We start from the raw sequence: 60,948 nt of genomic DNA, 5'->3' as shown, positions 1-60,948 counted from the left end.
GTTCCGCCACTTGTTCCCACAGGGTTTTTTTTGAGATTGGAACGTTAAAAATGCCTTACGAGGCCATTAGCTGAGGGTGGGCTCTGGTGAGGCTTTCAGGAAGCAGGGGACCAGAGCTGGGACTCCCCCACTGGGTGCAATCCCCCCCCCATTATATGGGTCCCACCATCTGTACGGGGTCTCCCCAGTGGGCCTGGGTGTGCAAAGGGCCAGGCTGGGGCAGCGCCCACAGCCCGGGCTGGCGAGGCCAGTCAAGGCCTGTGTCAGGAGCAGCCGTGTCCCCCCACCAGACATGCAGCCACTGCTAACCCTCTGCCCCCCAGCTCTTCCCCGTCCCTGCAGCCTGAGCCACAGCCCCCATCCCAGCCCTGCCCCCATCTCCGCTCCTGCCCCACAGTCCCTGGCCTCCCAGCTCTTCCCAGCCCCCCAACTGATCCTGCAGCCCCCCATTGCTCTGTTTCTCCCCCCCTTACCCCTGGGACTGGGCACGCACGTTGCTCTGTAGAATTAACCTCAAGGTTTTGGCTCCAGCAGCTGATACCCCCCTGCGTCACCCCCAAAACGCCACCTTGCTGCTGGGGTGCAGCATCAGCTGCCAGTAACCCTGCTGGAGCTGCCGAAACCAGGCCCTTTGATGTGATTATCCTCCTGCCTGACCTGACAGCCAGAGCTGGGGGGTGCTGGGGAGGCAGGGAATGGGGCAGGGGGCTGGGCAGAGGAAGTTCTCCCTTGGCAGGCAGGGCTGGCGGGGCACCGTGGGGCAGGGAGCGGGGTAGGGCACTGGGCAGGGGACATTCTCCCTTGGCAGGCAGGGCTGGGTGCTGGGGAGGCGCCGTGGGGCAGGGAGCGGGGTTGGGGGCTGGGCAGGGGATGCTCTCCCCTCACAGGCAGGGCCGGGCACCAGGGGGTGCTGTGCTGCCCCGCCCTGTCTCCCAGCCAAACTGTAAACTGGGCTTTCCCTGCTTAGCAGGAGCCTGGTTAGGCAGCTCCAACTACAGCTGACAGGTGTGGGGGGGGGGGGGGTCCCAGGGGAGCTCCCCCTCCCCCCCGCCTCTGTCCATTAACCTCCCATCAGCTGCCTGGCCAGAGAGCAGATGAATAATTAATAATCAACAGGCACAGATGGTGCAAGCTCCAGGGGGAGCCCAAGGCAGGGCTGGCAGGGGCTGCGGGTCGGGAGCGAGGGGCACCGGCGGGGCTGGGGGGAGCCCAGGGCCGGGCTAGCAGGGGCTGTGGGTCGGGAGCGAGGGGCACCGGCGGGGCTGGGGAGAGCCCAGGGCCGGGCTAGCAGGGGCTGCGGGTTGGGAGCGAGGGGCACCGGCGGGGCTGGGGGGAGCCCAGGGCCGGGCTAGCAGGGGCTGCGGGTCGGGAGCGAGGGGCACCGGCAGGGCTGGGGGGAGCCCAGTTGGGAGTGAGGGGAATGGGGGCCTGGCTTCATTTAAATCTTCCTTTAATTCCCCCTCCCCTCCCAGAACTGAAGGCCCATCACTTATTCATCCAGCTGCCTCCACGGCATCTTTCACCTCCCACCCCTCCTGCCTCCTGAGGCAGATGCCAGAGTGGGGCCGGGCACAGGCCCCGAATCCCTCCCGCCCCATCTGAGGCAGAGTGAAATTTCCGCCCTGACCCATCCCGGCTCCAGCAACGGCACCAGCAAGCAGCTCCTCCTGGGAGAGAAACTGCCCCTCTTCCTGCCCTCAGCAGTATTAGCGGGGAAGCCCTCGCCTCCTGGGTCCTGGGCCTGTTCTGTTCTTTTCCTGTTGTCCAGTGGCAGGCAGTTCCACGGGCTGGTCGAGCATCACGCTTCAGTCAGATTTGGACAGCAGCCCTCATGCTGGCGTGCGGTGTTAGAACTCTCCCCTCTAGCCCTGCTCTGTTGGGGGGGGTCACTGACGGGGACACCCCAATCTCCGTCAGGGGGGATGTCTGTGCAGCACCCCCTGCATGGTAGATGAGCCCCCCCAACACAATGATCCAGTTCCGGGGGGGGAGGGGGTTTGGGGTTTTTTTCAGCACTTTAATTAGCAAAAGAAAAGTTAATTATAAAATGAACAGAGAAAACGGCCGCGTGGGAGCAGGGGAAAGGGTCTGTCCTGCCTCCCCCAAATCTCGAGGGGGAGCCAGGCCCCCACTCCCCGAGCCCACAGGCAGCACGACTATTTACACAGATATCGGGGGGGGTTACACTGAAATTTCTTACACCCGGGACTAAATTTACACCGAACCCCCCGAGACTCAATAAATTATTCAGTAATTAAGGCACCACGCTGCCGGGAAAGGGGGCGCTGGGGAGGGAGTCTCTGAGACAAGGGGGTGCTGGGGGGGAGAAGGGCTGGGGGGGGTCCCTGGAACATGGGTTAAATCTCCAATTCCCATTGTCACTGTCACCAAAACAAGAGGCAAATTCCAACAGCTATTGGGGGGGGGCTGTACAGGGGTGAGGGGGGGCTCCTTTCAGCTGCTGGCCTGGGGATGCATTGGGGGGCTGGGAGGGATTATTGGGGGGCTGGGGGAGGGGGTCATACAGTATTGGGGGCTGTACAGTTTTGGGGGTGGGGGGTCGAGTATTGGGATGGAAGGGGGGGTCAACGCTGTAGCTCAGCCAGATCCACCCCCCCAGCACTGCCCCCCGTTGCACCCCCCCAATCACCACCAGCAGCCCCTCTGGGTTATTGCTACGAGGCCCGGTCCTGGTGGCATTGGGCATCGTCCCACCCAGAACCACTGCCCCCAAAAGTCAGCCTGCCCCTGAGCCAGGGGTCGAAGGTCACGTCTCCCCGCAGGAGGTCGAAGGTCGCACCGGCTGACCGTGGGGGCTGTCTGTGGGGCCAGCCCCTCTCAGCTGCTGGTGGAGACCAAGGCAATGACCTGCTCCAGCCGCTGGCGCAGCTGCTGCTTCCGGCAGCTCCCGTCCCGGTCCAGCGCCGTCAGCACCTGTGGGCGAGGGTCAGGGTCAGGGGCGCCCGGGGGTGCTGCTAGCACCCCAGGGACTGGTCGAGCTCCCCCAGCGCTGGGGGGGGCTGCGGGGGGGGGCAGGGGCTCTCGCCTCCTGCCGGTAGCACCCCAGGGACTGGTCGAGCTCCCCAGCGCTGGGGGGGAGCTGCGGGGGGGGCAGGGGCTCTCGCCTCCTGCCGGTAGCACCCCAGGGACTGGTCGAGCTCCCCAGCGCTGTGGGGGGGCAGCGGGGGGGCAGGGGCTCTCGCCTCCTGCCGGTAGCACCCCAGGGACTGGTCGAGCTCCCCCAGCGCTGTGGGGGGGCAATGGGGGGATGGGGAGGTGGGGAGCAGGGGGTTGTGGGGGGGCAGCGGGGAGGCAAGGGCTCTCGCCTCCTGCCAGTAGCACCCCATGGACTGGTCGAGCTCCCTCAACGCTGGGTGGGGTTGCCGAGGGGGATGGGGGGGGAGCAGGGAGGCTGGGGGGGGGAGCAGGGAGGCTGGGGGGGCAGGGGGCGGCAGGCGCTCTCACCTCCTGCCGGTAACGCCCCACGTACTGGTAGAGCTCCCCCAGTGCCCCCAGTGTGTTGAACTCCCCGGCGTGGAGCCGCGACTGCTCCCCCAGGTAGGCATCCATGTCCTGGTCGCTGATGGGAGCCATCCTGGCGATGTCCCGGTAGTACCTGGGGGGCAGGGGGTGAGGGGGGGCAGGGTCACCTCCCCCACACTGCTCCTTCCCCCCCCCCAGCCCTGTTACCATGTCTGCCCCCCACCCCTGCGTCCAACGCCCTTCCCCCCACTGTTCCTTCTGCCACACCCCCATTACCTCATCGGTCCCCCCCGTATCCCAGCGCCCCTCCCCCCACAGCGCCCCCCACCCCTGTATCCCAGTCCCCTTCCCCACTGCCCCTCCCCCCACAGCCTTGTTACCCCATCTGCCCCTCAACCCCTGTATCCTGGAGCTCCTTCCCCGCTTCTCCCTGCATTGGGGAGACCCCTGCATCACCCACTCCCTCATCACAGACCCTCCCCTGCCCCCCACTCCCTCCTGCAGTGTGCCCCCAGCTCTCACTGCCCCCTCACCGCTCCACCCAGCCGCGGTAGCCAGGCAGGTCCTTGGCGTAGAGCAGTTTGGTGGAGGGCGAGTCCTTGCCCAGGCGCTGGGGTGACGTGGAACACGAGTCCATGAACGTCTGGGCCACCACGGAGAGACACGCGTCCGTGATGCTGCTCTTGTGCACGTCGAACACGAACTGCGGGTTCTTGATCACGTTCACCCAGAACCGCAGGGGCAGGCTGGGGGGTCAGGGGGTCAGAGAGTGCCAGAGACCCGCCCTGGGACCCCCCTGGCCCTCCCCAACACCTTCCCAGCCCCCCTACACCCTGATCACGTTCACCCAGAACCGCAGGGGCAGGCTGGGGGGTCAGAGGATCAGAGAGTGCCAGAGACCCCCCCAGGACCCCCCCGGCCCTCCCCAACACCTTCCCAGCCCCCCTACACCCTGATCACATTCACCCAGAACCGCAGGGGCAGGCTGGGGGGTCAGAGAGTGCCAGAGACCCCCCCGGGACCCCCCGGCCCTCCCCAACACCTTCCCAGCCCCCCTACACCCTGATCACGTTCACCCAGAACCGCAGGGGCAGGCTGGGGGGTCAGGGGGTCAGAGAGTGCCAGAGACCCCCCCGGGACCCTCCCGGCCCTCCCCAACACCTTCCCAGCCCCCCTACACCCTGATCACGTTCACCCAGAACCGCAGGGGCAGGCTGGGGGTCAGAGAGTGCCAGAGACCCCCCCCGGGACCCCCCTGGCCCTCCCCAACACCTTCCCAGCCCCCCTACACCCTGATCACGTTCACCCAGAACCGCAGGGGCAGGCTGGGGGTCAGAGAGTGCCAGAGACCCCCCCCGGGACCCCCCCGGCCCTCCCCAACACCTTCCCAGCCCCCCTACACCCTGATCACGTTCACCCAGAACCGCAGGGGCAGGCTGGGGGGTCAGAGCCCCCGAGTCCCTCCAGGCCCCTCCGGGGGTCTCACCAGTTGCTCTTCCAGGTGTGCCGCACGTCGGGGTCACTGATCTGGCGCCGATCCGCCTGCTCGTCCAGAAAGTCGAACATGTACTTGATGGGCAAGGGCAGGGCGCTGGCCCGGTGCGCCGTGCTGAACAGCGTCTCGAACAGGTCATCCACGAACTTCTGCAGCGTGCCCTGGGGGCGCCGGGGGTCAGACTGGCCCGGGCCCCCCTGCCACACATGGCCCTGCCCCCTCTCGCATACTCCCCACCCTGGCCCCTGAGCCCTGGCACAGCCCTGCCCCGCTGCATGGCCCCCAGTCCCTGAGGCCTGGTACAGCCCTGCCCCGTCCCCGCGCATGGCCCCTGCCCCCCCCACAGCCCCTGTCCCCCTCTTCATGGCCCCTGGCCCTCCGAACCCCAGCACAGCCCTTGGACACCACCCCCACACCCCAATACCCCTCACCCAATGACATGACCCCCCCAGGTCCCTGCACCCCGTACCTTGGTGGCCAGGAGCCGGGTGAGGTAGATCTCCGACACCATCTTGCTGCCCCCCTCCTTGGGGTCGCCCAGTGGATCGTGGCTGCGGACGAGGTGCCAGAGCCGGGTGCCCCCATCGCGCTCGGGGCTCAGCATGGGGGCGCGGGAGCGGAGGCTGTCAGGGCTGCTGGATGGCCGCAGGAGGCTCTCTGGGGTGGGGGGACAGGTCATGGGGAGGTAGGTGTCGGAGCCCCAAGTCCACTGCCTAATCCAGAGCCCCTGCGCGCCCTCCCTGCCAATCCAGCAGCATGGGGGGAGCACTTTGACTACCCCCCACCCGTCTGGTCTGGATGGGATAAGGGGCTGGGGGGATCAGGGCGGGTCTTCTGCTTGGGGCAGGTAGGGCCTGGGGGGTGGGGGCTGAGCAAGGTGTCTGGGATGTGGGGGGCAGCCACTCCCCCCAGCTCCCCAAGTCCCAGCCCCACCCTCCCCCAAAGCCATGTCACTCTCAGCAGCACAGGCCCCCTTGCAGGCCAGGGGGAGGGGCTGGTCTCTGTGGGGCTGGCGGGGGGCGGGGAAATGGGTGGGTCTCTTGGGAGGTCCAGGGGGCCTTACCGTAGCGGCTCAGCGAGCGGCTGAAGGTGCAGGAGTTGGGCAGGTTGCACCCCGAGACCTGCCGGGGCGTCAGGGCCACCTTGGAGCCATCGGTCACCTGGGGGAGAGGCAGCAGGTGAGGGGGGCGGGGGGAAGTCTGGGAATGACATGGGAGGTCCCTGCCCCAGTGCGCTGCTGCAATTCCAGGCAGGGTGTGGGGTAGGGATGGTGGTTTGGGTGCGGGGGCGCTGTCCCACATGGTTTGGCCCAAGCACATTGACACATTTCCATTTGGGGTGTGGATGGGGGGGAGCAGGAGGCTCTGGGAGGAGCAGAGGGCTCTGGGAAGGAAGTGGGGGGAGCAGGGGCTGGGGGGGTCAGTGGGGCGCTCTGGGGGGTCCCCGCCCCTCCTGGTAATGCCCCAGCGTGTTGAGCTGTTTCCAGTTGTCGTGTGGATGAGGAGCAGGGAGCTATAGGGGGCTCTGAGGGGCAGTGGGGGGCTCTGGGGGGTCCCTACCCCACCTGGTAGTGCCCCAGAGTGTTGAGCTGTTTCCAGTCGCCCTCAATGCGGCTCGTCGCATCCTCGTCCTGCAGGAGGGTTCGGCCCGAACGGCCCTGGTACCACTCTGGGAACGGGGGGTGGGGAGAGTGTCAGACCCCCAAATACAGCCCCAACCCCATCAAACACTCCTTGGGCAGCAATACCTGCCCCACGCCTTCCAGCCTCCCCTGGGGCAGCCTTGTACCCGTAGCCTCCCTCCTTTGTGCCTCCTACATACCCCACAGCCCTCTGGGCTGCAAAGCCCCCATTACTCCCTTCCCCAGTGCCTCCCCACTGCGTTCCCAACTCCGTGTCGTCAGACCGGGGGCACTGGGAATAGGGGACTCCCCTGTACCCCCCGTGCCCCCCATATTCTCAGCTCCATGTCATCAGCCCGGGGGTGCTGGGAATAGGGGACCCTCCTGCCCCCTATGCTCCCCCGTACCCAGCTCCGTGTCGTCAGCCCGGGGGCGCTGGGAATAGGGGACCCCCCTGTACACAGCATCCAGCAGCTTCTCCTTGGCCTGGGTGATGGTGTCGCAGTTCAGCACCTTGACGGGCACTTCGGGGCCACCGGGGGGGTCGGGGCTGGCACAGTACAGCGTCTGGGGGGAATGGCAGGTCAGGGGGGTCCCTCCTGTTTGAGCTCCCCCCCCCCCGAGGTAGGAGTTAGCGCCTCCCCTCCACTTTCCCCTCTTCCAGCCCCCATCCCCTGGAGTTACTAGCAGAGGTGTGACTTGGTTTCTCCGCCTCCAGACTTTGCTCCCTCCCTCGGGGCATAGAATCATATAATATCAGGGTTGGAAGGGACCTCAGGAGGTCATCTAATTCAATCCCCTCCTCAAAGCAGGACCAATCCCCAATTTTTGCCCCAGATCCCTAAATGGCCCCTGTCATAACTATAAAGGGAAGGGTAACCACCTTTCTGTATACAGTGCTATAAAATCCCTCCTGGCCAGAGGCAAAACCCTCTCACCTCTAAAGGGTTAAGAAGCTAAGGTAACCTCGCTGGCACCTGACCAAAATGACCAATGGGGGGACAAGATACTTTCAAATCTGGAGGGGGGGGGCGGACAAAGGGTCTGTCTGTGTGATGCTTTTGCAAGGAACAGATCAGGAATGCAGCCTTACAACCCCTGTAAAGTTAGTAAGTAATCTAGGTAGAAACGCGATAATTTCCTTTTGTTTAATGGCTGGTAAGATAAGCTGTGCTGGAGGGAATGTAGATTCCTGTTTTTGTGTCCTTTTGTAACAAGGTTTTGCCTAGAGAGATTCTCTTGTGTTTTGAATCTGATTACCCTGTAAGGTATTTACCATCCTGATTTTACAGAAGGGATTCTTTTACTTTTCGTTAAATTAAAATTCTTCTTTTAAGAACCTGATTGATTTTTTCATTGCTCTTAAGATCCAAGGGTTTGGGTCTGTGTTCACCTGTACCAACTGGTGAGGATTCTTATCAAGCCTTCCCCAGGAAAGGGGGTGTAGAGCTTGGGGGGATATTTTGGGGGAAGACATCTCCAAGTGGGCTCTTTCTCTGGTCTTTGTGTAAGACGCTTGGTGGTGGCAGCATAGAGTTCACGGACAAGGCAAAGTTTGTACCTTGGGGAACTTTTAACCTAAGCTGGTAAGAATAAGCTTAGGGGGTCGGTCATGCAGGTCTCCACATTTGTACCCTCGAGTTCAGAGTGGGGAAGGAACCTTGACAGCCCCCTCAAGGATTGAACTCACAACTTTGGGTTTAGCAGGTCAATGCTCAAACCACTGAGCTATCCCTCCCCCCTAAACCATGGGTGGGGGAATGACACATGCCTGGAGCCCCCCGCAAGCAATTCCTCCCCAGTACTGGGTGTCAGGGGCGAAATGAGATTTTGGAGGGCTGCCAGAGACACAGACAGGGGGACACAGGGTCGGAGGGAGGGCCCCCGGACCCCTTGGGAGATGCGTGGGGGCCAGAGGCTCCCCAGGGCTCCAATAACACCTGGGGCACGGCCCAGCGCCTGGGCAAATTGGGTACCCCGGCCCAACACCCCACCCCTCCTGCCCCCTGCTCCGACTGACCAGGGTCTTGTAGTCGATCTGCTGGCGGATAAGCTTGTCCTCACTCAGCGAGTACCGCGCCTCCCCCGTCACTGCATCCATCGGCCCCTTCTCCATCTGCTGCTTGATGGCACAGAACAGCAGGAACAGTGGCTCCCCGGCGCACTCCTGGGGGGGCATTACTGCTGAGAACCCAGGCATCTAGGCTCCCAGTCCTCCCTGCTCTAACCACCAGCCCCCGCTCCCTTCCTAAAGGGAGGAAGAGAACCCAGGAGTCCTGGCTTGCAGCCCCTTGCTCTGACCACCAGAGCCCACTCCCCTCCCAGAGCCGGGAGAGAACCCAGGTGTCCAGGAGGGTTCCCAGCCCCCGCCCCCTCTCACCTTCAGGAACCGATGCAACAGGAAGGTGAACCAGTTTGTCAGCATCTTCTCAGCCACCGACTCCGTTCTGGAGAAGGGAGAGAAGCAGGGACTCAGGAGTCCGCGTTACTGTGGGTCACGGGGGGTGTCCCTAGGGGGCTCTCACCTGGGGAGCACGTGGCTCAGCAGGTTCCCTGTGGCAGGATGGGGGTCCAGGGAAACAGGTGGGTTCAGGGAGGTCCTGGGGGGGTCAAAAGGGGCCCCAGGGGGGTCCCAGGGGAATGGGGGGTCCCAGGCAGTCCTGGGGGTTCAGGGAGGTCCCGGGTGGGTCCAGGGGGATGGGGAAGTTCAGGAGGGTTCAAGGAGGTCCCAGGGGAGTCTGGGGAGTTCCAGGGGAATGGGGCAGGTCAGTGAGGTCCTGGGGAACGGGGCGGTTCAGGGGTCCCAGGGGAAAGGGGAGGTCCCAGGGGAACAGAGGGGTTCCAGGCCCCACCTGCGCAGCAGCAGCTTGGGATGGGCCCGGTTCTGCAGATTCTTCTCTATGAGGTCGGCCAGCAGCTGCTTGAGGACGCCGGTGGCGTAGTCCAGCCGGCCTTGCAGGGCCACCAGTGTGAGGGAGGCCACGGCCCCCCGGTCCCGCATGGAGAACCCGCGCTGCCCCTCCAGCGCATGGATGAAGGTCAGCAGGAAGGGCCGGAGGTGCAGGAGCTGCCCAAAGAGCCGCAGGCCCCGCTCCGCCCCGGGGGGCGCCTGCAGGGGGCACGGGGTGAGACACAGCCTCCTGGCCTCCCCCACTCTGCCCCCCAGCCCAGCCCCCTGCTCTGCCCCCCCGCGCCCCCGGCCCAGCCCCCGCTCACGTGGCCATGGCGCAGCAGCGGGGGCTCCTCGCCAGGAAACAGCACCCGCAGGGCGTACGTCCGATAGTCCAGGAACGGGATCTTCACCCCGTCCAGGTTGTTCGTCAGCTCGTTGATGTCGGTCTGCAACTCTGCAAAGGCTGGGGGGCGGGGAGGGGACCCTCAATCTGTCAGTCCCCCCCAACCCTGCCCTTCCCCCGTGCAGGGGCAACTGCTTGCCCCCCATCCCAGTGTCTCCTGCCCCCTAACTCAGCACCTGCCAAGCACCACAGCAGGACCCCCTGCCCCCAGCCCCACCCTCCCTGTGCTCCTGCCCCCCAGCCCAGCCCCCTCGTCTTAGCCCCCTCTGCCCAGAGCCCCAGCCCCTTTCCCAGTCCCCCCCTTCCTCCCAATCCGTACCCAGGGCCCTCTCTGCCTCCCATCCCTCCCCCACCCTAGCTCCATCCTTGGGCTCTACCTTCCAGCCCCCCCCGCTCTGCCCCCCACCCCATCCCCCTCCCCCTTGCACTCCACCCCCCCATGCTCCCTACACTCCAACCCGCTCTCTGCACTCCTGCCCCCCCCCTGCCCCCCAGCCTCACCCTCCTTGCACTCCAGCGCGACCCGTGACTCCAGATTGTCCATCTGCAGTTGCAGCCGCTTGAGGGTTCGGTCGGCGTCCCGGGTCTTGCGCTTGTAGGCGACCAGCACCCCGATAATGGCCAGGAGCAGCAGGGACCCCCCTGCACCCAGCCCCACTAGTGCCCCCAGAGGCAGGGCCGCCTCAGGGTAGATGTGCAGGGAGCCGGGAGAGAAGGACAGGCCCCCAACCAGAATCTGGAACGAGGGGAAGCAGTGGAGGTTAGACAGTGGGGTGCCCCCAACGTCCCAGGAACAAACCCCCCAGAATGTGGGAGGGGGAATCAGGGGCACCTCCACATTTTGGCAACCCCTCCAGATCTGCAATGGGAGGGCACAAATTCCCCCGTGGATCTGATGTGACAACCCCCTCCCAGCCCCCCCACTCAGTCTGTCCCCCCAGAATGCACCACACAGATGTAACCTTGCCCCATAGCCCCCCAAGAGGGTCTGCTCACTCCCCCACTCTCCCTTGACCTCTGATCCGCCCCCCGTGTCCCACCCCCACACCACAGAGCGAAGGGCTGCCCCCCTGCCAGACACATGCCCCCAGGCCCACCCCGTAGGGAGCCCCGGCTGTGCCCCCCTTCTCCCCAGCAACTCACTGTGACCAGCTGCTCCCCTGTCTGGCTGGGCGAGTCGCACAGTAGCTGGGTCTCTGACACCGTCAGGGCGCAGGGCTCCCCCCCAATCAGCACCGTGTAGTTCAGACGGGCCCCCCCCACAGCTGCCGGGATCAGGTTCCTGCCCTGGGGGTGGTGGGACAGTGAAAGGGGGAGGGAGATTGGACCCAGACATCCAGGCCAGACACAGCACCCGTGGTGCCGCTCACTCCCAACCCACAGCCCCCTTCTAGCCCAGCCCCGGGCTCCCCCCAGCCCTGCCAGTGCCCCTCACTCCCGACCCGCAGCCCCTGCCAGCCCGGCCCCGGGCTCCCCCCACAACCCTGCCGGTGCCCCTCACTCCCGACCCGCAGCCCCTGCTAAGCCCGGCCCCGGGCTCCCCACACAACCCTGCCGGTGCCCCTCACTCCCGACCCGCAGCCCCTGCCAGCCCGGCCCCGGGCTCCCCCCACAACCCTGCCGGTGCCCCTCACTCCCGACCCGCAGCCCCTGCTAAGCCCGGCCCCGGGCTCCCCCCACAACCCTGCCGGTGCCCCTCACTCCCGACCCGCAGCCCCTGCTAAGCCCGGCCCCGGGCTCCCCCCACAACCCTGCCGGTGCCCCTCACTCCCGACCCGCAGCCCCTGCCAGCCCGGCCCCGGGCTCCCCCCACAACCCTGCCGGTGCCCCTCACTCCCGACCCGCAGCCCCTGCTAAGCCCGGCCCCGGGCTCCCCACACAACCCTGCCGGTGCCCCTCACTCCCGACCCGCAGCCCCTGCCAGCCCGGCCCTGGGCTCCCCCCACAACCCTGCCGGTGCCCCTCACTCCCGACCCGCAGCCCCTGCTAAGCCCGGCCCCGGGCTCCCCCCACAACCCTGCCGGTGCCCCTCACTCCCGACCCGCAGCCCCTGCTAAGCCCGGCCCCGGGCTCCCCCCACAACCCTGCCGGTGCCCCTCACTCCCGACCCGCAGCCCCTGCTAAGCCCGGCCCCGGGCTCCCCCCACAACCCTGCCGGTGCCCCTCACTCCCGACCCGCAGCCCCTGCTAAGCCCGGCCCCGGGCTCCCCCCACAACCCTGCCGGTGCCCCTCACTCCTGACCCGCAGCCCCTGCCAGCCCGGCCCCGGGCTCCCCCCACAACCCTGCCGGTGCCCCTCACTCCCGACCCGCAGCCCCTGCTAAGCCCGGCCCCGGGCTCCCCACACAACCCTGCCGGTGCCCCTCACTCCCGACCCGCAGCCCCTGCTAAGCCCCTCTTCCCCCCATACCTTGAGGACGACGTGGGAGCCGGGTTTCACCTCCAGCACCCCGGCAGGGCCGAAGGGCTCAACCTGGGGGTCGGGGTAGTAGGTGAAGGCTGAGTGGTTGAGGGTTCGAGCCGCCTGGACGTGGTCCAGCAGGAAGCCGAATTCGTCAGGGGAGGCCCCCCGCAGGGGCAGCTCCCGCCCCCCCAGCACAATGCCGGGCGCCTGGCACAGCATGAGCGAGTCATTCAGCACCCGGCAGCTCTGGGGGGAGGCAGAGGGTCAGTGGGGGTGGCTGGGAATGGGGGGGAGGGACAGGGCTCGGGGGGGCGGCAGCTCGGAGGGCGGGTTCAGCTGGCCATCATGGGTGGCTGGGAATGGGGGAGTGGGACAGGGCTCTCGGAGGGGGGCAGCATGTCAGGGGGTTCAGCAGGCTGGCGGGGTCAGCGTGGGCGGCTGGCAACGGGGGACAGCTTGGGGGTGGCTGGGAATGGGAGGGGCAGAAGCTGGGGGGGCAGCATGTTGGGTGGTTCAGTGGGGAAGGCACAGGGTACAAGCCGGGGGGCGGTGATCCATGGGGGTGACAGCAGGGAGAAGTTATGGGTTTGTCAGTATGGGGGGGGAAGAGGGGTATATCAGGAGACTCAGGATTCCCTTGCAGGAAACTGCCCCCCCAAAAAACTGTCCCCACTTCCCCCCACCTCACTCAGTTCCCCTGCCTCCCGCTGCGTCCCCTTCCCCCGCCCTCCCTCCCGCTCGCCATGAGGGCACAACTCACGTTGACGGTTTCGACGCCCCCATACACGGCTCGGACGCGCGGCTCCTGGATGCTCAGCAGGCGGGTCCCGGTCACCGTCAGACTAGTGCTGCCGCTGGGGGGGGGGGGAAGACATCAGCCCCCCCAGGGGGATGCAGCTTTGGGGGGGTGAGTGCTGGCATGGGGGGTGGCCCGTTGGACTGTGACACGTCTCCCACCATTGGGCCGTATCGTCCGTGTCTCCCCCCCCACGGCTACCCTGCGCCCCGCTCGGATGCCGGGGACCCCGCCCAGCCCAGCTCAGTGCCAGCAGCGGGATGCTCGTCCTAGGCCAAACACTGGGTCCCAGCCGGGCTGGCGCCGGAGGCTGTGACGAAGTGGGGGGTTTTCTTGTTTTTAACTTGTTTTCCAGGGGTTTGCATGCAGAGGGGGTGGGACTCAGTTTCCCTGCGTATTACCGGTTTAACAAGGGGATGGGAGAGGGAGTTTGTTGTTACAGAGGACCAGTGAGGGAACTTGGGACCCTGGAGAATGGAGACCCCAGCGACTGGTGACTGGGGTCCAGCGGGCCAGCTGCCGGGTCTGGTCAGTGGGAGGACAATGGGCTGCAGAGAGAGGACCCAGTGTTCTGACCAGGCAGTTCCAGCCAGAGGGGCCAGAGGACAGAGGAGAGGAGAGGGGGCCCAGGCAACTTGTTTACCTGGAGAGAAGACAATGGACAGAGGGGGGGCTTGGGGCCGGTGAGATCAGATGCCCAGCGGGGAAGCAGGGGGGCTCTGGGCTGGAGAGAGGGAGCAGGCAGAGCCCAGCTGGATGCAGGGGAGACTGCGATGTGCTGGGCTGAGGCGGGCCAGGCCTGAGGCCCAGAGAGTTTCCTATGCTGGGTTCAGATGCTCAATAAACCCTGCTGCTTTATGCTGGCTGAGTGTCACTCCAGTCTAGAGAACAGGGGGGCGTTATTCTCTCTGGGTGTGGAGACCCCGGGGGTCCAGAGCGAGTGGACTCCCTGAGGTGTCCCACGGCAGAGACAGACATGCTAAGGCTCAGAGCGTGCAGCTCCAGGAGGCGGAGGGGCTGGACCCCCGAGAAGGGCTGTTGCACTGAAGGGGGTTCCCCATGGACCACATGGGGCCAAGAGTGGGTGCGACCTGTGAGTCCATGACAGAGGCTGTGTGGGGGATGGGGTGGAGCCGGGGGGCAGGTTCTGCAGCTCATCTCCCTGGCTGAGCAGGGCCCTGTGGGGAGCAGAGCCTGAGTGTGGGGTGAATGGACCAACGTGGTCTGAGGTGACGGCCCGGGACCAGAACTGGGACCAACCGGGACCGGATGGAGCCCCCTGGCCCTGCATGTGGTCCACCTCGGCAGACGTGGGTTATGTGAACCTGTTTCACAGGGGGTTCAAACGAGCTGGGAGTGTGGACAGGGGCACTGGGCACAGGAGGGCGGGAGAGGTTGCAAGGGGGCTGTGGGGGGAGGGGGCTGGGAGCAGGGGGGGGTTGGCAGGGGTGTGGGGCTCAGGGAGGAGGTGGGCGCAGTGGGGGGGTCAGCTGGGTGAGGGGGCTGGGAGTGGGGGGGTTGGCAGGGGTGTGGGGCTCAGGGAGGAGGTGGGCGCAGTGGGGGGGTCAGCTGGGTGAGGGGGCTGGGAGCGTGGGAGGGGGATGGGGCACAGGAGGGGAGGCGGGGGGCAATGGGGGTATAGGGGTGCAGTGAGCAGGGGGTCTCTTACTTGACAATGCTCCATTGGGGCTCAACGTGGGTCACAGCTGGGTCTGGGGCATAGTGGAAGATCAGGCTCGGGGGGCTGGTGGTGCCATTGGGGGGCCCAGGGAGGGCCAGGCTGGCACGGTCGATGCGAACACTGAGGGGGGCCGGACCAGGGCCCAGCGTGGACGGTGGGGTCAGGCAGACAATTTCCTCAGGCCCCCTCCTACCGGGGAAGGGAAAGTGAGAGACCCCCACAAATTCCCCTGTCCCACATCTCCCCACTGAGCCCTGACCTACCCACCCGCCTCCCAACATCCCCTAAAATTCCCACCACCTGCCTCCATACGACAACCCTAACCCCGCCCCCCATCCCTGTCCCTCCCCACATGCCCCCCGCCCCCCATCTCTGTCCCCCCGCCCACCCCCCCTTATCCCTCCACCCCCACGCCCTGCCCACCCCATCTCTCTGTCCCCCCTACCTGAGCAGCGGGCAGGGCGCCCCCTGCAATGAGATGTTGACGCTGCTGCCGGCGTCCAGATGGGTCCCAGTGAGGGTGACGCGGGTCCCCCCTGACACCGGCCCCCCCTTGGGGCTCAGTCCCCGCAGCCTGGGGGTCTGGGGCAGGAGACGGCAGTAATGGGGGTAAATGCACACACAGACCCCCTTTCCTCCCACCCCCCACAGCCCCCCATGACCCACAGCTACCCCTTCTCCCCACAGACCCCCACAGGGCACCACCCAGCCCCTTCTGCCCCCCACAGCTTCCCATGACCCACAACAACCTCTCCCCCACAGAGCCCAGGGGTCGCCCCCCAGCCCCCACACCCTCCCACTTCCCCCACAGACCCCCAGGGATCATCACCCAGCCCTCAAAGCCCCCCATGCCCCTCCCTCCCAGAATTCCCTCCCTCACAGACGCCCCCCCAGTACCACGAAGGTGAAGGGGTTCGGGGAGCGGGCCCGGTACTCGGCACTGCAGTCGCCCACACAGATCTCCACGGGGCCCGGCGGGGGGTCGGGCACCAGCGACTCCTCCATCTCGCACACCAGCCTGGGGGGGCGGGGACACAGGGGTCAGCCCCCCGGGTCCACCCCGCCAGCCCCTGCGTCCCAGCTCCCCCCACCCGGACTCCTTCCCAGCATCCCAGCTCCCCCCACCCAACCCCTCCCAACCCCACCCGCGTCCCAGATCCCCCCACGACCCAGCTCCCCCCACCTGACCCCTTCCTGCGTCCCAGCTCCCCCCGCCCGACCCCCTCCCAACCCCACCCGCGTCCCAGCTCCCCCCACGACCCAGCTACCCCTGCCGGACCCCTTCCCGCATCCCAGCTCCCTCCGCCCGACCCCCTCCCAACCCCACCCGCGTCCCAGCTCCCCCAACGACCCAGCTCCCCCCGCCTGACCCCTTCCCACGTCCCAGCTCCCCCCACGACCCAGCTCCCCCCGCCTGACCCCTTCCCGCATCCCAGCTCCCCCCGCCCGACCCCTTCCTAACCTGACCCGCGTCCCAGCTCCCCCCACGACCCAGCTCCCCCCGCCTCACCCCTTCCCACGTCCCAGCTCCCCCCGCCCGACCCCCTCCCAACTCCACCCGCGCCCCAGCTCCCCCCACGACCCAGCTCCCCCCGCCTGACCCCTTCCCGCATCCCAGCTCCCCCCGCCCGACCCCCTCCCAACCTGACCCGCATCCCAGCTCCCCCCACGACCCAGCTCCCTCCGCCCGACCCCCTCCCAACCCCACCCGCGTCCCAGCTCCCCCAACGTCCCAGCTCCCCCCGCCTGACCCCTTCCCGCGTCCCAGCTCCCCCCGCCCGACCCCCTCCCAACCCCACCCGCGTCCCAGCTCCCCCACGACCCAGCCCCCCCCGCCTGACCCCTTCCCTCATCCCAGCTCCCCCCGCCCGACCCCTTCCTAACCTGACCCGCATCCCAGCTCCCCCCACGACCCAGCTCCCTCCGCCCGACCCCCTCCCAACCTGACCCGCATCCCAGCTCCCCCCACGACCCAGCTACCCCCGCCTGACCCCTTCCCGCGTCCCAGCTCCCTCCGCCCGACCCCCTCCCAACCCCACCCGCGTCCCAGCTCCCCCCACGACCCAGCTACCCCTGCTCGACCCCTTCCCGCGTCCCAGCTCCCTCCGCCCGACCCCCTCCCAACCCCACCCGCGTCCCAGCTCCCCCCACGACCCAGCTACCCCCGCCTGACCCCTTCCCGCGTCCCAGCTCCCTCCGCCCGACCCCCTCCCAACCCCACCCGCGTCCCAGCTCCCCCCACGACCCAGCTACCCCTGCTCGACCCCTTCCCGCGTCCCAGCTCCCTCCGCCCGACCCCCTCCCAACCCCACCCGCGTCCCAGCTCCCCCCACGACCCAGCTACCCCCGCCTGACCCCTTCCCGCATCCCAGCTCCCCCCGCCCGACCCCCTCCCAACCCCACCCGCGTCCCAGCTCCCCCCACGACCCAGCTACCCCTGCCGGACCCCTTCCCGCATCCCAGCTCCCTCCGCCCGACCCCCTTCCAACCCCACCCGCGTCCCAGCTCCCCCTGCTCGACCCCCTCCCAACCCCACCCGCGTCCCAGCTCCCCCCACAACCCAGCTCCCCCCGCCTGACCCCTTCCCGCATCCCAGCTCCCCCCGCCTGACCCCCTCCCAACCTGACCCGCATCCCAGCTCCCCCCACGACCCAGCTCCCTCCGCCCGACCCCCTCCCAACCCCACCCGCGTCCCAGCTCCCCCCACGACCCAGCTACCCCTGCCGGACCCCTTCCCGCATCCCAGCTCCCTCCGCCCGACCCCCTCCCAACCTGACCCGCGTCCCAGCTCCCCCTGCTCGACCCCCTCCCAACCCCACCCGCGTCCCAACTCCCCCTGCTCGACCCCCTCCCAACCCCACCCGCGTCCCAGCTCCCCCCACGACCCAGCTACCCCTGCCGGACCCCTTCCCAGCTCCCCCAGCTCGACCCCCCCAGCTCCTACCCGACTGAACATGGCCCTGCCCGACCCCCTGCCCCACATTTCTGAACCCCACCTGACATCCCCATCCTGCCCTCCTCCCCCTCCTCACACTGTCCCCCCCTCACCTCTGGGCGGGGACGTACTGGCCCGGCAGCGAGTTGCAGCGAACCCCAGCCACGCGCACCCCGACCTCGTGGAATTGCAGCCCCAGGTTCTCCCCCTCGACCGTCACCCGCGTGCCGCCCTCCTTGGGCCCCGCCACGGGTGTCACCTGGGGGGGCAGAGGGCAGTCAGGGGGGCGGAGACCCCCCCACCCCCACCCGCCCTGCTTGGGCCCTGCCATGGGTGTCACCTGGGGGAGCCCGGGGGAGTCAGTGGGGCAGAGACCCAACCCACCCCCGCCTGGGCCCCCAAACCACGTGAGCCCCCCCGGGTGAGGGGGCAGAGCTAGGGGGTGTCTGCAGCAGAGATGGGGCCTGGCTGCGGTTGGGGGATGGGTTCCAGTGGGGTGGGCACAGGGGGTGGCTGGTCCAGGGGGCCCCCCTATTACCTGGGTGATGTGGGGGGACCATTACCGGGGTGCTGTGGGGCAGGGGCATTACTTGGGCACTGCGGGGGGGGCCGTTACCCGGGCGACGGGGGGCGTTACCTGGGTGATGCGGGGGTGGCTGCAGCGGGCCCCACGCCGGCCGGGGGGCACCCAGTTGAGTTTGGGGGCAGGGCAGTGGGGTTGCAAGAGGCAGCGTCGCTCCGCCAGGCACCAGCCGCACTCATAACGCGGGTCGGAGCGGAGACAGAGCCCGCAGCTGGGGCGCTGGGCCGGGCACTTGTACAGCAGGGCTGGGGGGAGGTGGGGGGTCAGAAACAGGCAGCCCCCTGCCCCGCCCTCCCCACCCCCTTCTCTCCCTGTGCCCCACCCCTGCCCCCCAACACCCCACCCCCGGGCTCTGCCCTCCCCACCCCTTTCCCCATGACACTCCCCCACTCTGCCCTCTCCCATTACCCAGCCCCCCGCCCCTCCCAGGGCGCAGCCCCCAGGACCTTTGAAGCCAGGGGGCCGGTCGATGGGGAAGTCGCTGTCCCAGACGACGGAGAAGTCCACAGGCAGCTCCCCAACTGTGTCGCCCTCGTACCAGTACTGGGGGGGGGGAACAGGGAGATTAGAGGCATGGAGAGCCACAGGGGAGCCCCCCCACATAGCCCTGGGGGCAACAGGACCACAAAGGGTTAAAAGGAGGTATCAAGGCATCTCCTAGCAACAGAGATGGCAACTGTCACGTCACCTAGCAACAGAGCATCCCCCCCCAGGGGTGAAACATCAAACACATCCGCCCCCCCTGCCCAGCTCTGCCCGTGCCCCTCACTCCTGACCCGCAGCCCAGCTCAGACATTTACAAGTGGTTCCTTGACCCCAGCACCTCGCAGGCTGTGGGCCTGCAGCCAGCGGGGAGTTGATGGCTGGGGGGAGGGGAGGGGAGGGCAGGGGGTGTCTGGCACAGAGCCCATGGGATTAGAGACCTCCCACCCTCCCGTCCCCCTCCCAGCCAGCCAGCAGGGGCCCCAAGCTTTCTCCCACCCTCCCAGGGCGCAGGGGTCCGGCCGAACCCAGCTGAATGCCCCTCCCCCATCGCTGGGGCCGGGACACACAGGCTGATAACCCCCCCACTCCCTCCCCCCCAAAAAGGGTGCTCAGAAGAGGGAGGGGTGGAGGCACATGGGGTCTCATCGCGGTGTCCTGGCTCTGCATGTGGCTGGGGAGCAGAGGGAGATGGGCTGGGGGGCTCGCGGGGGGCAGGGGGTCCAGGCCGGGGGGCTCACCGAGGTGTTCTGACATTGCACGCTGCTGGAATTGAAGCGCACGGCTGGGACCCGCTGGCGACGCCCCTGCACGACAAAGACGCACTCGTAGTTCTTCTGGCCCGACTGCGGCTGCGGCAGGTTCTTGGCCCGGAGCGTGATCGGCTGCAGCACCCCCACCGGGATCAGGATCTCGCCCACCGGGAGCAGTTCTGGGCAGCCCTGGGGAGAAAGAATCAGGGGGACCTCACCTGGGGAGAGCTGGGAGAACCCAGGAGTCTGGGCTCCCAGCCCCAGCCCCCCTGCTCTAACCATCGGACCCCACTCCCCTCCCAGAGACAGGGAGAGAACCCAGGAGTCCTGCCAGGAGATGGAGCTGGGGATGCAGGATCCTGGGTCTCTGGGAGCTGCCTGGCAACAGCAGCTGCTTAATTGTTACTTGGTGGGGGAGGGGCTGCTCTTTTTTGTCGGGGGTGGGGGTGAGGGGGGATAGGCAATAAAGGAAAGGAGTCCCCAGAACCACTTCCTCCCACCCCTGCCCCAGCCCTGGTGGTGCCCCTCACTCCCGACCCACAGCCCCTGCTAGCCCAGCCCTGCCCCTCACAGCCTTGCCGGTGCGGTGCGGCAGCCCCTGCTAGCCCAGCCTTGCTAGCCCAGCTAGCTCCCCCCTTGTTAGACGCTGATTATGGTGAAGTGGCTCAGAGACTCCTCACTGGGGGTGGGGGGGGTGGGAAGGGGGCAGCGACATCTAGTTTCCCCTCCCCCCAGTCCCCAGGGCCCCATTGCCTGGCCCTGGGCGTTGTCTGCGGCCGCTGCTCCAAACCGCAACCCCGGCGCTATCAATTATCCTGACCACAGGGCACCGCCTGGTGCATCGATCCAACCGGGGCCCCCCCCGCCCCATCGATCCCGCCACAGCCAATTACACTGCATTAGGGGCAGCCAGCCCCATGGTCTGACATCTGCCACCCCTCCCCCTCCACAGCAGGGAGCCAGCTCAAAGCACGGATATGCAGCTGGCTCTGGGGTGGGGCAGGGGCTGTTACCAGGGCCCCCTTGCTTGGTGCCAGGACATGGCCTCTATGGGGTGGGGCAGGGGGACAGTTATACAGGGACCCCTCGCCCTGTTCCGAGATGTGTCCGGCTCTGGGGTGCGGGAGGGGGCTGGTCACACAGGGACCCACCTCGGCGGTGCTGACCCGCCCCTCAGCGAACGCGCACTCCCGGGAATCGTGGGTGCAGATGTGTCGATATTTGCACCACCGGCAGGCAAACAGGCTCCTCACGCAGGACAGACACCTGGGGAGGGCAGCAAAGGGTTAATGGGGGGGGAGAATCTTCCCCCCCCAACTGACCTCCACACCCAGGATGTCGGGCGCCCCCACACCCCTTCCCAGACCCATTGTTCCCCTGCAGCCAGGGACAATGCCCCGCCCCTGCTCCCTGTGTTTACATGGGGGGAAGGGAGGAGGGGATTCTATTAGCTGCCCCACCCCCAGCGGGAGACCAGGCTCCCTCCCACCCCCCACCCCCAGTGCGAGGGGCTGCGGGTGGGGGGCCGGCGGCCGGCCGGGGGGACTCACGACGGGAGGAGGCTGCAGTTGTAGAAGACGAAGTCAGTGCCAGCGAAATCCATCCCGGTCTCGAGCGAGCGAAGCTGAAGCCGCACGGAGCGAGCATCGCCTGGGGGGGATTTGGGGGGGCAGCGTCGGGGGGGGGTCAGGACTGAACCCCTCCCAGCAGGGAGCCCCCGCCCCCAGTCTATGGCTCCTACCCCCACCTCCCACCCCCAAATGTGTTCCTGACCTTTGTCCTCTGCCCCCTGCCCTCCCCTGTCGCCCCGGCCCTGACCTTTGCCCTTTGAACTCACCGTGGGGGCCGGTACCGGGGGGCAGCTCCCTGGGGGTGGGCGACTGGCAGCGGATGAGGCCCCCGGGCAGCACCTCGGCTTCGCTCTGCCCCAGGCCCTCGAAGGAGCAGGTCACGCCTGGCCCCAGGTCCGGGAGGTTCTGCACCGTCAGCTGCAGCTAGACCCCCAGAGAGATGGGGTTAGAGCTGGGGGGCAGGATCCCCCTGAGAGACAGGAGCCTAGAGACGGGGGGCAGGATTCCCCCAGAGATGGGGAGTGAGTTCTCCCTAGAGATGGGGGTTCGAGATGGGGGACAGGGTCCCAACCCCTCCCTCCCCAGAGACATGGGGGGGATGTCCACCTCTGCCCCCCCAATCTCCCAAGCCAGGCCCCTAGGCGCCCGGCCCCCCAACTCACCAGGACACCGGGCGCGGTGACAGAGACGTTATTGGGCTCCACGAGCAGCCGGGGGCAGGAGCCCGGCGCGGCCGCGAACCGCTGCGACTCCAGCGCCCGGGGACACTCGCTCTCCCGGCAGCACCTGGGAGGAGGGTTGTGGGGGGATCAGGCACAGACTGGGAACCCCCCAGGTCTGCTCCCCCCTCACTGCACTGGGCAGGCACCTCACAGGGGAGCTTGCAGCGCTGGGGGGGGGGCAGCCCAGGGAGCTCATTAACTAGCCAGTGGCTTCCACCCTGGGGGCTTGTTAGTGCAGGATCTTGGGGGACGCAGCATCCGGTGCCAGGAGCCCCTCACCCGCGGGGGGGGCTGTGGGTCGGGAGTGAGGGGCACCGACGGGGGGGGGTAGGGCCAGGCTAGCAGGGGGCTGCAGGTTGGGAGTGAGAGGCACCAACAGAACTTGGGGGGAGTCGGGGTGGGGGCTGATCTCTGCTCCACCCCCATCTCGGGGGGCGTCAGCTCGAGTGTCTGTATTAACTGGGAGGTGTGATTCTGGCAGAGGTTGGGGGGGAGTTACGGGGGGGGCTTCTCCATCTCCTCCCCCTACAGAGAGGGATGGGAGGTGGGGGCGGGGCACTGAAGAGGGCTAACACCCCCCCTTCACTGCCTGGCCAAGCTGGGGGGTGATGGCTAATTTATTACTTGTCTCCAGGGTAGAGCTGCCAGCTCCAGTCACAGGCCCCCCACCCCAGCCAACCTTCAGTGTCCCTCCCCCCACCTCCCCAACCCCCATCTTTCCACCAGCCCCCCACTCTGTGCCCCCCTCCCCCCACTGCTCTGGGCAGGAGATTTAATAGGATTTGGTACCTGGGATTCCCACAAGGGAAGGGGGGATGGGGCTTGGCCAGGAGCTTGCGGGGAGGGGGGGCCGCATTCCTCCAACAGGCCAGAGACCCCCCAGCACACACCGGGGAGGGACCCCTGGCTAGGCTGGGAGCCAGGACTCCTGGGTTCTCTCCCAGCACTGGGAGGGGAGTGGGAGCTGGTGGTTAGAGTGGGGGAGGTGGGCTGAGAGCCAGGACTCCTGGGTTCTCTCCCCGGCTCAGCTCCAGGGGTGTCTCACCGGTTGTGCAGGACACACCAGCCACAGTGGGGGTCCCCGGAGCCCAGGCAGGCGTCACACGTAGGGTACTGGCCACACGTCTCCACTGGCAGCCGCACCACCTGGGGGGGAGAGGTTAGCGTCTGGGGTGGTAGAACAGACCCCCTCCCCTATAGCAGCCCCTCCCAGCTACTCCCCCACATCACCTGTGCCTCTCCACTCCTTCACCAGTCCCCAGCCCCCTTGGCCCCCTTCCTTCTGCCTCCCTTCCCCCAACCTCAGTCCCCTGGGACCCCCATCCTGCCCCCTTCCCCCAACCTCAGCCCCCTGGGGTCCTCCTGGCTCACTTCCTTCTGCCCCCTCTTCTTCCCCAGCTCCCTCCCAGTCCCACCTCGACCAGCCCCCCGGCCCCCACCTCTCCACGGCTCAGCAGGTAAAGGTGTCTCTGGTCGGGGCTGAGCTCCATGTCCCGCAGCAGGGGCTGCCCGGGGGTCACTGGCACCGACTCGTACAGATGGGCGTCCTGGGGGCCATCTACCCGCACCTGGGGGGGGAGCTGTGAGAGAGAGATGTCCCCAGCCCCCCTGCGAGCCCCCAAGCTCCCCCAAGCCCCCAGCCTGACTTGAGCCACCCCGAGCTACCCACCTCCATCAACTCCCCCAACCCCCCCGCATGTTCAGCAGCATGCAAGGGGGGCCCACAAGGAGGTGGGGGGGAGGGGAGACCAGCATCAATGTCTCTCCCCGACCTGCCAGCTGCCCCCTCCCCCGTTACTCTCCAGCCCAGGGGTCCAGCCCCCCGACACCAGGCAGGCTCATTGACCCCTTTCATCCCCGCCAACAAGGGCCCATTGATGGGGGGTCTGACCCACAGCAGCCCCCCAGCAGGCACCCAGCCTCCCCCTCCCCAGGGACAAAGGGCCCTTTCAGAGCTGGGGGCCGCAGCCCCCCAGGGTCACTCCCGGGGCGAGAGGCCGAGAGCTAAGACAAGGGAACCAGTGTCGAGGGACAGGAGTCACCTCCCACCCCCCATTTCTCCTCCACGCACCCAGCCCCCCTCAGCCCCTCCCCCCTCAGCCCACCAGCTCCTCCCCTCCCCACTAGCTAACTGAATTAGCCCCATTTAAAAGCTGAGGGGTCGTGGCCCCCTCCAGGGGGTTCAGAGCTAGACAGGCGAGCCCCCGCCCCCCCCCACATAACCCAATTCCCAGGTCAGGGCTGGGGCAGCCAGCCTGACACTCCCGACACTGAGCCCCCTGGGACCCCCCAGGGATGGCAGGTGGCAGGGAGAGAGGATGGAGGAGCTGGGGGAGCCCAAGGCTGGGTGAGCAGGGGCTGTGGGTCAGGAGTGAGGGGCACTTGCAGAGCTGGGGGTGGGCGGGGGCCCTGGGCACTGTCCCCTCTCTGTGGTGCAGCTGCTCTAGGGTTAACTTTCGCACAGACATATTTTCCACCCCAAACCGCCACCCTTTGATGTTGGCTTTTTAAGAGCCAGTTTGGAAGGAACGGAGTTGGTTTGTGGGGAGTTGGGGGGGGGCCAGGAGGGGACCGCGCCCCATAGCGCTGAGCTGGCAGATCATCCACCCTCCTCCCCAACCCTGCCGGTGCCCCTCACTCCCGACCCGCAGCCCCCTGGCAGCTCAACCCTGCCCCCCCCAGCTCTGCCAGTGCCCCTCACTCCTGACCCGCAGCTCCTCTGTCGTCTCCTCTTCCCGTCGGAGCAGCCTGAGAGTGGCTGAGGCTAAGGAGGGGACCTGGCATGTCCCTTTGCTGCCCTGCTAATGTTGAATGGGCTCCAGCTCTGCCCTGGAGATGGGGACTGCCCCCCAGCTCTGCTCTATCAGTGGGGCAGGGCTGGGAATAGCCTACCCTTCCAGGGATCAGATTTGGGGTGGGCTAGCAGGGCCTGCGGGTCGGGAGTGAGGGGCACCGGCAGAGCTGTGGGGACAAACACCTAGGGAGGTTCTGAGCCCCTTTGGGACACCCCCAATTCTAACGCCTGCCCCTCCCCCCGGCGCGTGTCCCACCTTCTTGAGGGTGCCGGCACGGGTGCCCAGGAAGACGACAGAGTGGCCCCGGTAGGTGTAGGCGGCGACGCTGGCCAGCCCCTCGCTGCGCTCGGCCAGCAGGGGGCGCCCCTCGATGACCTGCAGCCCCCCCAGCGGCTGGTTCAGCACCAGCCCGCAGAAATTCCCATTGATCTGCATGGGCTGGGGAGAGACGGGGGGTCAGGCACAGCTGAGTGCAGCCCCCAATAGACGCCCAGCTCCCCAATACACCCCCATCCCCACCCTCTCCATTGCCCCAAAGTACGCTCACCACCTCCAGCCCCCACCTTCCCTCCCACTCCCGCAGCTCTGGGCGGGGAGAGGGGGCTAGTGGGGTAGAGCAACGGGGACTGGGAGCCAGGACTCCTGGGTTCTCTCTCTGGGAGGGGAGCTGGGCCACGTGGCTGAGCCGGGGGCTGGGCGAGGCTCCCGGATGCCTGGGTCCCGCGTACCGTGTTGATGCAGGGCAGCTCCTTGTTGAGCAGCCAGGGCAGGGAGAGGTGCCCCTCGCCGCGGTAGCAGCTCTGGATCCGCTCCTGGATGCGCCGGTTGACCTCGTCCAGCGTGAAGAGGCAGAGCAGGCTCTGGCGGGGCGGTGCCGCCCGGTTCTTCTGGCCCTGGGCAAAGGCTGCATAGAGCACGTCCTGCCCCTCGGCCAGCCCCAGTGCCCGCGCCAGCCGGTGCCCGGCCTTAGCCAGCCGGGCGGCCTGCACCAGGCGGTACTCCACCCCGGCATGGGCGCAGCCCAGTGGGAACTCCACGTAGGAGTAGAACTCGGCGTCGCGGGCGCAGAGCCGCACGATCTTGGAGGAGAAGAAGCGCTCGGCCCCGGGGGCCACCCCGCCACCGGGCCCCCCGCCCGGCCCCTCCAGCGCTGCCTGCTGCGTGTCCAGCTGCAGGGTGAGGAAGTAGACAAAGGCGCCCGAGACGAAGGCCGAGACGTAGTAGATGTCGAAGGCCGGGTGCAGCGCCAGGGTGTCTGAGGGGACCTTGACCTGCGAGGAGACGAACTCGTCCTGGTAGATGAGGCTGAACATGTCGGGGCTGGCGGAGTCGGGCGCCAGGCGGCGGCTGGACAGGGTGGGGAAGTACTCGGAGCGCCCCTCCACCGAGGTGCCCACGAAGAGCCGGCTCGGCTGGCCCGGCTGCTCAAGGATGACCCCGGCCATGGCGTCTGCCTCGCGCCCGCCCGACAGGTAGTGCTCCTTCCGCTGGTGAGGCTCGCCCAGCTTGGCCAGGTCGCCCACGCGCAGCAGCTGGCAGACGCCCTGCCAGACGCTGCCGCAGGCCACCAGCCGCCCGCCCGCATAGTCCAGCAGCAGCAGCTTGTTGACGTTGTCGGCCGGGGCCAGCGGGTGCTGGCAGAGCCGCACAGCGGGCGGTGGGTAGCACCGGGCGTCGTCCGGCACCGGCCCCGTCCCGTGCACCCGCAGCTGGCTCAGGTTGGCCGCCAGTTTGTAGACCCGGTTCACGGCGCCGGCAAAGACCTCGCCCGTCTCGCGGTGCACCGCCAGGTGGGTCAGCCCCCCGTCCGGCACCGCGAAGGAGGCCCGGGCAGCCAAGAGGGGAGGGAGCCGCGGAGGGGGGGCCCCCGGCCGAGCCAGAGGGGGCAGCAGCAGCAGCAGAGCCAGGGCCCCCAGCCGCAGTGGGGGGGCCATGGTGTGAGGCTCGGGGGGCAGCAGGCCTGGAAGAGGGAGAGATGGAGGTTAGACAGAGGGGGACCTCCCCCTTGCCAGAGAGCCCACCCCAGCCCCCCGCTTCCCCACGGCTGACCCACCAACCCCCCAGCCAGAGAGCCCATCTCCAACCCCCCGCTTCCCACGGCTGACCCACCAACCCCCCAGCCAGAGAGCCCACCCCCAGCCCCCCACTTCCCACGGCTGACCCACCAACCCCCCAGCCAGAGAGCCCACCCCAGCCCCCCGCTTCCCCACGGCTGACCCACCAACCCCCCAGCCAGAGAGCCCACCCCCAGCCCCCCGCTTCCCCACGGCTGATCCCCCAACACCCGAAGCCAGTGCTAACCCCTACCCCATTTCCAGACCCCCAACCCACTCCAGACGGGTCTACCTCTGGGCCCAGCCCACCCCTCCCCCCACAGCTCCCTTCCCACTGGGCGCTGAGGGCAGGGAGAGCGCCCCCCTGCCAGACACCCCCCCCAGCCTTTCTTAGCACCCCCTCAACACACCCCACGCACACCCGGCTCCTTGTTAGCACTCTGTGCAAGGAGTCAAAACACCCCTCCCCCGCAGCACTGGGGCGGGGGGGCTCGTGACCTGGAGAGCAGGGGCCCCCCCCGTGCACGTGTGACACACAAGGGGAGAATGCCCTGAGACGGGGATGGGTTGGAGGATTCCCCAGCACCACGTACCCCACAGCCCCCCCATAACACACCCCAGGACCCCCAGGGCCGGCCCCCACAACACACACAAACTCCCATCACTGAGCCCCCATGCTCACCCCCCAAAACCTATAGGCCACAGCTCCTCCCACTGCCAGGCCCCGCCCTTCCCAGCCCCTCCCCCTGGCTCCACCCTAATCACACCCCACCCCACTCCCAGGGCTTAAGAGCCCTGAAAACAGGCCCATGGCCTTCCAATGAGCCAGGGATGGTGGAGCCCCCTGCCTAATGGGCGCCCCATATCCCTCCCCCTGGGCTAAAGAGCCCAGCAGCTTGGGGGGACCTGGAGACCTCACTACAGCCCCCCCTGAGCTGGCAGAGGGCTGAAGAAGACCAGGGGGAGCAGAGGTGAGACTGGGGGGTGCCAGACCCCTACCTTTCACACCCACTTGAAGTAGTGCCCCCCCCAAGATAACCACAGAGACATGGGTCAGAGCCCCCCCCCCCCACTGCACCACCCTACAGCCTCCTGCCAGCCTGATCCCAGCCCCATAGACTCAAAGCCCCCTGCCAACTTGGTCTCCCCAGCCCCACAACCTCCCTTCCCACCCTGACCCCAGAGCCCCTCAATCTTCCTACCCCAGGAGCTCAGCCCCCCAGCATGTTACACCCACCCAGCAGACGTTAAGCTGACTCTGGCAGAGCCTTAGGGCCCAGCCCTTGCCCCCCCCCCCGCCGTTTTCTCTGAGCCCCACAGCTTGTGTCCCCCTCTGGAAGGGAGGCTGAGAGAGGATCCCAGTGCCCCAGACAAGGGCCAGGAAAGACACAAGCCAGGTGCTCCCCACTTCCTTAGCTGGACCCCCATTCAGGGATTGGCAGGGAAATGCCCACCTGTTCTCCCCCCACCCCTCACACACCCAGCACCTAGATGTTGCTGTGCTGGAAAAGAACCCGGAGTCCCCATTGATCTAACCCACCAGCCCGCACTCCCCTCCCAGAGCATGGAGAGAACCCAGGAGTCCTGGCTTCTAGGCCCCCACTCCGCCCGACCCAGCTTAGTGCCCGCTTAAGGTCAGGACCAATGGGGGTTTTATGGGGCAAGGGGTTGGCCAGGCAGCAGTGAATCTCCTCACTTTACTCTGCTGGGAGAATGGGGGGGGCTCAGGCAACCATGGGGATGCCCCAGCCCTGCCCCCAGAGTGACACCCCCTGAAGCCCCCCACCTGACAGCTTGGGTATGGGCCCCTCAAAGTAACAGAACAGGAGAGGGGCTGCACCCCCAGGGCTGAGAGGGAGCCCCCCACTATGGGGGGCTCTGCTCCCATCCCCCCAATCCTCCCTGCATGGACTGATGTGGGGGCTGCCCCTGCCTCCCATGCTCCAATCCTGGGACTGTCCCCTCCCCACCCCAGTCCCTGACCCCCAAATCCTGGCCCTCTTCCCAATGCAGAGCCCCTTTCATGCCCTGAGCCCCCTGCCCCAAAGAACTGATCTGGGGGGAGGTCTTCCCCCAATGAACTGGGCCCCACACAACCAGCATCCTCCCTACCCGGAATGCACTGCCCCCCTCCCCGCCCCCCCTGTGCACCGGTCCTGGGGGGCTCCCCCGTGCACCGAGCCCCCCCCCCTGTGCACCGGTCCTGGGGGGCTCCCCCGTGCACCGAGCCCCCCCCCCTGTGCACCGGTCCTGGGGGGCTCCCCCGTGCACCGAGCCCCCCCCCCGTGCACCGGTCCTGGGGGGCTCCCCCGTGCACCGAGCCCCCCCCCGTGCACCGGTCCTGGGGGGCTCCCCCGTGCACCGAGCCCCCCCCCCGTGCACCGGTCCTGGGGGGCTCCCCCGTGCACCGAGCCCCCCCCCCGTGCACCGGTCCTGGGGGGCTCCCCCGTGCACCGAGCCCCCCCCCCGTGCACCGAGCCCCCCCCCCCGTGCACCGAGCCCCCCCCCCGTGCACCGGTCCTGGGGGGCTCCCCCGTGCACCGAGCCCCCCCCCCCGTGCACCGGTCCTGGGGGGCTCCCCCGTGCACCGAGCCCCCCCCCCCCGTGCACCGGTCCTGGGGGGCTCCCCCGTGCACCGAGCCCCCCCCCCCCGTGCACCGGTCCTGGGGGGCTCCCCCGTGCACCGAGCCCCCCTCCCCGCCCCCCCCGTGCACCGATCCTGGGGGGCTCCCCCGTGCACCGAGCCCCCCCCCCGTGCACCGGTCCTGGGGGGCTCCCCCGTGCACCGAGCCCCCCCCCGTGCACCGGTCCTGGGGGGCTCCCCCGTGCACCGAGCCCCCCCCCCCGTGCACCGGTCCTGGGGGGCTCCCCCGTGCACCGAGCCCCCCCCCCCCGTGCACCGGTCCTGGGGGGCTCCCCCGTGCACCGAGCCCCCCCCCCCGTGCACCGGTCCTGGGGGGCTCCCCCGTGCACCGAGCCCCCCCCCCCGTGCACCGGTCCTGGGGGGCTCCCCCGTGCACCGAGCCCCCCCCCCCCGTGCACCGGTCCTGGGGGGCTCCCCCGTGCACCGAGCCCCCCCCCCCCGTGCACCGGTCCTGGGGGGCTCCCCCGTGCACCGAGCCCCCCCCCCGTGCACCGGTCCTGGGGGGCTCCCCCGTGCACCGAGCCCCCCCCCCGTGCACCGGTCCTGGGGGGCTCCCCCGTGCACCGAGCCCCCCCCCCGTGCACCGGTCCTGGGGGGCTCCCCCGTGCACCGAGCCCCCCCCCGTGCACCGAGCCCCCCCTCCCCGCCCCCCCGTGCACCGATCCTGGGGGGCTCCCCCGTGCACCGAGCCCCCCTCCCCGCCCCCCCCGTGCACCGGTCCTGGGGGGCTCCGCCCCGGCTCTACCTGCAGCTGCAGCCGCGCGCCCCGCTCCGGCTCTGCCCCCTCCCCGCCCGGCCGGGCCCTTTAAACGCGGGCTGCACCATTGCGGGGCGAGGGGGGGGCAGGATGAGGAGATGGGGATGGAGGAGTCCCCTCGAAGGGCCCCACCCTGCAACCCCCTGATCCGGCCCTGACCTGCTCCCCCGCAGGACCGCCCTCGGGAGATGGGGCGGCCAGGCGAGTCCCCCACCCCTACAATCCCCTGAGCCCTCCCCCCGCTGCAGGAATGGATCAGCCCGATCATTCATTGCAGCCCAGCGGTCGCTGGCTGGAGCCACAGGGGGGCGAGTGTGCAAGGGGGTCGCCCGTGCCCTGAGTGTGCAAGACCTGTTCTCTTGCACCCTGCATCTCTAATGTGCGAGGAGATCTCTTGCACAGACTGTGTGTGCGAGTTGTTGCCACACACCCCACTATCTGGGTGTGCAAGGCATTTGCACTCCCCAGGTGCTTTAGGTGTGCAAGGGGCCTTCACTTGCATACTGAGGGTGTGAGGCATTTTCACATGTAGTGTCTGCTGAACATGGGAGGGGCTCACACCCTAAGTGTGCAAGGGACTTATACACACATGTGCAAGGCCTTTTCATGCACACCCTGTCACCTGGGTGTGTAAGGGATTCAGACACCCGGACACACTGCTCCTTGAGTGTGCAAAGAGTTCATACACACCCTGAGTTTACACGGCCTCATCACACGGCCTGTCCCCTGAGCGTGGGACTCCCATGCAGACTGACTATGTGCAGGGCTCTCGCAACTGCCACGGGGCACAACCCCATAGAAACTGCTGGCAGCCTGATGGGCGGAGAGAGGGACCCTGGTTTCCCCTCCTAGACACACCTGGGCAGAAAAGTGGTGGAAGAGGTGGGTCAGGGCCTGGCAGGACTCCTGGTTCTCTCCCCAGCTCCGTGAGGGGACTGGCTTAGATGGGGTGGGCTGGGAGTCAGTGAATGAGTCTGCGGGTGCCCCTCACTCCCGACCCGCAGCCCCTGCCAGCCCGGCCCTGGGCTCCCCGCAGCCCTGCCAGTGCCCCTCACTCCCGACCCGCAGCCCCTGCCAGCCCGGCCCTGGGCTCCCCCCAGCCCTGCCGGTGCCCCTCACTCCCGACCCGCAGCCCCTGCCAGCCCGGCCCTGGGCTCCCCCCAGCCCTGCCGGTGCCCCTCACTCCCGACCCGCAGCCCCTGCCAGCCCGGCCCTGGGCTCCCCCCAGCCCTGCCGGTGCCCCTCACTCCCGACCCGCAGCCCCTGCCAGCCCGGCCCTGGGCTCCCCCCAGCCCTGGTGGTGCCCCTCACTCCCGACCCGCAGCCCCTGCCAGCCCGGCCCTGGGCTCCCCCCAGCCCTGCCGGTGCCCCTCACTCCCAACCCGCAGCCCCTGCCAGCCCAGCCCTGCCGCCCCCCGCAGCCCTGCCAGTGCCCCTCACTCCCGACCCGCAGCCCCTGCCAGCCCGGCCCTGGGCTCCCCCCAGCCCTGGTGGTGCCCCTCACTCCCGACCCGCAGCCCCTGCCAGCCCGGCCCTGGGCTCCCCCCAGCCCTGCCGGTGCCCCTCACTCCCGACCCGCAGCCCCTGCCAGCCCAGCCCTGCCGCCCCCCCCAGCCCTGGTGGTGCCCCTCACTCCCGACCCGCAGCCCCCGCCAGCCCAGCCCTGCCCCCCCAGCTCTGTCGGTGCCCCTCACTCCCGACCCGCAGCCCCTGCCAGCCCAGCCCTGCCCCCCAGCTCTGTCAGTGCCCCTCACTCCCAACCCGCAGCCCCCTGCTAGCCCACCTGGTGCCCCCTTCTGGGGAGATTCGAGCCCAGGGGTCCCACCTAAGGAGCTCCCGCCCCCCACCCGCACTGATCCACTCTCCCCCTTGTTCCTCCCCCTCCCTGAAGGCCCCCCCACTTCAGGGTGGGGAAGGGGGGGATCAGCACATGCTGCCACCACTGCACCCAGGCGCGTTTCCATGGTGACGGAGCAAGGAGACAGAGGATGGACGCCATGGCAACGCCCCATGGGCACGGGGAGGGGGAAGGGACGGGGCAGCCAGCGGTGGGTCTGGGAGGAGAGGACAGAGCTGGGGAGGAATGGGGGGCTCTGGCCATGGAGGGGGGGAAGGGATGGGGCAGCTGGCAGTGTGGTGGGGGGAAAGGACAGAGCTGGGGGGGAATGGGGGACTCTGGGCACTGGGGGGGAAGAAGAGAGAGGATGGGGATGGGGGGACTCTGGTCACTGCAGGGGGAAGGGATGGGGCAGCCAGCGGTGGGGCAGGGGGGAGAGGATGGGGATGGGGGCTCTGGGCTTAGTGGGGAGATGCTGGGAGGTATTCGGGGAGCCAGGCAAAGAAGGGTCTGTAAATTGTGAGGGGGGGTCTTATCACTCTGGAGATAGGGAGGCTCTTGGGGGGATCAATCAATGTAGGGAGGCAAATGGGGGGGGAACTTAGGGATGGATGGGATGTGGGGGGAGCCAGGCAATGGGGGTAGTTTTAGGGGGGAAATGGGGTGCCAATCAGGGGTCAGTCCCCATCTCTGCCTGTCCCCCCAGCCCTGCCCCCCCCCCCCAGCTGGTCTCTTACTGGCAGTTTCGGTCTTTTGCTATAAAAAACATTTTGCTCATTCATGGCCTGTGACTCACTGGGGGGGGCAGTGGTTGGGGCGCTGGGCTGGTGTCTGGGGCCTGGTGTGTGCGTGGGGGAGGGCTGGCCTGGTGTCCCAGGCCCGCTTGGGAGGAGGGGGGCTGGCCTTGGGCCCTGGGGCTGTTGGGGGGTGTTTGCGGCTGAGAGGGAATCATGGGCCCTGGCGGGGGTGGGGGGTTGGACTGGGGTCCCAGGCCCAGTTGCAAGGAGAGGGGCTGGCCTGGGGCTGTGGGGGGATGTTTGCGGCTGGGCGGGAGTTGTGGGCCCTGGCGGGGGGGGCTGGCACTGCGATTCACCATCCCGCCTGCCATGAAAACAGCTGAAATGTAAAACCCTGGAGCTGCTGATAGGAACCAGATGCGGCCCCAGAGCCAGGCCGGGCACGTGCCAAGGGCTCGGGCCAGCCGTGAGCCTGGGCAAGGGAGGGGCAAGCGTGCAAGCGCACAGGGGTGTGACCAGCAGGGTGGTGACGGTGCACCTGTGAGTGCAGGTACAAGACACGGTGGGTGTGTCACGGCAGGGTGAGTGTGCACTGACTGTGCCCAAAGAGTGTGAGGGTGCAAAGGCAGGGGGAGCATGCCCTGAGTGTGCTGGGGGTGATGTGGAAAGGCAGGGTGCTTGTGCAAAGGTGGCACGAGCGTGCCCGGGGGGGCCGAGCGTGCCCTGGGCGTGCCCGGGGGGGCCGGGCGTGCCCGGGGGAGGGGCTCGCTCGTTCTGGAAGCACCAAGTACATCCCCCCCCCCCCTTTTAAGGTGTTTTTGCAACATTCTCATCAAGGGAAAATACCCTGGAAGGATCAGGGAACCCAGGAGTCCGGGCCCCGCCCTGTCCCCTTCCCCGCCTGGCTCAGCCTTGGGGTGAGCCTGGCTGGGCGGGGAGGTGTCGGGCCTGGCTGCGCTGTGAGAGGGACGCTGTTGCCACCTGGTGTCTGAGGGCCGCCAGTGCGGCCGGGTGCAGAGATTGTGTGTCCCAGCCCCACGCCCGGCTGGAGCCTGGACTCCTGTGTTTTCCCCCGGCTTTGGGAAGGGAGTGGGGTCTGGTGGGTTAGAGCAGGGGGTGCTGAGAGCCAGGACTCCTGGGTTCTCTCCCAGCGGTGCCCCGAACCCCTCTCTGTCCCTCAGTCGTCCACCCCCGCCCAAGCCTGGACAGATTAGGTCAGGGGTGGGCAAACTTCGGCCCGCAGGCCACATCCGGCCCTCCAGCTGGTTTAATCCGTCCCTCGAGCTCCTGCTGGGGAGCAGGGTCTGGGGCTTGCCCTGCTCCTGTGCTCCAGCCAGGTAACGGGGTCGGAGGCCGCTCCGCACGCACGTGCCGGGGCTCCCGGAAGCCGCAGCATGTTCCCTATCTGCCTCCTAGGTTTAGGGGCAGCCAGGGTGCTCCGTGAGCTGCCACCAGCCCCAAGTGCCACCCCCGCATCTCTCACTGACCGGGAACTGTGGAAAATGGGAGCTGCAGGGGTGGCGCCTGCGGACGGGGCAGCGCACAGAGCTGCCTGGCTGCGCCTCTGCATAGGAGCCGGAGAGCTGCTCCTTCCAGGAGCTGCTTGAAGTAAGTGCCGCCCACAGCCTGAACCCCTGACCCCCTCCTGCACCCCAACTCCCAGCCCAGAGCCCCCTCCTGCACCCTGAGCTCCTCATTTCTGGCCCCACCCCAGAGCCTGCACCCCCAACCAGAGCCGCCCCCCCATGACCCAACCCCCTGCCCCAGCTCTGATCCCCCTCCTGCCCTCCAAACCCCTTGGTCCCAGCCTGGAGCACTGTCCTACACCCCAAATCCCTTAACCCCAGCCCCACCCCAGAGGATGCACCTCCAGCCGGAGCCCTCTTCCTCCCCCTACCCCCCTGCCCCAGCCCAGAGCCCCTTCCTGCACCCTGAACTCCTCATTTCTGGCCCCACCCCAAAGCTCACACCCCCAACTGGCGCCCTCACCCCCTCCTGCACCCCAAACCCAATTTCCTGAGCATTCATGGCTGACCATACAATTTCCATACCCAGATGTGGCCCTCAGGCCAAAAAGTTTGCCAACCCCTGGACTAGGAGCTGCTCTGGATGTGTGTGGGGGGTCTGTCCCTGTGGGTCTGTGCAGTGCCCAGCTCAATGGGAACCCCCCCCCACACACACACACACCGAGTTCAGCTACCGTAACCCTGCTAATAATGAGCATGTGGCAATGGGGCCTCCCGTAATGGAGCCTGGGTTCTGGCTGCCATCACCCCGTAATACTGGCCTCCACTACCGTAATATGGCCAATAATGTGCAGGCCAGACCGGACCCCATCTTGGTTGGGCGAGTGCAATAGGTGGGATGGGAAATATGGGGCAGATTGTTAATGGTGCAAGTGATTAGCCGGGGAGCCGTCACCGGCAGGGCAGAAATCTAGACTGGAGGTTTCTCTGGGAATTGTGGGGGTGTTCTCCGGCTGACAAGACGATCACACTGGTCCTGTCTGTCCTTGGGCTCTAGGAATCTGTAAAATTGCCAATGTTCATGGGCAACCAGGAAACCTTAATTTAAATCATTGATTTTCCTCTGGTGTCTCCCAGGTCCTGCTTGGTCACTTTCTGAACGAACGTTTCATCGGGCTGGTATCCCCCCCGCAGCCCTTACCCTGAGTTTGGTGCGCCATTGTGCCAGCTGGACAAAACGCTGGCTCTGGGCAATGATACAGTTCGATGGGTTTCTCCCAGTGCTTTTTCTGGTGTTAGAAAATGCTGAGCAATGCTTTTCTTGTTTCCTACCCAATGATTCCTCCTTGGGATTGTATCCAGCTCCGTGTGGCTGGAAATTGAGCTCAGTGAGAAATGCACAGAAACAGCATTTAAATGTGGTGGTTTGCTAAAACTATCCTCAACCAGCTGGGTAGATAAAGAACAAAGTTTCTCAGTTTAAAGGCTGTTTCCCTTAAAACTAACCAATTTCTTCAACACAGGCAGAATGGTTGGTGAGTGAATAGAGCCGGCTGCGTCTGGTCACCAGGCCCTTGGTGATTTTAGAAGTAGTAGACTTCATCTTTTCACACCTCGTTTTATTCACAGATCGGAAGAGGGAAGCCAGTTTTCCTGCTTTTTTTTACAGCTTTCCGTCCATGGGTTCTCTTTGGCTAAGCCCGTCACTGAACTGAATGAGCCAAATAGATGGAGCCGAAGAAAACGTTGTCTTTGCAGGAGGCAAACGCTGTGGAAAGCTGGTTCAACCCTTCACTCGAATTTGGTTCCCGGTGCTGAGCTGGGACTCCGGCCAGGGCAGCGGGGAGACGTCTGAGAAAAGGTGAGCAGCAAACATGAGCTGCTTCGCGTTCGGTTGCGCTAGGGGAATGTTAGTGACTTGAATGGAGGACAGGGAGTTGAGCCCTGAATGTGGGTTGTCACAACGTCCGACCAGGAATGCATTTCATGTAAATGGTTACACTACAGGGCTGTGGGCGGGGACGGTTGTTCACCCCAGAGTGGCCTAAATTTTGGACTTGTGCATCTCAGGCACCTTGTGAACCTAGCCCAAAATGTTCTGGGGGCCTCTGCGTGCAAAGTGGGGCAGCCGAGAGCTCCTGGCCCTGAGAAGTGTCCCACGGGCCGTTGCCGGATGGTGTTTGTTGTGTGCATTCAGGGATTGCCAGGCGCTGGTGCTGTCCGCCCCACCCCATCCCCAGGGAGCTGCACATTGGGGTTTTCAGGAAGCGGCCCTGAGGTTTGTCTCTGCCAGGTTGATGGAAACTTGGGACAGAGTTCAGCTGAGAGGCAGGCAGAAGAGGGGGAGAGTCCCAGAGTTATGCCCCAGATCGGCTCGGTGCCCCCCTCGCATCTCAGCGCCCCCCAAAGTGGGGCTGGGTGAGGCAGGCTAGGACCCTGATCTCCTGGGCTGCTGTAACACACAGCCTGGGGCCTAACAGGGAGCGGCTGTAAGCCCAGCCCCTCAGGACCCCTGGCTGCTGCCCCATCCCATTCCATAGCTCCTAATGCCAGCAGGGAGCAGCGTGACCCCCCAGCGTGAGCCGTGCGGCGCAGGCCGGGGACCTGCCCCAACAAGCTCCTGGTCGGACGCGAGCCAGACTCTCAGGAAAACGGCCAGCCGGTCAGGGATGAGGAACCCTCCACGGTATTGGGAACTCGCTCCTGGGTTAGCCACCGTCTGTCGAAACGTGGGCCACGTTTCCTGGCTGAATTCGTCCCACATCAGCTCCCATGGGAGACCTGGTGTCACGGAGTCACTTGGCCCTTTATCAATATTTGCTTCCCAGGCAGGTACCTGCAGACAGCGATCGAGTCGCCTCCCCTGCAACCAATGGAGCAGCCGGAACGGCCCCCTCCAGGGCCCTTTTTCTGACCCTTCAGTTCCTCCGCAACTCTTCTCGGAGCCTCTCCAACAGATCCCCGGCCTCGTGGAGCTGCAGGTACCAGAACCGGAGCCAGGACCCGGCAGCCTCTGCACCAGCACCGAGGTAAAATAACCTCCCTGCTGCTACAGGAGAGCCCCCGGTTTGTGCAGCCCAAGGCGGCATTGCACGGGGAGCTCATATCACCACAGCCCCCACATCTTCTCCAGCGTCGCCATGTCCCAGGAGAGCCCCCAGCCTGGGAGCATGGCCCATGCGCTGGGTCCCTAGCTGGGATAAATGCATCTCGCTGGCTTGCACCCAGCTTCCCTGCTGATTCAGGTTGCTCTGTGTCAGGGCCTGTCCACTTTGTTATTTACCAGCCCCCAGCACTTGGGTCATCCATGATCGTTGTATGTTTTCTTCCAGCTCACTGATGAAAAAGTGAAACAGCCCCTGGCCAAGAAACAACTCCATCAGCAGAACCGCACTAGCCCCTGCCCCCTTGCTCCAGGCTGGTTTCCTGTTCTCCGCTATGGTCTGAGACCGAGCACTTAGATGGTTTTTAGTACATTTAACGTTGGTCTAGGGGGCTTTACTTACCCAGGTCATCCCATTTACCCTTTTCAAACATTGGTACAACATTAGCTTTCCTCCACAATTCTGGAACTTCCCCAGTATTCAAGAGTTGTTGACAATCACCATTAATGGTCCTGTGAGTTTCTCAGCCAGCTCTTTTAAAACTCTTGGTTTCCAGTTATATGGACCTGCTGATTTTAAAAATATCTCTGAAGTTATAGTTAGAATGGAAAATGTTTCATCATATGCTATGGCTACCTCATGTTTTTTCCTTAAGTACAGAACAGAAATATTGAACACTTCTGCCATTGCTGCATTATTATTGACATCTCTGCTAGCCATAGAGTTCTCCTGGTGTCCTTTGCTTCCCTTATCAGTTTTCTACATTTCCAAGCTCCTAATTTATCTTCATTACTGTCATCTCCCCCTTTATTTCATTAGTTAGATATATATTTTTCCTCTCTTGCTGCAGATCTCTGATCAGACCTGTAACGTCCACCTCTGTCAGCACCAGCCATTGCTTAATGGGCCAGGAATGAGGCCCTAAACCAGCCCCTCTTGCATGTTTATGACCCATGCTTCTGAGTGGCAGATGTCACCTCAGAGCTGTTGGGATGCCGCCACCCTGGTGAAAATTGTCGTTGCTGAGGCTGTAAGGGGGGATTTTCCATCCTTTAGCCTGAACTACAAAAGCATTTGTCATAACTATAAAGGGAATCATAGAATCACAGCGTTGGAAGGGACCTCAGGAGGTCATCTAGTCCAACCCCCTGCTCAAAGCAGGACCAATCCCCAATTAAATCATCCCAGCCAGGGCTTTGTCAAGCCTGACCTTAAAAACTTCTAAGGAAGGAGATTCTACCACCTCCCTAGGTAATGCTTTCCAGTGTTTCCTTTCTGTATACAGTGCTATAAAATCCCTCCTGGCCAGAGGCAAACCCCTTTTACCTCTAAAGGGTTAAGAAGCTAAGATAACCTCGCTGGAACCTGACCAAAATGACCAATGAGGGGACAAGATATTTTCAAATCTGGAGGGTGTGGGGGGGGACAAAGGGTCTGTCTGTGTGATGCTTTTGCAAGGAACAGATCAGGAATGCAGCCTTACAACTCCTGTAAAGTTAGTAAGTAATCTAGCTAGAAACGCGTTAATTTCCTTTTGTTTAATGGCTGGTAAAATAAGCTGTGCTGGAGGGAATTTAGATTCCTGTTTTTGTGTCTTTTTGTAACTTAAAGTTTTGCCTAGAGGGATTCTCTATGTTTTGAATCTGATTATCCTGTAAGGTATTTACCATCCTGATTTTACAGAGGTGATTCTTTTACCTTTTCTTTAATTAAAATTCTTCTTTTAAGAACCGGATTGATTTTTTCATTGCTCTTAAGATCCAAGGGTTTGGGTCTGTGTTCACCTGTACCACTTGGTGAGGATTCTTATCAAGCCTTCCCCAGGAAAGTGGGTATAGGGCTTGGGGGGATATTTTGGGGGAAGATGTCTCCAAGTGGGCTCTTTCCCTGGTTTTTGTGTAAGACACTTGGTGGTGGCAGCATAGAGTTCACGGACAAGGCAAAGTTTGTACCTTGGGGAAGTTTTAACCTAAGCTGGTCAGAATAAGCTCAGGGGGTCTTTCATGCAGGTCCCCACATTTGTATCCTAGAGTTCAGAGTGGGGAAGGAACCTTGACATGGTGGCAGAGCGGTGGGATCATTTTGAACCAGAAGCACAGCAGGATTTTAAAAGGTTTTCTAAAAGGTGATTGCAGCTGTAGATTTTGTGTTTCTTCCTGGGGGAGAGAGCAGCAGGCATAACAAAATAATTTTGCTTTAGGCTGAGAACAGCTATCGGCGGTGGGAGGGGGAAAGGTATCACGTTACAGCACAGCAAAATTTGACAAGCCAGTTTTTTGTTTTGTTGTTTTTCTTTCTAACTCTCGGGTGTAAAGTTAGTTAAAAACAGAGAGGCCAGGATGACAGAAAGCAAGGCACAACACAAACTGGAGTTAACCAAACTGAAAGCAAAAGAGAAAGAAAAGGAACACCAGAGACTGGTCGAATTAAAACGACTTGATAAGGAAGCCCAGGAGGCTTCCCACCAGAGAGCTATGGAGGCAGCGAAAGAGGCAGAAAAAGCCCAGGAGGTTACCACAGGAGAGCTATGGAGGAAAAGGAAAGAGATGGAGGAGAAGGAAAGAGAGGAAGCATCCACTGGAGATGGAGAAGGCAAAGGCTCAGCAGAATATACTGAATAACCCTAACTATCCTTCCCCAACAATCCACAAATGGGAGTGACTATGTCCACAGTATGAGGAATCCAGTGAGATTGCTGAATATTTTCTCACCTTTGAGAGACTGTGCACACCTCATCAAATTCCTGAAGCTCACAAGATGACCACATTGGTTGCAAAATTAACTTTTAAAACTCTGGAATAAGATGCTTATTGATGAGGCTTCTGACTATAATAAATTCAAGGATTTGGTTTTAAAGCAATTTCAAGTTACAATTGAAACTTACAGAGTAAAATCTAGAGCCCTTAAGAGAGGACCTGGACTAAGTAATGTGGCTTATATAAACCAGACGAAGGATCTGTTAGATAAATGGGTTAAAGGAAGGGGTGTAACTAGCTTTGAAGGAATGTGTGATTTGATGACTCAGAAGCAATTTCTGAATATGTCCAAGGAGGATATAAAACAGTGTTTATGGGATAAGAAAATGGACTCAGCAGAAAGTCTTGCTTCTTATGGTGATCAATACGAGCAGTCCCAGACTGTCAGAGAGGCGGAGCAAACCGGAACAAAACGGGTGGAGGGAGGAAAGAGAAACAACCCTGGTCGCAGTTGGAGCGGATACCAGAAGCGACACCCTCAGACCACACCCTACTACTGGGGCAGCCCAAGGCCCCAACTACACACCAAGGAACACTCCAGACACCTTATCGTCCCACCTCACCATTCTCCAGCAACCCCCCTTGCCCCAGTGACCCGTCAGCTGGACGATGTTTTAAATGTAACGAGCCGGGGCATGTAAAGGCCAACTGCCCCAAGAACCCCAACAAATTACAGTTCATTGCACCGGAATCACACCAGACGTCCTCAGGCCCAGATACCCTCAGAGCGGAGGGAAACTGAGTGTGGATGGAAAAAAGGTCACTGCGTGGAGGGACACTGGAGCGCAGGTGTCAGCTATCCATGCTTCCTTAGTGGACCCCAACTTAATCAACCCAGAGGCCCAAGTGATGATTCAACCCTTCAAGTCAAACTCTTTTGGCTTGCCTACAGCCAAGTTGCCTGTCCAGTACCAGGGCTGGTCAGGAACGTGGACTTTTGCAGTCTATGATGATTATCCCATCCCCATGCTGTTGGGGGAAGACTTGGCCAATCATGTGAAGCAGGCCAAGAGGGTGGGAATGGTCACCCGCGGCCAGGCTAAGCAAGCCGTGACGCCTAGCTCTGTTCCGGAAACTTCTATCAGGACCCTCCAGAGGTAATGGACCTGGACCCCGGGCCAACGTCAGCAACAGCAGTAGTGGATCCAGTCCCAGAGACCCAGACAGAGCCAGTCCCAGAACCGGAACCGGCGGAAGAACCAGCACCAGACCCATTCCCAGCACTGAATCCAACCTCAACACCAGAGGGCCCCACCGAACCTGAACCGGCAGCAGCCCATATCCCTACACGAGAGGCTCAGTCGGAGGCTGAAACCCAACATAGCGCACCGGCGGAGAGCGGTTCACAGTCAGCGGAAACAGCCCCATCCCCTACATCGCTTCCAGAGGGACCAAGCCTAGGTCCACAATCCAATGAGGAACTGATGTCTCCAGCATCAAGGGAACAGTTCCAGACCGAACAGGAAGCAGATGAAAGCCTCCAGAGAGCTTGGACGGCGGCACGGAGCAACCCACTGCCTCTCAGCTCTTCTAATTGATCCAGGTTTGTTGTAGAAAGAGGACTTTTATACAAGGAAACTCTTTCTGGTGGACACCAGGAAGGCTGGCATCCTCAGAGGCAGTTGGTAGTTCCAACTAAGTACCTGGTCAAGCTCTTGAGTTTAGCCCACGATCATCCTAGTGGCCATGCTGGGATGAACAGGACCAAAGACCAGTTGGGGAGGTCATTCCACTGGGAGGGAATGGGCAAGGATGTTTCTATCTATGTCCGGTCTTGTGAAGTGTGCCAAAGAGTGGGAAAACCCCAAGACCAGGTCAAAGCCCCTCTCCATCCACTCCCCATCATTGACGTTCCATTGCAGTGAGTAGCTGTGGATATTCTGGGTCCTTTTCCGAAAAAGACACCCAGAGGAAAGCAGTACATACTGACTTTCATGGATTTTGCCACCCAATGGCCGGAAGCAGTAGCTCTAAGCAACACCAGGGCTAAAAGTGTGTGCCAGGCACTAGCAGACATTTTTGCCAGGGTAGGCTGGCCCTCCGACATCCTTACGGATTTGGGAACTAATTTCCTGGCAGGGACCATGAAAAGCCTTTGGGAAGCTCATGGGGTGAACCACTTGGTTGCCACCCCTTACCACCATCAAACAAATGGCCTGGTGGAGAAGTTTAATGGAACTTTGGGGGCCATGATATGTAAATTCGTAAATGAGCACTCCTGTCATAACTATAAAGGGAAGGGTAACCACCTTTCTGTATACAGTGCTATAAAATCCCTCCTGGCCAGAGGCAAAACCCTTTCACCTATAAAGAGTTAAGAAGCTAAGGTAACCTTGCTGGCACCTGACCAAAATGACCAATGAGGAGACAAGATACTTTCAAATCTGGAGGGTGTGGGGGGGGACAAAGGGTCTGTCTGTGATGCTTTTGCAAGGAACAGATCAGGAATGCAGCCTTACAACTCCTGTAAAGTTAGTAAGTAATCTAGCTAGAAACGCATTAATTTCCTTTTGTTTAATGGCTGGTAAAATAAGCTGTGCTGGAGGGAATGTAGATTCCTGTTTTTGTGTCTTTTTGTAACAAGGTTTTGCCTAGAGGGATTCTCTGTGTTTTGAATCTGATTACCCTGTAAGGTATTTACCATCCTGATTTTACAGAAGTGATTCTTTTACTTTTTCTTTAATTAAAATTCTTCTTTTAAGAACCTGATTGATTTTTTTCATTGTTCTTAAGATCCAAGGGTTTGGGTCTGTGTTCACCTGTACCACTTGGTGAGGATTCTTATCAAGCCTTCCCCAGGAAAGTGGGTATAGGGCTTGGGGGGATATTTTGGGGGAAGACGTCTCCAAGTGGGCTCTTTCCCTGATCTTTGTGTAAGACGCTTGGTGGTGGCAGCATAGGGTTCACGGACAAGGCAAAGTTTGTACCTTGGGGAAGTTTTAACCTAAATTGGTCAGAAAAGATTAGGGTGGGGGGGTCTCAGTGTAGCAGCCGTGTTAGTCTGTATCCGCAAAAAGAAAAGGAGGACTTGTGGCACCTTAGAGACTAACAAGTTTATTTGAGCATAAGCTTTTGTGAGCTACAGCTCACTTCATCGGATGCATTCAGTGCAAAATACAGGGGGGGAGATTTCTATACACAGAGAACATGAAACAAGGGGTGGGACCAGACACACTGATTATCATGCACATTGTGTAGAGAGTTGTCACTTTGGATGGGCTATTACCAGCAGGAGAGTGAGTTTGTGTGGGGGGGTGGAGGGTGAGAAAACCTGGATTTGTGCTGGAAATGGCCCACCTGATGATCACTTTAGATAAGCTATTACCAGCAGGAGAGTGGGGTGGGAGGAGGTATTGTTTCATATTCTCTGTGTATAAATAAAGCCTGCTGCAGTTTCCACGGCATGCATCCGATGAAGTGAGCTGTAGCTCACGAAAGCTTATGCTCAAATAAATTGGTTAGTCTCTAAGGTGCCCCAAGTCCTCCTGTTCTTTTTGCTGTAACCAGAGCGATCCCTTAAGGTGAGCTGTTACCAGCGGCAGAGCGGGGGGCGGCAGGGGGAGGGGAGACCTTTTGTCGTGATAATCAAGGGGGGCCATTTCCAGCAGTTACCAAGACCGTCTGAGGACCGGGGGGGGGTCCTGCCATGTGGGTCCCACATCCGTACCCCAGAGTTCAGAGTGGGGATGGAACCTGGACGCCTTGGTACCAAAACAGCCTCCCCGCCCCCCAGCTTATCCCGCACCCCCCTACTGCCCTTTGGGGGGAGAGGGAGGGGCTCAGCTGAGTGTTGCCACCTGCCCCCCCCACTGGGGGGGCTGGAACTGAGTGCCCCCGGCCCTGCCCCCCATTTCCCCAAGAGGGAATAGTTTCCCCCCCCCCCGGCTGTTTCTCTGGACTCTCAGGTCAGCGCCAGAGCGGGGGCTCCTGAAGTCACACCCGCCCCCCCCGCCGCGGGGTTGGGGGCGGTGCCAGGCCAGGCTCCACCCCTGGGCTCTAGGGGGCGGGGCACAGAGTGACCCTAGCTCAGCCCCGCCCCCTTCCGGGGGCCTCGGCGCCGAGCGGCCCGGCAGGCGCATGCGCAGTGGGAAGCGGCGCGGGCCTCGCCCATTGGCCGGCGCTGGGTGGGCGGGGCCGGGAGGCGGCCAATGGCGCGGCGCGGCCGGGGGGATAAAGCCGGGGGCGGCCCCCGCGCGGGGAGCGGCGGTGGCTGCTGCCTCCGGAGCAGGGGAGGAGGGGGCGGGGCTGCCCGTCCGGCACGGGACCCAGGCGTCCGGGGGCCTCTTTCCAGCCGCCGCCGCCGCCCGGCCGGTTTGCGAGCGTCGCTCTGCAGCCTGGCTCGGCCGGTCCCCGGGTGCCCCCCCCCCGGCGGTAGCCTGGCGCTGGGAACGGGGGCCCGGGGGGGGCCGGTCTCGGAGCACGGGGGGGGGGGTTCCGGGCCGCCGCCGCGTTGGTCCGAGCAGGAGGAAAACCCACTTCATCAGATGCCTGCGGGGGCCCGGCTATTGACGAGGAACCGGGGGGGGGTCAGAGGTTTATCCCCGGTCAGCCGCCCCCCCCGCCGGTGTCTGTGGCCCCCCGAACGGGGGAGCCGACGTTAATGGCCCCCCGAAGAGTTGACGTGGTCTCCGCTACTTTATATGAATGTTCAATAGGTTTGTCCCTGTAACAGGCTAAGAACAGGCGTCAGCGGAGCAGCCGTGTTCCTCTGTAGCCGCGAAAAGAAGAGGAGGACTCGGCCACCTTAGAGACGAACCAAGTTATTTGAGCTTTCGTGAGCTACAGCTCACTTCATCGGATGCATGCTGTGGAAACTGCAGCAGACTTTATATACACACAGAGACCATGAAACAATACCCCCTCCCGCCCCACTCTCCTGCTGGTTGGTAATAGCTTATCTAAAGTGATCATCAGGTGGGCCATTTCCAGCACAAATCCAGGTTTTCTCACCCTCCGCCCCCCCCCACAAACTCACTCTCCTGCTGGTAATAGCTCATCCAAACTGACCACTCTCCAAGTTAAACCAGAACGTCTGGGGTGGGAAAAAACAAGGGGAAACAGGCTACCTTGCATAATGACTTAGCCATTCCCAGTCTCTATTTAAGCCTAAATTAATAGTATCCAATTTGCAATAGCAACCTTCATGTCTGTGGTTGCGTGACCAGAGAGATTTAAGTGTCCTCTGACTGGTTTATGAATGTTGCAAGGATAAGTTCCTGGGTTAGTGGTTGTTGGTGAGTATTTGCTTCAGGTTGGGGGGGGGCTGTCTGTATTCAGGATAGGTTGTAGTGACGGCTAGTGGCGTTCTATTATTTTCTTTGTTAGGCCTGTCCTGTAGTAGGTAACTTCTGACTTCTGCAGGTGGGTATTGTAGTTGTAAGAAATAAGTTATTACCAACCAGCAGGACAGTGGGGTGGGAGGAGGTATTGTTTCATATTCTCTGTGTGTATATACAGTCTGCTGCAGTTTCAAGCTCAAATAAATGGGGCTGCTGGAAAGGAAGTCCAACTTGGGGCCAGAACAGAGATAATTTTTTTCCTATGCAACCTCAACACCAGAGGGCCCCAGCATAGGTCCAAAAACTTATTCGGTGACTATAAATCCCTCCTGGTCAGAGGAAGACACTCAAAGGTCTGTCTGTATGCTGCTTTTGCCAGGGATAGAACAGGAATGGAGTCTTTCACTAAAATTCTAAGTAATCTAGCTATGTATGTGTTAGATTATGATTTCTTTAAATGGCTGAGAAAAGAACTGTGTTTTGTAACTTTTGAATCTAATTACCCTGTAAGGTATCCTTTATTTCTATTTACTTCTACTTTCTCAGATCCAAGGGTTTTACCAAACTAAGCTTAGGAGGTTTTCATGCAGGTCTCCACATCTGTACCCTAGAGTTTAGTTGTGTTATTTTGTGTAACACCCAGTACTCCCCCCCCACCCCCACTTAAATTAGTGGATGAGGCACCCAGATCAAGCTGTATTTCTGTACACCAATAAAAAATGCCTGTGTAAGACTGTCTACAGGATGTTTAGCATCCCTCCCTCTTGGAGGAAATAAGTAAACTACAACAGTTGGAGAGGGGATGGAAAACAGATTTATTGGGGGGGAGGGCGAGGAGAGAATATGACCACCAGGGGAGCCACAGGCAGGAATCCAGAGCTAGCACCCCTCATCGGATCTGGGAAAAGAGAGAGAATTATGGGAGGAGGTGGCAGCTCACTGCTGCCTTGCCACCCGCCCCAAGCACACACCACGCCCTCCCCCCCAACTCACTGTGTACTTGTCCCACTTCTTCTCAGGGTCGTAGGGCTCCCAGCGGCTGGCCGGGAAGATGTGCTTGTTTTTCTCATACCAGCTGCGGAGGACGACCTTCCCAGCATGGGACTGCGGGGGGGGGGAGGGAGAGAAAGAGCTCAGTGGGGTTGGGGTTGGGGTTGGCTCTCCCCACTGCACCTGGGCCTGTTCCTCACCTCATCCTTCTCCACAGTGGCATCACTCAGGAGTCTCACATCCTCATGAACATCAAAGTTGAAGAGCGGCCCTGGGGAGTTGGGGGAGGTTAGTTGTCTCCTTCCTGTCTCCCCCCAGCATGCCCCAAATCCCTTTCAACATGACACTCGGGATTCCTCCCCCCTCCCCCCCTGAGTAATGGGGCCAAATGCGACTAGGCCATGGGGGGGGGCGGGGGGAGAGACTCACCACTTTTCCCTCTTGCTTTAGTCACAATGAAGTCGTAGAAGCTGTGATGCTGGCAGAGGGGGAGGGAAAGAGTTAAAATTCCACATCCCTTCGTGCTATGTGCCTCAGTTTCCCCAGTGGTGGGGTGAGAGACCAGCAGACACTATGCAGCCCAGCCCAGCCCCTGCAAGGACCAGCCTGAGGGGGTGGGGGGGGGGTGTCAGTGCTGCCCTGGATTCCCCCCAAGACAGATGTCACTGAAAGTCCCAGATTTCTGTGCTAACAAGCTAATAAACCCGTTTGTCACACTCCAGCTGGGAGGGCACAGGGCAGGGGAGAGCCCCTACCCCTGCAGTTGACCTGGGGGGAAAAGATGCTGCCCTCAAATCTGGGCTGAGGCTCAGGGGAGTGGGCACTAACCCTCTCAGGAGCAGGGCTGGGGGTGTAATGGCCACTGCACAGCTCCTGGGGCAGGGAGTGGGGGCAGAGGACCCTGGGAACCACTTACATGGGGGATGATTAGGTCCTCCTTGATGTACATGAGCTGCTCCACTCCGGCTGACCTGGGGTGGGAGGCAGTTGTCAGAAATGCCAGCCTCAACCCACCTCCCCAGTATGCACCTGCCCCAGCCACGCCCTTCCCCCCTGCAACCTGAGCTCGCTGAAGTCCTTGCGCAGGATCTCGAGGGCTTTCTGCAGGAACTGCTGCATGGTGTTCCCTTTCTTCATCTGGGGGGGAAATGGGGGAGGTCAGGGCTGAGACAGCCCTCCCCCCCCCCCCACCCCATCCATCTCCCCTACAGGGCTGGGACAGCTCCTCTGCCCCCCCTCCACACACACTCACCTTGACCGTGCGCCGGTGGCCGGAGCCATCCCAGTAGCTGAAGGTGATTTCAATCTCCTCACCTGGGGGGGGAAAGAGGCATGGGTCAATGGGGGGAGGGGACAGTCCTCCCCCCAATCCCGTCCAACCCCCTCAGCTACAACCTCCCTCCCCAATGCCCCCTGACAGCCAGAATCCTCCCCCTTCCGCACCCCCCCAAACCCAGTAATGGCTCCAACCCCCCTTCCATCCCATCTCCCCACCAGGCCCAGCATCCCCCCAAGACCCAGTGGCGCGCAGTTCCCCTGGCCACGTACTCTTGATCTTCTCCTGCTTGGCCTCCCACTCCTGGCGCAGCTCCTCGCGCAGGCGGTTCTCCTCCTCCTAGGGGTGGGGGGGTGCGGGGGGGAGATACAGCTCAGTCGGGGAGGGCCTGGCTCCCAGGTTACCCTGGGAGCCCGGCTCGGGGGAGGCGTGTGTGTGATGTCGATCTAGTACCTCGCGGTCCCGATCCGGCAGGAAGCTGGTGTCCACGTCTGGATTCTTTCCCAGTTTGCGCTTCTTGGGGGGCAGCTCTGTAGGGAGAATGGGAATGAGACCCCCCCCCTGAGACCCCACTCCCAGGCTGCCCTGCTTCCCCAGCCCCCCACTGCACCTCCTATTGACTGCCCCCTGCCCGACAGCGCCCCCTACAGCCCCCCAGCTCCCTTACACACCCCACCACCAGCCTGGCCCCACAGTGCCCCTTCCAGCCCAGCCCTCCCACCCCACCCACCCTCTTTCTCCAGCTCTGGCTCTTCCTCCTCCAGCTGCTCCTCCTCCTCCTCCTCCTCCTCGTCGTCGTCCAGGGTAAAGGACAGACTGGAGATCTTCCGTTTCTGCTCCTGCTTCCGCTCCCGCTCCCGCAGCCGCTCCAGCTTCCTGGGGGGGGGGGTGGTTAGTACCCCGGGGGGGGGAGGGTCCAGCATCCAATGACAGGGGTCAGTGCCCCACGGGAACCTCAAACCTGGTGGTTGGTGCCCCATAGCACAGGGGGATCAGTCCCGCAACAGGGCCCCCAGACATGGGTCCCCACCTTGGAGAGAAGAGTGGAAGCCAGAGGAGCTGGGGTCCCCTGACAGGAAATACCCCCTCAAAAGGGCCCCCTCCATCAGAGAGGACACACAATGACCCCCCCCCCGCAGGTTGGCAGGGGAGCCCAGCAGTCAGACACCACCCCCCGGCGCCCCACTCACAGCTGCAGCTCCTTGGACTGCTCCTTCTTGGCCAGCTGCTTCTCCCGCTCCTTCACCAGGGCCTCCTGCTTGGCCTTCATGTCGTTCAGGGTCACCAGGCCTGGAGGGGTGGGGGTGGGGGGGTGTCAGGACGCCTGGGTTCTCTCCCAGCACTGGAGCAAGGGAGGCTGGGAGCCAGGACTCCTGGGTTCTTTCCCCAGCTCTGGGAGGGGAGTGGGGTCTAGTTTTTTGGGTTTTTTTGGGGGGGGGGCAGACTTCTGGGTCCCCTGCCCACACTCACCCACAGTGCTGGATTTTAGTTCTGCTTCCACTGCGTCGTAATGAGCGGAGAACTTCTTATCGATGTTCGACTTCATGATGTTCTCCTGTGGGGGTGGGGGGTGGGGCATGAGGAAGTGGGGGGGCCATTCTGCCCAATATGCCCTACCCCCTACCCCCGGTCTCCGCACTTTCCCCGCCCCCAGAGCATCTGCCCCCCCATCTCAACACTGCCCCAGGAGCTCTGCATCCCTCTGCCCCCCCCATCTCAACACTGCCCCAGGAGCTCTGGATCCCTCTGCCCCCCCCCCATCTCAACACTGCCCCAGGAGCTCTGGATCCCTCTGCCCCCCCCCAGCCCCCAACACTGCCCCAGGAGCTCTGGATCCCTCTGCCCCCCCCCAGCCCCCAACACTGCCCCAGGAGCTCTGGATCCCTCTGCCCCCCCCATCTCAACACTGCCCCAGGAGCTCTGCATCCCTCTGCCCCCCCAGCCCCCCACCTCCGCGATGCGCTGCCTCATCTGCTGCATGTGCTCCCGCTGCCGTTCCCGCTTCTTCATCAGCTGCAGGGCCCGGCCGGCCTCGCTGGCCGCCCCCTTGTACTGCGCCATGCTGGGGGCGGGGGGCACAACCCACAGGGGCCCGGGGGGCTGAGGAGGGACCCTAGGAAGGGTCGGTGGAGGGGATGTAATGGGGGGAGGTCAGGAGCCCTGTGGCCAGCTGCGGCCTGGTGGTCCTGGATATGGGGGAAAAGGTAGGGGGGTCACTGGGGGGGCAGCCCCTAGGCAGGTGGCAGAGGCTGGGGAGGTCCCCGGAAACGGGGAATCCCAGAGGGTTGTTGCGGACCCGAGAATCGGACTGGGGGGGTCCCACGGCGGGATTGGTGGGGACTGGAGCTGGCAGGGGTCTGGGGCAGAGGCTGGGGGGGGGTCTTTGGAGCCGGGGTGGGGGGGGGCCAGGGCAGAGGCTGGGGTGTTGGGGGTTCTCTGGAGCCGGGGCAGAGGCTGGGGGGTCGGTAGGGTCTCTGGAGCTGGGGGGGGGTGCTGGAGCGGGGGGGCCGGGGCAGAAGTTGGGGGGGGTGTCTGGAGCCGGGGCAGAAGTTGGGGGGGTCTCTGGAGCGGGGGGGGGGCGGGGCAGAGGCTGGGGGGGTCTCTGGAGCCGGGGCAGAAGTTGGGGGGGTCTCTGGAGCGGGGGGGGGCGGGGCAGAGGCTGGGGGGGGTCTCTGGAGCCGGGGGGGCCGGGGAAGCCCTAGCGGGTGACGCGGGAGGGGTCTCCAGGGGGGTTTCCCGGCGGATCACGTGGGGGGATCCCGGCGGCGTTTCCGGTCGGGCCCGCAGGACCCCGGGGCAGCTCCGCGGCACCCAGCTGACGCGACGTCACCCGCACGCGCCGTCCGCCGAGTGACGCAGGGCAGCCGCTGCCCCGCCCCATTATGCAAATGAAGGTATGCGGTGCCCTGAGGGAGCCGCAGAGGCTGTCGGGAGTGGGCGGTCACCGCAAGGGGAAGGGCGGCGGGAGCGGGGTTGTGCGGCGGCTGGGGGACCCCTCCCCCTACCCGGGTACCCGCCCCCCCGTGTCCTCCCCCTACCCGGGTACCCGCCCCCCCGTGTAACACCACCCACCCCCCCCACCTGGGTACCTGCCCCCCCCATGTGCTGCCATCCGCCCCTCCCCGGGTACCCGCCCCCCCGTGTACCGCCATCATTCCCCCCCTTACCCGGGTACCAGCCCCGCCCCGTGCCGCCATCTGCCCCTCCCCCAACCCGGGTACCCGCCCCCCCATGTACCGCCATCATTCCCCCCTTACCCGGGTACCAGCCCCGCCCCGTGCCGCCATCTGCCCCTCCCCCAACCCGGGTACCCGCCCCCCCATGTACCGCCATCATTCCCCCCTTACCCGGGTACCAGCCCCGCCCCGTGCCGCCATCTGCCCCTCCCCCAACCCGGGTACCTGCCCCCCATGTGCTGCCATCCACCCCCCGGTACCCACCCCCCATCCCTCCCCCAACCCAGGTACCTCCCCCCCCCGTGTGCCACCATCCGCCCCTCCCCCAACCCAGGTACCTGCCCCCCCATGCCGTCCCCCCTACGTCTCTGACACCCGGGTACCCGCCCCCCCATGTGCAGCCATCCACCCCTCCCCCGACCCGGGTACCCGCCCCCCCATGCGCCGCCATCCTCCCCCCCACCCGGGTACCCACCCCCCGCCATCCGCCCCACGTACCCAGCCCCCCATGTGTCACCATTTCCCCCCACCCCAGCCAGGTATCAGCCACTCCCCCCGTCCCACCCTCAGGAAGCAGGAGCAGGGTTAGACTAAAGTAACTTTATTGCCTGGTGACAATTGAGCAGCGGGGGGGGGGGGGGCAAGCCTTCCCCCCCTCACAGTCATTGTTAAACAAGGACAGTGTGGGACCTGGGGGGCACACCCCAGCCAGAGCCTCCCCCGGGAACAGGGGCGGCCCTGCCCCCCCAGCTCTTCCCTCTCTCTTGGCCCTGGTCCAGTACTAATAATAACTTAAAATAAATTACAGCGAGCAGCAGGTGCTGGGGGGAGCACTGCCCCCCCCATGGCATACAGGAACCTGCCCCCCTACACAGCTACGGCGGGGGGCGGATACGAGACGGGGGGCACAGGGGAAATGGGACCAGCTTTGGGACAGTGGGGTGACCCCCCCCACACACACCAAGACATCTCCCCTGCCCCCTGATGTGGGGGGAAGGTACCCTGGGCCTTAATGGTGCCCTACAGAGCTGCCCCTAGGAGAGGAGGGGGCGGAGCAAGATTCCCCCAGGGAGGTGATGGGGGTCAGGGTAGTGCCAGGCTTGGTCCCTGCTTGGGGCAGCAGCTGTGGGGTGGGGTGATGGGCTGCAACTGTTCCTGGTACTTAGGGAGGTACTGAATTGGGGGGGGGGAAGGGAGGGAGCAGCATTGGATTTTGGGGGGGGGGGGGGGAGAGTCACAAGTCACAGCTGGCCCTGGTGAGGGGGACTGGTCCTGGTGCAGATGTGGGAGAAGTCACAGCTGGTCCCTGTGCTGCGGGGAGCAGGCCCCGGTGGAGATGGGGGGTCCCAGCTGGCCCCAGCTGGGGGGGTGTTTTTGGGGGGGTTCCAGCTGGCCCCAGCAGGGGTCACGGCTCATCCTCCCCGCAGACATGGCTCTGGCGCCGTTTCATGCTCTCGAAGTCAAAGGCGGTGCCGACCATGCGCCGGTAAATGTCCTTGATGTTGTCACAGGTCGTCTCGAAGTGGGTGGTGGCATCGTATGACCGGGAGCAGAAAATCTGGGGGTGAGGGGGTGGGGGTGGAGATTAACACAGTGTTACCTGGGGGGGGAGTTTGCACTTGCTCCCTTCCGTGCTCCGCCCCCAGCACACCCCCTACCTACCATGCATCCATCCCCCATGAGCACCCTGACACCCCAGCCCATGGGACACCCCGATGCAGCATCAGAAGGGCCAGGCTGGCTCAGCCCAAAGGTCCAGCTAGCCCAGTATCCCGTCTTTCGAGCATGGCCAGTCCCAGATGCCCCAGAGGGAATGAAGAGAGCAGGGCAATTATCCAGTGATCCATCCCCCGTCGTTCAGGCCCGGCTACTGGCAAACAGAGGCCAGGGACACCCTCCCTGCCCAGCCTGGCTAATAGCCATTGAGGGACCAACCTCCATGAACTTATCTAGCTCTTGTCTGAACCCTGTTATAGTCTTGGCTTTCACAACCTCCTCGGACAAGGAGTTCCAGAGGCTGACGGTGCCTTGTGTGAAGAAACACTTCCCCCTGTTTGTTTTAAACCTGCTGCCTATTCACTTCATACGGTGACCCCTAGTTCGTGTGTTATAAGAAGGGGTAAATAACGCTTCCTTATTCACTTTCTCCACACTGGTCATGATTTTATAGACCTCTATCAGATCGCCCCTTAGTCATCTCTTTTCCAAACTGAAAAATCCCAGTTTTATGAATCTCTCCTCGTATGGCAGCCGTTCCAGACCCCTATTCATTTTTGTTGCCCGTTGCTGTATCTTTTCCAGTTGCAATATATCATTTTGAGATGGGGCGACCAGATCTGCGCACAGGATTCAAGGTGTGGGCATCCCATGGGTTTAATACAGAGGCAACATGATATTTTGAGTCTTACTCTCTCTCCCTTTCCGAACGATTCCCAACATTCTGGTCGCTTTTTTGACAGCTACTGCCCATTGAGCGGATGTGTTCAGAGAACTAGCCAGAGTGACTCCAAAATCCCCCTCTCAGGTAACAGCTAATTTAGCCCCCATCATTGTATATGTCTAGCTGGGATTATGTCTCCCCACGTGCATCACTTTGCATTTATCAGCACTGAATTTCACCTGCCATTTTGTTGCCCAGTCACCCAGTTTTGGGAGATCCCTTCGTAGCTCTTCGCAGTCTGCCTGGGACTTAACTATCTTGATTAGTTTTGTATCATCTGCAGATTTTGCCAGGGGTGGGGAGATGGGACGTCCCACGGGGGAGGGGGTGGGAATTCCCTGTGGGGAGCGCTCACCTGGCTCTCTGTGCCATCATCCGTGGGATCGTACAAGTCACTGATGGCCACAAACCTGCCAAGGAAGGGGGAGAGAGGGTGAGTCACAGCTCTCACACCCCCACCAGAGGCCTTTACCCCGCAGAGCTCCTCCCTCCCCCGCTTGCCAGCTCACCTGGCCAAGCAGCATCTCCCCCCGGGGGCTCTGCTCCTCAGACAGCACCCTGGGGACCCCTCATTCACCGATCGTGCGTTTGGTACAAAGCCAGGGGGCAGGGCGTGTGGCGAGTCCGGGTCTGCTGGGCGTCATCGTCCCATGGGCCTGCACAGGGCCGTGACGGGGGCTGGGAGACACCTCTCCTGGGCAGCCCAGGGTGAGGGACACCACAGGCTAGTGGGTTTGGGGGGCTCCAGGGACCCCCCCATGCCCCTCCCCACTGCGTTCCAGGCTCCCGCCCCCAAGTCCCAGCCCTTCACCCGGCTCCCTATCCCCCCGCCTCACTGCTGGTCGATGGGCTGCAGCAGCTCCAGGGCCGGCTCCACCTCCCGCTCCGGCTCCGGCGTCTCCACCGTGGTGCTGACAATGGCGATGAACTTCCCAGGTGCAGCCACGTTGTGGGCCCAGGAAACCAGACAGACGTAGATATCTGGGGGCGGGGGGATGGGTCGTGAGGCTTCGTAAGAACAGCGGGCATGCCTCAGTTTCCCCCAGAGTCTGCCCAGTTAACGAGGGGCCAGGGAGACAAGGAAATGCAGCTGGCGATGCCCCTGCAGTGACCCACTCGCCTGTAGAGGCCCGCAGGGCACTCAGTGTGCTGGCCGGGCCCGTCCTCCCCCACGGTACGTCCCTCCCCCGTGGCGCAGCCCCCCGCGTCTGTCCCCTGCGTGATGCCACAGGGGGGTTGGAGGCTCCCAGGGATGGGCCCAGCCCCGGTCCCTTCCCGGCGCTGACCCGACTTGCGGCCCAGCTGGTTCTGGGGCAGGATGATCTGGCAGGAGCCGGCCTCGCTGGTGCCACGGACGGGGTGGCTCAGGATGCAGATGACACGGACGACCCGGCCGGCCCGACGAACTCGCTCTGGCACATAGCTGGGGTCGCAGATCAACTGCTTGCACCGTGCCACCTGGCAGGGACAGGAATTCAGCGCCCCCGCCTCCAGGCCTGAGCCCAGAGAGAGGTGGGAAACCCCCAGCCCAGCTCCCCCCCAATTCCCTGCTGGGTAAAGCGGCCCCCTCAAGGGGTACCCCAAAGCAGAGCCAGGAACCGGGCTGGGGGGGGGAGCGACAAGCAACCCCTTCCCCAGGAGAAGGAGAAATGGGGGCAGCCACTGGGGGTTGGGCCTGAGCCCCCCTCCCCAGGGAAGAGGCACCCCAAACCCAGCCCCTGATGGACAAGCCAGCCCCCCGATACCCTGGGCAGGGGTCACTGACGGAGACCAGAGAACTCCCCTTCAGATTTAACGGGGGGCCTAGTGGGGACCCCCCAAAATCACTGTGTGTGTTGGGCTGGGGGTTGCTAGGATGTATCCAGCCCACCCAGGCTGGTGCCTCCCCCCCACTCACCTCCCCCTCCGACCTGACCCCCACGACCCGGCCATTCTCCAGGACGATCTCGTCCACAGGCTTGTTCAGCATGTAGGTGCCCCCGTAGATCGCGCTGAGCCTGCGGTGGGACAGAGACCATGGAGACCAGACACCGCCCCCGCATCGGGGTCCCATCTGACATGCACCCCTGAGATCTCTGCCATCCCCCCTACAACCTCCCCCATGATGGAGCCCACCTGCTGCGTGGCACGAGCCCTGCCCCCCACAACGCACCTGGCGAAACCTTGGGGCAATTCCCCCAGCCCGTAGAGTGGGTAGAGGTACGGGCTCTTCCCGTAACGGGCCAGCGACTCGCTGTACAGCTTGATCCGGTTAATGGTCTCCAGGCAGGGCTGGTCCAGGTAACTGCGGGGAGAGACGGGGTGAGGGGGGCCCAGGGCTGGGACTGCGGGTTGGGAGTGAGGGGCACCTGCAGAGCTGGGGGGGGAGTCCAGGGCAGGGGGTTTCGTATTTCGTATGAATAGTGTGAGTGCCTCAGTTTCCCCACGAGCTGCACAGCTAACTAGGCGGGGGCGGGGTGATCTTTGCAGAGACCCAGAGGTGCCTAGGCGGCAGGGGCTGGGCCCCCCAGGAGACAATGGCCACGCCCCTTGCCTGGACATTTGGAGTGACCCCTGGGCAGGAAGCTGGTCAAGGAGGGGGGTGTCCACCTCCCCCGGGGGACTTGCTGCAGGGATATGATGCCGGGGGGGAGGGGCAGATGCCCCCCCCAGAACCAGGCATGGTCCCCCCATGGTCAGCTCTGGAGCCGGGTGGGCCCCACGACTCACTCGTCAGTGCGGTACAAGGCCAGTGCGTGGCCTGTGAAGTCGATCACGTCCTGCCCCAGGTCAAAGCGCTCGTACACGTCCCGCATGGGGGTCCCAAGGGGGTCGACCCCCTCCAGTGTCTGGGGGTCGTTCTCGTCAAAATTGGCCACAAAGACAAGGAACTTCCGGAACCGGCGCTTCTCGAACATGCCCATGAGATCTGTGGGGAGATGGGGGGGGGCTGTTAGTGGGGGGGGAAGAGACTAGCATGGAGTGGTGGTGGCCAGAGGGCACTGGGGGCGGGGCAAGGTGCTATGTGCGGGGAAAAAACCAGGCTGGGGGGCTCACTCATCACCTCAGGGAATGGGGCCAGGGGGCACGATCCCCTTGCAGGGAGGCACTAACTCACCGCAGTCTAGGGCGGATGGACAGCAGGGGGTCCCCAGAGCAATGGGGGGCTTCCTTCGTGGGGAGGGTCCCATTGGGGAGGCAGGGGGGGCAGTGGTGCCAGGAAGAGGGCAGTGGGGGGGGTGTCACTCACTGGACGCCAGCGCCTCGGTCTCGGTGGAGGGCACCTTGTGTACCTGACCCCCCCTGTAGACGAAGCTCCCCTCCACCACCTTGAAGTCCAGGTACCGGGTCACCTCCGTGTACAGCAGCATCTTCACCAGCTGGCCTGGGGGGGGGGAAGCACAAAGGTGAGGGGGGGCACTGGAGCGACACCCCACCCCCTCCACCAAACCCCACCATTTCTGAGGCTCCCACTCCCCCGGGCCCCCCCTTACCATTGGCCATGAGGAATTTGGGGATCAGGTCAACGTTCCAGTCCCGGCCACGCCCCATGGACTCGGGGGGCCCCTCGGGAAGCCCAAAGCGTTTATACAGCTGGGGGGGGGGAAAGAGAGTTAGAGCCACCTGTCCCAGTCCCTGAGGCACCCCCGCACCAGCCCCCCATGTCCTCCTGCTGGGGAACCTCTGCATCCCCAAATCTGCCCTCCACCTCAAACCCACTCCTTCAGAGGATCCCCATGCCCCTGCAAACAGACCCCATCTTGAACCAGCTCCTGCCCCATCAAACCCGTTTCCTCTGGGGCCCACAACCCCAAAACTGCCCCCCTGAAACACACTCCCCTGTGCCCCCGCACCCCAAGGCCCAGCCCCATACCTCCTCCAGGGGGGTGATGGAGGAGCTCTCTCCCCCGTAGTGGGGATTCCGGTCCATGTGCAGAACCTTCTTCCCGTTCACCGACATGATCCCCGACAGGATGCACTCCTGGGGGGCAGGGGAAGGGTCATTGCCAGAGCCGTCGGGGACCCCCCACCTCAGAGCCCGGGCTCCCATCCGGCCGTGGGGGGCAGGGAACGGGGCCCAGGGTGTTTCCTCTAGGGGGCGCCAGCCCCAATCCGGGATGGGGCAGGAGGCTGCGGGGAGCTCACGCAGGGTCAGGAGCTGGGGTGTGGAAGGGGGCAGGGTTATAGTTAGGGTGCAGTGGGGAGTGGCAGGCATGGGTCAGCCCAGTTGTACCTGGTGTGCTGGGGGAGGTTAGAGACTCTCGAGGTTAATCGGAGGGGCACTTTTTGCACAGGCAGCTTTGGGGTGCACAGGGAAGATGCCTCCAGCTGCCAAGAGCTGGGTGGGGGGGGTAAGGGGGCTCTGCATGGCGCCATTGGCTGGGTGCACCCTGATGTGAGCTACAGGGAAGACATGGGGGGAGGCCAGGCTCTGCGATCCTGGAGGGGCTGAACTGGGGGTGGGGGGGTCACTTCCCCCCCCTCCGTTGGCAGAGATGCAGGGGGGTATTAATGGGGGATACCCCATTTGCAGGGTGCTGGGGGAGCAGGGTGCACGAGGGGTCTGAATGACGGGTGATGGGTTAGGGTGGGTGCCCCAGGGAGGGGGTGCAGGGGGTGCACAGAAAGGGGAGAACAGTGGGGGAGGTTCCAATAAGAGTCTAGTGGGGTGCCCAGAAGTGGGTGCAGTAGAGGGGTGCACGTGGAGGAGACACGGGGGTGGAAATATTACCGTGGGGGGCTGAGGGACACAAGTAGAAGAGAGAGACAGAGGGAGGAAAAGCAGAGGTTGCAATGATGGGAGTGTCCAGCAGGGTCCCCAGAGGTGGGTGCAATGGGGGAGCTGCAGTGGGGAGGGTGCATGGGTCACTATGGGGTACATTAGGGGCTGCAATGGGGGTTGCCATGCCAGAGGGATGTGCAGGGGTTGCCTTGGGGGGGTTCCAATAGGGGGTCCGCAGGGGGTCCCACACCTGGAGTGCACAGGGAGGTTGCAGGGGGTGCAATGAGGGCGTGCAGGGGTTGCCTTGGGGGAGTTGCAATAAGGGGGTTCGCAGGGGGTCCCACACCTGGAGTGCACAGGGAGGTTGCAGGGGGTGCAATGAGGGCGTGCAGGGGTTGCCTTGGGGGAGTTGCAATAAGGAGATTCGCAGGGAGTCCCACACCTGGGGTGCAAAGGGAGGTTGCAGGGGGTACAATGAGGGGGTGCAGGGGTTGCCTTGGAGGAGTTGCAATAGGGGGTCCGCAGGGGGTCCCACACCTGGGGTGCAAAGGAAGGTTGCAGGGGATGCAATGAGGGGGTGCAAAGGGAAGTTGCAGGGAGTGCAATGAGGGGGTGCATTGGGGGTCCCACACCTGGGGTGCAAAGGGAAGTTGCAGGGGGTGCAATGAGGGGGTGCAGGGGATCCCACATCTAGGGTGCAAAGGGAGGTTGCAGGCGGTGCAATGAGGGGGTGCATTGGGGTGTGCAGTGGGGGTGTGCAGGGGGTCCCACACCTGGGGTGCAAAGGGAGGTTGCAGGGGGTGCAATGAGGGGGTGCAAAGGGAAGTTGCAGGGAGTGCAATGAGGGGGTGCATTGGGGGTCCCACACCTGGGGTGCAAAGGGAGGTTGCAGGGGGTGCAATGAGGGGGTGCAGGGGTTGCCTTGGGGGAGTTGCAATAAGGGGGTTCGCAGGGGGTCCCACACCTGGGGTGCAAAGGGAGGTTGCAGGGAGTGCAATAAGGGGGTGCATTGGGGTGTGCAGTGGGGGTCCCACACCTGGGGTGCAAAGGGAGGTTGCAGGGGGTGCAAGGGTTGCCTTGGGGGAGTTCCAATAGGGGGTCCGTAGGGGATCCCACACCTGGGGTGCAAAGGGAGGTTGCAGGGGGTGCAATGAGGGGGTGCAGGGGTTGCCTTGGGGGAGTTGCAATAAGGGGGTTCGCAGGGGGTCCCACACCTGGGGTGCAAAGGGAGGTTGCAGGCGGTGCAATGAGGGGATACATTGGGGTGTGCAGTGGGGTCCGCAGGGGGTCCCACGCCCCGGGGTGCAATGGGGAGCCGCCCCCAGACTCACGGTCAGCCCGGTGCCCAGCACAATCACGTCGTAGTCCTCGTCCATGGCGGCAGCTCCTGACCCGCCTCCCCCGCCCTAGCGGAGCCAGCCTGGGCCGCAGCGCCGTCCGCCCCAGATCCCTCCGCCTGGAAACGAGTTCCGGTCTCTGTGTACCACACCCCGGATCCCTCCGCCTGGTAACAAGTCCCGGCGAAGGCGCTTCACCCGATCCCCCCCTGCACCGCCCCCTCCGCCTGCAGTCAAGCGCCGGGGCAGGGCCTCTTCACCGCCACAGGTGGGCACCTTCCGCCAAGAGAGAGCCGATGTGCGTAGGTAACCACGGTATCCCTCCGCCGAACAAAAACTAACCCCACTCTGAAGCGTAGCCTTCGCCCCAGCGTAAAAAGTCCGCCCACATCCTTCCGCCGGATAAATAAGTGCTCTCGCTGCACCGCCCCCCGAGTCTGTCTCCATCCGCCAGAAATAAGGCCCAAGTTTATGTTTCTCCACGCGATCCCTCCGCCACAAACGAGTTCGGTCTACACACCACTCCCAGCTCCCTCCGCCAGACAAAGTAGCCCCCCACCCCCCCCCCGGCTCCCTACGCCCCCCAAACAGACAGACGGACACAGAGGCAGGGCCCAGACACTCTTTATTAAGGGGCTGGGGGGAGAGGAGGGGGGGCCTAATAGCCCCCCAATAAATACAGGATAAGTCCCCAGCCCAGCCATTGGGGGGGTTAACGCACAGCAGGGGGGGTAGGGGGTAGCCCCCAGGTGACAGCAGCCACAGCCGTCTACACCCCCCCAGCCTCGAGCACTGGGGAGGCCCCTGGCCAGGAGCAGGGGCAGGGCAGGGTTAGGGGAGATGCTGGACTCCCCCCCCCCCCAGAGCCAGGGGATCCCAGCTCAGGGGGCAGCAGGACCCAGGCCCTCCCTACTCGCCCTGGGGCACCGCGATGGTGGCCCCCTTGGGGTCGTCAAAGCGGTCCATGGTCTTGAGGCCTAGCAGCATGTGCAGGCCGCAGGCGAAGATGGCGCCGAGCAGCAGGGCCGTGAGAAGCCCCATCCAGGTGCCCGGTGCAAAGAACCCGGCACAGTCGCTGGCGTAGGAGAACCGCAGGCCCGTCACGTTGAACCCCTGCAGCTGGGGGGGGATGAGAGGGGGTTAGATGAAGCCAGGCTACTTGCCCTCCTCCGCCGACCCTAACTCCCCTCCCAGGCCCAGGAGAGATCCCAGGCATCCTGGCTCCCAGCCCCCCTCCTCCCCCCACTAGACCCCACTCCCCTCCCAGAGCCAGGAGAGAACCCAGGCATCCCAGCTGGTACCTGCACATCCTGGAGCAGCACCCCCCAGCCAGGGCTGGGGCTTTGCGGCTGAAGGCCAGCGCCGAAGGCCTGCAGGCTGCTGAGGTGGGCACAGCGCCAGGCGTAGTTGCTAGGAGCCGTCACCTGCGAGGCGTTGAACACAGTGGGCCTGGCCGAGGGCCTTGCCAGCTCCAGATGGCTCAGCTGGAACCAGTCCCGGCCCGAGACAGGGAACCACCGGCTGGTCATGTGGAACCTGGAGGGGCGGCGGGGGAGGAGAACAGCTCATCCAGAACCCCCAGAGGGCCAGCCAGACCCCCCAAAGCCACCCCAGGGTCAGCATAAGAACATAAGAAGGGCAATATTGGGTCAGCCCAAAGGTCTGACAGTGGCCAGTGCCAGGTGGCCCAGAGAGAATGAACAGGAAATCATCAGTGATCCATCCCCTGTGATCCCCCCAGAACCCGCAGACACCAGCAACCTCCCCCCCCCCCAT

The 60,948-nt window shown here is 63.9% G+C and overlaps 4 protein-coding genes across 7 annotated transcripts in view; all 4 read right to left on the bottom strand.

Annotated features, from left to right (window-relative positions):
* Positions 1-1,996: 1,996 nt before the first annotated feature.
* Positions 1,997-30,107, bottom strand: PLXNA3 (plexin A3). 4 transcript variants are annotated; one of them, XM_073321633.2, is made up of 32 exons: positions 30,061-30,107; positions 25,346-26,577; positions 24,873-25,055; positions 23,262-23,390; positions 22,868-22,968; positions 21,763-21,886; positions 21,367-21,523; positions 21,080-21,179; positions 20,681-20,795; positions 19,518-19,718; positions 18,741-18,837; positions 18,349-18,539; positions 17,825-17,970; positions 15,674-15,794; positions 15,222-15,358; positions 14,765-14,965; positions 13,060-13,153; positions 12,306-12,545; positions 11,039-11,182; positions 10,397-10,631; positions 9,816-9,955; positions 9,452-9,708; positions 8,980-9,046; positions 8,620-8,766; positions 7,007-7,166; positions 6,543-6,646; positions 6,042-6,138; positions 5,448-5,635; positions 4,970-5,139; positions 4,017-4,229; positions 3,466-3,616; positions 1,997-2,934 (listed from the first exon to the last, which is right to left on the bottom strand). In XM_073321633.2, the coding sequence occupies exons 2-32, from the start codon at positions 26,549-26,551 to the stop codon at positions 2,839-2,841; spliced, it is 5,712 nt and encodes a 1,903-aa protein (XP_073177734.1). In that variant the 5' UTR covers positions 26,552-26,577; positions 30,061-30,107; the 3' UTR covers positions 1,997-2,838. The 4 variants fall into 4 exon arrangements, with proteins under 4 accessions (XP_073177734.1, XP_073177735.1, XP_073177737.1 ...); XM_073321634.2 differs by having other exon boundaries at positions 4,970-5,127; XM_073321636.2 differs by having other exon boundaries at positions 4,970-5,025.
* Positions 30,108-46,047: 15,940 nt separating this feature from the next.
* FAM50A (family with sequence similarity 50 member A) lies at positions 46,048-49,974 on the bottom strand. Its single transcript, XM_078850139.1, has 13 exons — positions 49,468-49,974; positions 48,988-49,072; positions 48,708-48,807; positions 48,248-48,393; positions 47,971-48,047; positions 47,790-47,856; positions 47,494-47,555; positions 47,302-47,378; positions 47,158-47,212; positions 46,671-46,719; positions 46,442-46,512; positions 46,245-46,355; positions 46,048-46,149 (listed from the first exon to the last, which is right to left on the bottom strand). Exons 1-13 carry the CDS (start codon positions 49,576-49,578, stop codon positions 46,141-46,143), a joined length of 1,020 nt encoding a protein of 339 aa, XP_078706265.1. The 5' UTR covers positions 49,579-49,974; the 3' UTR covers positions 46,048-46,140.
* A 1,304-nt stretch (positions 49,975-51,278) lies between these two features.
* Positions 51,279-59,319, bottom strand: GDI1 (GDP dissociation inhibitor 1). Its single transcript, XM_078849994.1, has 11 exons — positions 59,167-59,319; positions 56,987-57,094; positions 56,607-56,706; positions 56,363-56,497; positions 55,843-56,041; positions 55,286-55,417; positions 55,031-55,130; positions 54,420-54,591; positions 53,970-54,114; positions 53,489-53,543; positions 51,279-52,251 (listed from the first exon to the last, which is right to left on the bottom strand). Exons 1-11 carry the CDS (start codon positions 59,209-59,211, stop codon positions 52,099-52,101), a joined length of 1,344 nt encoding a protein of 447 aa, XP_078706120.1. The 5' UTR covers positions 59,212-59,319; the 3' UTR covers positions 51,279-52,098.
* A 461-nt stretch (positions 59,320-59,780) lies between these two features.
* The window catches only part of ATP6AP1 (ATPase H+ transporting accessory protein 1), a 3,820-nt gene continuing 2,652 nt past the window's right edge, over positions 59,781-60,948 (bottom strand). The window contains 2 exon segments of the mRNA XM_078849995.1: positions 59,781-60,291; positions 60,474-60,708. Of these exon segments, the coding sequence (XP_078706121.1) occupies positions 60,082-60,291; positions 60,474-60,708 (445 nt within the window). The 3' untranslated portion in view covers positions 59,781-60,081.

The sequence above is a fragment of the Lepidochelys kempii genome, chromosome 23, assembly GCF_965140285.1.
Source record: "Lepidochelys kempii isolate rLepKem1 chromosome 23, rLepKem1.hap1, whole genome shotgun sequence".
In the NCBI taxonomy this organism is placed as follows: Eukaryota; Metazoa; Chordata; order Testudines; family Cheloniidae; genus Lepidochelys; species Lepidochelys kempii.
This window is presented reverse-complemented; position numbering and strand designations above follow the sequence as displayed.

Coding starts and splice junctions, on each gene's coding strand:
- PLXNA3 (XM_073321633.2), bottom strand. CDS start 26,551: ATGGCCCCCCCACTGCGGCTGGGGGCCCTGGCTCTGCTGCTGCTGCTG. Junction 15,795..17,824: donor CAGTACGTCCCCGCCCAGAG/GTGAGGGGGGGA, acceptor CCGCCCCCCCAG/GCTGGTGTGCGAGATGGAGG. Junction 5,140..5,447: donor CCCGGCTCCTGGCCACCAAG/GTACGGGGTGCA, acceptor CGGCGCCCCCAG/GGCACGCTGCAGAAGTTCGT.
- FAM50A (XM_078850139.1), bottom strand. CDS start 49,578: ATGGCGCAGTACAAGGGGGCGGCCAGCGAGGCCGGCCGGGCCCTGCAG. Junction 49,073..49,467: donor TGAGGCAGCGCATCGCGGAG/GTGGGGGGCTGG, acceptor CCACCCCCACAG/GAGAACATCATGAAGTCGAA. Junction 46,356..46,441: donor CCACTGTGGAGAAGGATGAG/GTGAGGAACAGG, acceptor CCCCCCCCGCAG/TCCCATGCTGGGAAGGTCGT.
- GDI1 (XM_078849994.1), bottom strand. CDS start 59,211: ATGGACGAGGACTACGACGTGATTGTGCTGGGCACCGGGCTGACC. Junction 57,095..59,166: donor TGCTGGGCACCGGGCTGACC/GTGAGTCTGGGG, acceptor CCTGCCCCCCAG/GAGTGCATCCTGTCGGGGAT. Junction 55,131..55,285: donor TTGCCCCAAGGTTTCGCCAG/GTGCGTTGTGGG, acceptor GTCCCACCGCAG/GCTCAGCGCGATCTACGGGG.